Below are 72,089 nucleotides of genomic sequence, written 5' to 3' on the forward strand. Positions count from 1 at the left end.
AGGAAAAAGACAGACTAATCAACGAATGGTATTATTACAATGAGCTACCCATTTAGAAAAAGGTGAAGATGGCTCCCTACTTCACAGGTAAATTCTAGGTGCATTAAATATCTAAACATATATCTTTAAATATGGCGAAAAAGACTATGACCTTTAGAAATAAAAGAAGCCAAAGTAGCCATTAGGGGTTTGAAATGAGGTCTCTCTGATTTCCAAGCCAGTGTCTCCCTAATATTCTGAAGAGGATTTTTCTCCGTGGGCTTTCACATCTTTTGATGACAAGTTATAACATTTTGGTTCTTACACCAATGTCCCTTCTCACTACCACCCCCGACTCTAAGCCAAATAGCAAGATGGAAGAGCGAAAATGGAAATTACTAAGACCTTTGGCAAGAAACCAACAGCCAGCCCCCACTTTCCTATATAGTCAATTTCAGTGCTTCTTAGGAACATTTCAAATCCTTCTGGATGAGAGGAAGTTGGGGGAGAAAAACAAGGCTGTACCAAAATGAGAAAACATCTAAGATGTGCCTGCTAGATTGAGGCTTATGGTAAATGCTAGTTAAAAAGAAATAATGAAAACCAGGTAAATGACGAAGGCTTCCAGGAGAGATGACTGTAGCTCAGGAAGATGAGGGGGAAGTGAAACAAGCCTTGCAGAGAAACAGAAGGTGGAGAGGGAAGGAAGGAAGCCTTGTGTGCTTTTCTCATCTGAGAGAGAGAAAAAAAGTAATCAACACCTAAAAACATACCAAACAGATAAAGACTCAGAATAGAACAAGAAAGATGGGCTTCAAAAGGAAATTTGTTTGTAAGAATGAACAAGCATTAATGGGCTTCAATGCTTCAGATTTGCCCATCGAGCCTTTATGCCTCTCCACAACTCTGCAAATACTGCCCTTCTTCTTCTTCTTTCTTTCTCTTTCTTTCTTTTCTTTAATTTCTTTTCCTTCCTTCCTTCCTACCTTCCTTCCTTCCCTCCTGTAAGGCTGGTGGCCTTGCCGGGAGCTCGGACACGCCCCCCGCCCCCAGAGCTCGGACACGCCCATCCCTCTCCACGCCTAGAAACTACGTCATCACCCTGCCCCCCACTTCTGCACTGGGCACTAGGCTTTCCACTCAACACCTAGCCAGCCATTGGAAAACCCCACCAAAATGCAAAAGAAGCCTTGCAAATCTGCCCAATAGCATTGTGCATCCCGCTTACCTGCCAATGGCAGCTTGCCCCATCCACGTCCTGCTCTCCCACAGCCAATCGGAACGCCTCCACTCCCTATAACCGCCCCCCGCACCCCGTCTGAGAGGAGTCTGCGCGACTTCTCCGGCCCCTCCTGTCTGACCGCAGAACCTCGCCCGGGAGCTGAATAAATTCGCATTGGATCTTCTTGTGCTGGTCTCAGTTTCCTCATTTTAAACTCGGCAATAACCCTTACATCTCCCTCCCTCCCACCCTCCTTTCTTTGTTTCTTTCTTTTCTTCCTTCCTTCCTTTCTTTTTCTTTCTCTTTCTCTCTCTTTTTTCTTTCCTTTCTTTCTTTCTCTTTCTTTCTTTCTTCTTTCTTTCTTTCTCTCTCTCTTTCTTTCTCTTTCTTTCTTTCTTTCTTTCTTTTCTTGACACAGGGTCTCACTCTGTTACCCAGGCTGGAGTGCAGTAGTGCAATCTTGACTCACTGCAGCCTCAAACTCCCTGGCTGCAACTGATCCTCCCACCTCAGCCCCCTGAGTAGCTGGAACTACAGGCACACCACTGAACTTGGCTAAGTTTTGCATTTTTTGTAGAGACAGGGTCTATGTTGCCCAGGCTGGTCTTGAACTCCTGAGCTCAAGTGTTCTCCCACCTCAGCCTCCCAAAGTGCTGGGATTACAGGTGCTAATCGGTTGTTTTGAACTTATTCGTTACAGAGGAAGAGAAGAAGCCTCTGAAAGGTTAGGAGATCTGCTCAAGGTCACACAGTTACTAACCAAAGTTGCTGGGACACAGACCTGAGCTTCCAACTTCATAGATGGGATCGTTGCTATCACTTTCAAGCTGCAGAGTTTAAAATTAAAAGCAAGAAAAAAGGTGAAGTTAGAAATTGGAGAGAAGAACTAAATAATGTGGCCCCTCTAAGGACCAAGAGGGACTCCAAGGATCTGTAGCCCTCCATGAAGGAAAAGCTGAAACCTAATTCTGGGAATTCAGTACTTCAAAGCAAATATTACGTATTTGCTGGCATGCTTTCTATTTTTAAAAGCAAACTTTTATGCCAGAAAACTTGTAATTAAAGCCCCTACAAGCAGTATCCATGACTGCATTCCAGTTGCCCAGGGAAATGTCCACCTCCCAGCTCAGCCCAGGCTGCAGGCTCTGAGGGGCACCCCCACCCAGAGCCACGGAGACAGGATTTCAACAAAGATAAAGAGCCTCAACATTTATTTTTAAGGGGTTTTAAAGTGGCATCCCCAAGACCAAATGCTGCTGCTTTTTAACTGTATCACCCCCAATCCATCTTCAGAAGGCAAGGAGACCCTACAGAAACAGCTCGCTCACAAGCACTGGAGGGACAGAGCTTTGTCTGATTTGGCCCAGTTTTCTGTCTACACTGCAGGCACCTTGTGGTTTCAGACCAAACAGCAGGGGCTTGAGTGGAGAGCACTTTTCAAAATCAGAGAAAAGCTCAGTCAGATGACTGAAATTTAAGCCGAGCCCAAAGATCAACACAATTCTTTTCTTAGGGATCAGACCTCACCTTCTGAGCTGGGTTCTGCTCAAGAAGTCCTGCAGGTCCCTGGATGGAGCAGCTGGGGAATACTGGGAAGAACATTGGATTTGGAGTCAGACTAACTGGGGTGCAAACTCCAGTCTCAAGTTTGCTAGTGCCATACTCGCATGGGTGAATACCTTCCTGTCTGAGACTCAGTTTCTTCCCTAGTAAAATAATGCAATTTATAAATTACCCTGAAACAGGGTAATTTGAAAAGAAAAGGAATTTATTTCTCCCAGTTGGGAGACAGAGAGCTATGAAAAGCAAAAGTTACATAATAGGTGCTCAATAAGCATTAATCCCTGTGGAGTAGGTGGTAGAGTCTCACTCTGCATTTGAATTCTCTGTTTTGCCCCTTGCCCACTGTGTGGCCCTGGCCAAGGTTCTGACCTCTCTGGACCTTAGTGCTCATCTGCGTAAGAATGGGGCCAATAATCTCCAGCTCATATGGCTCCTGGAAGGTGAAAGGAGAGCATGAACAAGACCTGCATGGTGGGACTTCCACGTCTCTGCTTTACAATGTGCAACATCCAACCCACCTATTGAGAAAGGAATTGACGTGGAACAGCTTTGCTTTTGTATTCATCTGTTCTCACACTGCTAATTGGCTCACAATTTCACAGACTGCATGAGAAGCATGCTGGGGAGACCTCAGGAAACTTACAATCATGGTGGAAGATGAAGAGGAAGCAAGCACATCTTACCACGGCAGAGCAGGAGAGAGGACATGAGGGAGGAAGCGCCATACACTTCAAAACAACCGATCTCACAATAACTCACTCACTGTCATCAGAATAGCAAGGGGACATCCACCTCCATGATCCGATCACCTCCCACCAGGTTCCTCCTCCAACACTGAGGATTACAATTCGACATGAGATTTGGGTGGGGACACAGAGCCTGCTTTCCATGGTTCACCTCTCTGGGGTAGAAGAGGAAGGACCAGAAAGATTTCCTTAGTGAGGGCCTGTAGCTTCTCTGGCCCAACCCGAATGCCTAGAAGTGCTCTCTGTGTTGCTATTACACTTGCTAGTGCATGCCTGGCTTCCTATGAAGATCTTAAGGGGCTCTCTGCCTGCTCTTCCCAATGGCTCCAGTTCAGTCTCTTTAACCCCAGGGATGGTCTCGCAAGCAGAGTCAGGCACCAGCCATACAGTTCAGGCCTAGACACCTTCCTCTGAGTCTGCTGAATGCACATCAGGGGAACCTTGCCCACTGGTGGGGATTCAGGCCATGCCACCTGTCTCCCAATCATACCCTGCCATCTCCCTGCTTCTCTTTTTTCCTGCTCACAGCATCAGATAAGACCAGGCAGCCACCATCCAAGCAGATGCCCCCAGAAAGCAGAATGCAGTCTCCCCTGCCTGCAGGCATCCCTAAAGACCCCTTCCCTTGGGGAGGAAAACCTCTGTCATTTTTCAGAAAGAGCAGGTGACTTCCTGCTGTGTGGAAAATCTCAGGGGGCATACAGTCCAGGCTTGAGGTCTGCCCAGAGCAATCCTGTTCATGGCTGTCAGCTCCTCTACCACCTGGCTCGGGAAAAGAGAGGGAGAGGGTTGGCCATGCATCTGGAAACTATGGAGCACCGTTGCATAGCGATCCCTAGTTCCCTCTCCAACCAAGCAGGCCTCCTTGCCTCCTTCATCCCCCAAGCTGGCTGGGCTGGGCAAGGAACCCCATCTTCACAGAACCCCCTCCTTTTTCTTCTTCCACATGGATTTTTAACCTCCGTTCCCCAGCATTCATTTTTTCCCTTCATACATTCCACAAACAACAAGGAAGTACTTAACGCTAGATCAAGTCTTCTATTAGGCCTTGGGAATATAGTGAGCAATAAATGAGGCATCTGCCCTCAAGCCCAGTGGTGGAAACAGATATATGATAGAACAAACCAGCAAATGGCAGGCCGCCCCCCTCATTAGAGGGAGAAAAGGAAGTTAGTAGAATTTAATCAGAATGGGCACATCAGAGATGGGACCCATTTTACCATGTATCAAAGAGACAAGCCATCAACAACTATGCTATTCCTCTAGGATGGCAGCCAGGCCAGCCAGGCAGGAAAGAGCCTAAAACTCTTATTGGGGTCTGTAGTTCCAAAAAGGGGCAAACCCAGAGCCAAAGGGAGACATAGTCCTTCCTCACTATGAGGTTAGACCACGATACTTCCAAGAAATATGAATGCATGCCCTTGGGAATATATGCTCACTTCCAGCTGACTTTATTAAGCAAGTCAGCTACCACTTTCTCTAAGGAAGAAATGGAACCAAAACTGGAGCACTCACATTTCCTTCCGCCCACGGACCTAGAGCCAACCACCCCAGCCTGCCATACCTAGGCATCTAGGTGGAGAAGAACTGGAGGTGAAAGAGACTGGTCAGACATTGGGGGAGCACCTGCTGGTGAAGGGTTGTCTCAAGGCAGCACAGGGGACAGTCAGGTCCCCAGCACAGCAGTGGTCCTGCCCCAGCCTTGCCGTGCCCTCTGGGCTTGCCTCCTCTCCTTTGGAAAGAAGAGTGTGCCTCGCCTTTTAATCCAGTGGTACTGATCTGGTACAGTACTGATCTGGTACAGGAGGGTAGGGTGCCCTTAGGTAGCGGGGTGTCATCCTTGCAGACCTCAGCATAGGACAGACTGATTGATGGGGCATGTTTCCACTGTCTCAGCCATTTTCTCTTGCTTATAACAGAATGCCTGAAATCAGGTAATTTATAAAGAAAAGTAATTTATTTCTTACAGTTGTAGAGGCTGCAATGTCCAAGGTCATGGGGCTGCGTCTGGTGAGGGCCTTCTTGCTGATGAGGACTCTGCAGGGTCCTGAGGTGGTGCAGGGCATCACATGGTGAAGGGGCTGAGTGTCCCAGCTCAGGTCTCTGTCCTCTTCTTTAAAGCCACCAGTTTCCCTCTCAGGATAACCCATTGCAAAAGAAAAATAAAATCCTAAGTCCCTCAACTGACAGAACAGACCCTCTCTCAGCTAAGGGGACTGAAGAGAAACCTTAAAAAGAACTGAGCACCGGGCACAGTGGCTCACGCCTGTAATCCCAGCACTTTGGGAGGCCGAGGCGGGTGGATCACTAGGTCAAGAGATCGAGACCATCCTGGTCAACATGGTGAAACCCCATCTCTACTAATACAAAAAATTAGCTGGGCATGGTGGCGCGTGCCTGTAATCCCAGTTACTCAGGAGGCTGAGGCAGGAGAATTGCCTGAACCCAGGAGGCGGAGGCTGCAGTGAGCTGAGATCGTGCCATTGCACTCCAGCCTGGGTAACAAGAGCGAAACTCCGTCTCAAAAAAAAAAAAAAAAAAAAAAAAAAAGAAGTGAGCTCCTGGCCATGACAGATCAGACCCATCCCTTTCTACCCCTCCTTCACTAACCGCCTTTCTTTCCTTAGGGATAAATAGAAACCAACCCTATTGAAAGACTTGCTCTGCTGCTGATGTCAACCAGCCTCCTGATACCCACCCTCCATTCTGCAGTTTTAACACAGCACCTGACCCGCATTCCTTTTTGATAAGAGACCACTGACCGTGGAATGGTTCTGTGCAGTCTGTGGAGCTGCACGAGGAGGGCCTTCGTGTCCCTGCTTCACCTTTTGGCATTTAGGGCCTAATTGTAACACATTTAAATGTTTCTCCCTCTCCATCCCATAGTGAACATGGGATGTGTGTAACATACATATTCAGCGACTGTGCATGTGCACATCTCCCCCTTGTGAATATTCACAGCTCCTCCTACAGTCTGCTGAATAGGTACACTTAGCCCACCCATTCAGCACAAATTCCTGTCTCGTCTTTCCTCCCTAAAGAGCTTGCTTTTCTGTTCAGCTTGAGGCTCCACTTCCCGCCTGCAGGTTGTGGTACCCTCCTTTAGAAATAAACCCTCCTTTCTAAATTTATAGATTTTGTGACTTTTTCAGTTCACACCATGATTCCCTCAATCCATGAATGGATTAATCCATTCCTGAGGGGAGAGCCTCATGACCCAATCACCTCTCAAAGGTTCCACCTCTCAACACCGAGGAGCGCATTTCAACCCAAGTTTTAGCAGGGACAGATATTCAAACCACAGCATCCACCATCCAAGCCCTCCATGGATAGTGGTGTGGGGTCATCTTTGTTAGAGTCAGCCATGGAGTACCTCCCCCATAACCCTAATTAGACCCCACATTGTAGAGACAAAAAGACCCCAAATCAAAATTGTCTCCCACCAAGTTATAGGGGCTCATCCTATGGTTTGGAAACTGGAATTGGCTGGGGAAACACCAGGGTCCTATAAGCAACTCAGTGAAATATACCTTTGTGTGTGCTCAGACAGAAGTCTACCCAGGGACCTAGAGGGAATCACGTTTACCTGAAGGAATTTCTAAGAATTCTTCCTCAGAGGATGTGGCCTATAGCTAGCTGAATCTAGAAAGCTCAGCAGAAAGAGAAGAACGTTCCCAACAAAAAGGATACCTTAAATCACCCATTCATTCATTCACTCACGAAACATCCCTGAGTGCCTACAAGGGACACCATGATGGGTCAGCGTTGGCTTCTATTCTCCAGAAACTCACAGCCTAGTAGCGGGGGATGGGTAATCAAAGCTATCCGGGATGATAGCGTGTTTGTCTGTTTTGCATTACTATAAAAGAGTACTTGAGGCTGGGTAATTTATAAAGCAAGGAGGTTTATTTGGCTCACGGTTCTGCGGGCTGTACAAGAAGGATGGCAATAGCATCTACTTCCGGGGAAGCCCTCAGGAAGCTTTTAATCATGGTGGAAGGCAAAGGGGGAACAGAGGCGAGAGAGGGAGACAAAGAGAGAGGGGAGGGGTGCCACGCTCTTTTAAACAGCTCTCGTGTAAACTAATAGAGTGACACTCATTCATCACCAAGAGACTGGCACCAAGGCATTCACGAGGGGTCCGCCCTCATGATCCTAATACCTCCCACCAGGCCTCACCTCCATTGCTGGAGATCACATTTCAACGTGAGGTTTGGAGGGGACAAATATCCAAACCATAGAAAGCAGTTTACAATGGAGACTGTCCATGGTGCCACAGAGAAGTCAAGGGATCGAGCCCCTTCACCTGCCCGCCCAAGGAATTTAGTACCTTCACCTGCCAAGAGGAGGCTGCAAAGGCTTCACCACAGAATGGTGAAAAGAACCCCTGCAGACAAGGATGAAGAGAGAGCAAAGACAGTCCTCAACACCAAACTGAAGATTTTGACGTTGGGAGCCACACGCTCAGACCTGCATGCTAGAGAGCTCTCAGGCAACTGCCTGAAAGGTGAAATGAAGAGAAACAAGACTAGTTAGGAGGCTGTTGTAACAGACTGAATGAGGGGAGGCGAAGGCATGAAATTCTCCCAAAGGAGCTCCAGGAAAATTCAGGATGGGGGCAAATGCAAGAGCAGCGGACTCACCAAACCAAACTGTGTCCATTTGCGCCCACACAACAGAAAGCCAAACACCACAGCACCGGCTTTTTGCAGGGAGAAAGGTTTATTGTGAGCTGACTGACAAGGAGACAGGAGAACACTCAAATCTCTCTCCCTGAGCTGGGGTTTGGGTTGAGTTTTATAAGCATAGGGTAATGAGGTCTGATCTGATTGGATCTTACGATAACGTGATGCCTGGAGGAGTGATCTGATTGGATCATGCTATGGGGTGATGCCAGGGCTTGATCTGATTGGATCCTGGATCTTGCTGTGTGGCATCCACTTCTTAGTTCAGTCCCTGCTCCTAGGTTCTAGCACTTAGGTTCTGCCCGTGGGTGCATGCCTGGCTCATCTGGGCATGCTCAGGTTATGTGCCCTTCAACCTGGGTGTCCATGGCAACTGCAAGACAACTCACAACTTTGTTACATAAAGGTTGAATCAAGTTGGTCTGATGCGGTGATGGCGGCTGCCCTACCATGCCCTGGCCCACCTGGAGGGTGAGGGGTGGTGACTCACAGAGGACTGCTCAGCAGATGCACAGGGTTTGCCACTGGGTCACTCATCCAGTCTTCACGGTAACACGGTCAGGTGGACAAGTGGGGTGAACATCCCCACGTGGACAGAGGCTGAGACGCCAAGAGAAGTGACTCACTGAAACCACATGGCAAGCTGGCAACAGAGCCAGGACTCACTGCCCAGTGCCCCTCTGCATCCACCCCCCCTCAGCCGTCTCTGCTAGAGAGTGCTAGAAGGTGGCATGCACCCCTAGGGTACATGAGGTCTCAGAATCAATGAAGACATTTCTCCTCCCAGGAAATGGTATCCATGCATTTAAATTAGTATCTTTATAATCAGCTTAAGGGCATTTTATTTTAATGTAGCAGCTGAGAGGCAAAATCAGGTCCCACTTTAAGTGCTACTAAAATCTGCTGTGTGGGCAGCTCTCCGATGTGGAAATGAAGCACCCTTAACAGCCACCCACACAACAGCCTAATTTTCACTCAAGAGTCGCTATTGAAAAAAAAAAAAAAAAGGTGACTCAAAACCACCAGCAACTTTGAATTTAACTTCTGAAACCTTCCGCTGATGGAATGGGGAGATCGACCAAGGCAGACTGAAGACCCCAGGGCCGGTGGGACGGGCCCCGGTGGCAGACCTGGCCGAGGTCTTGCACGGGGGTTCTGCGGTCCCGACTACACCTCGGTCACCATCACAGGGACGAGGGGCATGTGAGGCCAGCCCTGGGCCCACGTCCACACCTGCCCCCGGAACCTCAGTTGTAAACGCACCATTCTGGCCGGCAGCCGGGCGGGTCCTAGAGGAGGCGAAGTCGGCTACGGTGCTGTTCACAGACCCAGGAGAAAGCCGATTCCTTCTCTGCCTCCAATGCAGCTCGCTCTCTCTCCCTCTGCTGGCTCACGGCCTCCTGCCGGGTCACTGGGATGCTTTGCCACAACCTCCCAGCCTCCGGCTGTCCCTGCCAGGCTCCTCTTCCTTGGGATGCTGCAGTTCCTAAAGTAGAAGTTGGGCCTTTGGTTTCCCCGAGCATCAGTCCCTGTGAAGAGTCCCAGGCCCTCTGGACCCAGCTGTCTCCCTGCTTGGCCCCACCCCGGGTGCAGCTGGCTTCTCAGGGCCACCTGGGGCACGTGGCCTAAGCTCCGTAAACATACTTTGGAAGTAACAAAAAAAAAGCTGTGCAAATGTAATCTGCTGTTATTTAGAAAAACAAAGCAAACAACCGCAATGGATCAGAGAGTGCCTTTCCCAGGGCTTTGCAGATGGGTGGCTGCACCTGGGCGGTGAAACATACTCACCCATGCCTGTGGCCTGCACACCATCCTGCACTGGGCACTGCCCTCCTACAGGGGGAGACGTCCACACAGAACGACAGAAGCAGAAAGGATTCTGACCCCAGGCTTCGAGCATGCTGTGTCTGTAAGGGACATTCGGATGCTGCCTTTGGGATCAGAGAGCCATCTCGAGGGTCTCTGCTTTAACACCTCGTTAGAGAGTTGCTGTGCTCTCCCTCAGCCGCGCCATTCCTACAGCTCCACATTTCAAGAGGCCAGATTTTGAGAGACCAGCTGCTTTTTATTTTGTAAGATCCATAGGGTGTTTGGGTGTGTGACAGAGAGACAGAGACAGGAAGAGGGAGAGAGAAGCATATTCACATATGGTTTTTAAAAATCAAACAATCAGGAGTGATATTTAAAAAATTCAGTGTCTCCCACTGTCCCACCCTCCAGTCTGGTCCCCAGGTTCTGCTGTCCCGCAATGATGGGAATAACACAGGCGTGCCTCTGTTTTGTCGGTTACCTCCCCACTCAAAGATGAATCATTTTGCTCACAGCGTCTCCTACCTTCCTTATCTTCCTTCCAGAATTTTTTAGTTATAACAACGGTTTTTGTTTCATTAATTTAATATATTTAACTCTAAAAATATACAGAAACCTCCACCTCTTGTTCCACCGGTGATACCGGCGTGTTTTCTAATTTCCTATTATGCAAGGTAAAGGAAATTATGTTCCCCCACCTGCACCTCCTCCTCCTTCTCCCTGGCCCCCACCCACCACGTTTTTTCATTCGTCAGGTCTAAACCTATTCAATTTTGTTCTATGTCTATCGTGGACTCCCATTAATTAAATCCTGAATTAATGACTGAATTGCCTATCGGTTAATTCTAAAACCAAAGCCAATAGAGATTATAATACAATCATTATGCAAGTACTGTTTTCTGCAAAGTAGTGTGATTTGCTTTGTAGAGAAGAAAACATAATTCCCTGTGTTTCCATTACCAGGTGCTTCCCCCAAACAAGGTGGTGACAGGAAGGTGGAGAGGGGCCCCTCATCCCGTATCTCACTTTCACTGTCACCTCACACTTGTGTGGCCTCCATCAATGTCTTCTGAAAAGGAATTGAGGAAGCCTAAAACATGGGTTGACTCTGATACATACAACTATTAGTATGTCGCAGCAGCTAACTGCTGTGGGCTTGTTCCATGTCGCCGCCTGGAATCAGCTGGACTCAAAGCCCACATCCTGATGTTGGGGATTCTGTCTTGTCAGGTGCGATGTCAGGCACCGTTTTGTGTCAGCAGGTGACCCACCCTCCACGGCACTTCCTGCTGCCTCCCTTCTGACCCGCTGTCTGGTGGGAGATTCCTGAACAGGCTGTCAACACAAAATGGGTCATAAAATCCCCCTTTTATTTTCTCTTTTAATGCACTTAGTTGAAGAATGTTGACAGTCATGGACGCAGTAAAGTGAAGTGTGGAGGAATTTACACCCATCAGTGAGGATTCTCCTGTGTCACTTACCCATGAGGCCTTCCAGCCCACCTGAACGATTCTGGAAGGAGAGCACGCCAGGCACACAGGCCAAATGGATTCTCTTTTCTCACATCCCATCAGTGCTCAATGTCACATCTCATCTTAGGTCCTGGTAGTCGAACCATGATCTTTTCACTTGTCAGGGTTCAGTCCCAGAGAACAAAACCCACTCTGGCTAGTTTAAGCAAAAGGAATTTGAGACATAAAATTATGGGCTTGTGAAATTGCTGGGAGGGTTGGAGGCCCAGGCTGAAGTCTTAGCTTCAAGAAATGATTCTCAAAGCCACCAAGGAAGCTTCCCAGGGAGGCAGGGAACAACTAGGCAAACAAGGACCAGGAAGCCACTGCCTCAACTCTGGGTCTCCAAGCTGTGCTGTCTTGCCTTCTACCTGGGGGTCAGATTCCACTGCCCTCCCTCCATTGGCTGTGGGCTCTCACTGTCTCATGCGTCATCTATGCCAGCGCCACAGATGGCCCGTACCCAGCCTCTTCACATCCATGAACTAGAGGCCAGCTAGTGGGCCATCTGCCTGCCCCTGCTGCAGACACACCAATGCCTCTCTGTGCTGGCAGCCGGACCCAGCCTCCCGCAGGCTCCTCCCATCCACACTGGCAGGTCATGGGCATCAGCCTGGCAGGCGCTTGGCCACAGGACGACCCCAGGCTGAGGGAGTCTGGGAAACATACACAGACTTTGGCTTTCCCAGCTGCAACACGCACTTAGGCAGTGGCTCCCAAACTTGACGGGGCGGAGCTGGGGTGGGGCTTGGAAATGAGCATCTCTAACCATTTCCCAGGCAATGCTGCATAGCTGGTCCCAGGACCACACTGCGAGAACCACTGCAGTCCAGGGCGCAGCAGGGCCGACGGAGCTGGGCAGGCTCACCTGCAGCCGCCACTCCAGGGCACAGCAAGGCCGACGGAGCCGGGCAGGCTCACCTGCAGCCGCCCCTCCAGGGCACAGCAGGGCTGACAGAGCCAGGCAGGCTCACCTGCAGCCTCCACTCCAGGGCACAGCAGGGCCAACGGAACTGGGCAGGCTCACCTGCAGCCTCCACTCCAGGGCACAGCAGGGCCGACGGAGCCGGGCAGGCTCACCTGCAGCCGCCACAACCATCTCGTGCAGCTGCTCTTTCCTTGGTTCTCTATGAATAACTCCTTTTTCATTATTGAAAGAAAAATCAATGTTTTCTTTAACACAGATATCAGATCTTCCTGTTAGTTATGAGAGTTTGTTGAACAGAAACTTTTATTCTTTAACTTCTTACTTTCTTTCCTGCTTTCTAGACCTCCTGCGAGGCTGTAATCGCAACATTTATTTCCCCTGCACCTGAATTCGTTCCACAGTTACCTGGACCCCGAGCCTTTGTCTTTAATACGTTGCTTTTCATTCAGCTAGAGTGCGTCCTTTAGCTGTGTGTGTATGCATGTGTGTTTCTTTTAAGGTGTTGGAAATAAGCATTTTTACTACTTCCGTGTAAGAAAATATCTTTATTGTCCCTTAAGCTTCATGACAGTTTGGCTGGATACAAAATTCTGGTTTCAAAATTATTTCCAATGAAAGTTTTGGCTGGGACCCAAAGAAAATCGATACCACACTGCAAAGGACAGAGCAAGGCCACTGTATTAGTTCCTATTGCTGCTGTAATAAAGGACCACAAATCGGTGGCTTAAAGCAACACAGACATATTATCTCGAAGTTCTGGAGGCAGAAGTCCAAGGTGGGCCTCACCAGGCTAAAGGCGAGGCATCAGCAGGGCTGCGCTCCCGGAGGCTCTGGGGCGCAGCTGTCTCCTCGCCCTTTCCAGCTTCTGGAGGCCGCCTGCTTTCCTTGGCCTCTTCTACCTTCCAGCCCTGGCATCACCTGGATCTCCCCTCCTTCTTCATGTCCCCTTCTCTGACCGGTTCTTCTGCTGCCTTCCCTTAGAAAAGCCGGCATGATGATACTGGGCACGACTGGGTGCTACCAGTCGTGGTATATTGGGGATACCCTCCCCATCTCAAATTTCTTAATCTCATCTTTGAAGTCCCTTTTGCCACAGAAGGTAACATCCCACTGACTCCAAGGATTGGGACATGGACCTCTCTTGGGGTCCAGGGGAGGAGGCTATGTTATTTTGCCCACTGTGGTCACCAGACAAGAGTTTGACTTATTTATTGAGATGAAGTCTTGCTCTGTCTCCCAGGTTGGAGTGCAGTGGCACAATCTCAGCTCACTGCAATCTCTGCCTCCCAAGTTCAAGCTATTCTCCTGCCTCAGCCTCCCAGTAGCTGGGATTACAGGCGCCCACCACCATGCCTGGATAATTTTTATACTTTTAGTAGAGACGGGTTTCACCATGTTGGCCAGACTGGTCTTGAACTCTTGACCTCAGGTGATCCACCCACCTCGGCCTCCCAAAGTGCTGAGATTACAGGTGTGAGCCACCGCTCCTGGACCAAACAAGAGTTTTAAAAAGAAGCTAGAGAAAGATGGCTTTGTAATTCTCAGGTCCCTCATCCATAGACATCCACTCTGACAGCCTGAAAGGGTTAGAGGTTGCAGAAGGGAGGAGGCTGTTTCTGGAGTGTTCTTGGTATGCTGGGAGTCCTTCCTCCTGGGGAGCTCCACCCCTTCTCCTAAAGCAAAGAGAGAGAATAAACTTAGAGGGCTTGTTTTCTGCAGTCTGGAGGACACAGTGAGCCCACCTGGAAAATCAGGTCAAGCACTACCTGCTCGGCGAGCAGAGCAAGGTGAGATCCCTGCACCAACAGCCGGCACTCCCAAAGTCTACACAAGAGGAGGATGCCTGAGGGCGTCCCTGGACCAGCCGGGGCCTCTGCCGGACAGAGCACGTGGATTGTCATTGGTCCTGTCTGTGAGATTCCCTGGAGGGGCGGACGGATGCTGGGATCTGAGGAAGGTTTGGGAGATCAGCCGGGAGAAGCCATGCTCCCCCTCGTAAAGGGAATTACAGGAAGAGAGCCCTCATAGGGAGGCCAGGAACATGTCCAGCAAACTCACCGACATCGCCAGAAAAAGAGACATCTTCAAACATCTGCCCAAACCAAACTAAAACTAGATACATCCAGCTGGGTCAGGACCCTCCTGACTTCTTGGGTCTTCTCCCTTCCTATGCTCCATTCCCAGAAGGTGAGAAACTGCAATTAGCAAGAACTAGGGAAAGAGTCACAGCGGTCACGCCTCTCTCTCCCACCCAGGGTCACCTGTGCAGACCTCAGCCCAAGAAGGGAGAAGCTGACCACTTATCTCTGACAAGAATAAGAAAAATCATAAGATTTGTCCTAAGTTTCACTCAGAGACAGGCAAACAAACAACAACAACAACAAACCCGCCCACGTCATGAATTTGAGGGGGTCACGCGAGGCTTTTCTGATTCCGTCCCGGGAAGCCCTGCTGCAGCTGAACACGGACACCGTAGGCATTGCCTCATTATCTCCCCGCATCTGGTGTTTCTGTGGAGACGCCTGATACCAGTCTGGATTCCTGTTCCTTTTGAAGGTGTAAACATTTGCATGTTTTTCTCTCTGAAGCTTTAAAGCTCTTCCCTTTTTCCTTGATGTTCACATTTTCTCGCAGATGTATCTGAGTTTGGGTCATTTGTTTCTTCCTTCTGTTCTGCAGACCCACGGGGCGGTGTGAAAGGGCCCAGGGTGGAGAGGCTCCGCGAGTGACGCAGTGAAGGCCAAGGCCCTGGCTGCTGGTTTAAGAACCAGTCAGTGCGGCCGGGCGTGGTGGCTCACACCTATAATCCCAGAACTTTGGGAGGCTGAGGCGGGTGGATCACCTGAGGTCGGGAGTTCGAGATCAACCTGGCCAACATGGTGAAACCTTGTCTCTATTAAAAATACAAAAAAATAGCCGGGCGTGGTGGCACGTGCCTATAATCCCAGCTACTCGGGAAGAATCACTTGAACCTGGGTGATGGAGGTTGCAGTGAGCCGAGATTGAACCACTGCACTCCAGCCTGGATGACAGAGTAAGACTCTATGTCAAACAGCAACAAAAAAGAACCGGTCCATGCATCTATCTGCACCTGCCGGCATCGCGTACCCACCAGAGTCCCACGCCCCCATTTCCTTCCCCACAGGTGACCACTGTCCTGAATTCTCTGTTTATCATCCTTTGCCATTCTTTAGCGTTTGACAATATTCGTGCTTCTACACATTGTTTAATTTGCATGTTTTTGAACTTTACAAAAACGATGCCATGCTGTGTGTATTCTTCTGTGAGTGACATATTCTGCTCCAAATTAGGCCTGATTCTTCTGGGTTGGTGCCTGCAGTTCGGTGAGTTCATTTTCCCTGCGTGCAGCACCGCATCGTATAAACATGGCACAATTCATTTATTCATTTTCTTGCCAGTGAACTTTTGGGTTTTTTCCAGTGGTTCTTTACATTGCATTCAATTTCACTGTGGATATTCTTATACATTTCCTAGCGTTCATGTGTAAGGGTTATTCTTTGAAGTAGAATTGCTAAATCTTTGAGTTCATGCATCTTCAATCTCTTTATTAAACAATGCCAATTTTTTCCCAAAGGGATTGTACCATTTTGAGCCCCCACCAGCAATATAAAGGAATTACTCCATATCCTACAAAGGTTTGAGTTTACATTCCTTTATTGACTAATATGCTTCAGTTGCTTTTCACATATTAATTGGATATTTGTGCTTCTTCTGGGAAGCGCTTTCTTTTGCACTTTTTTCTATCAGGGAGCTTGTTTTTATCTTATTAGAAATTTTGATATGGTCTAGATCCTTTGTCAGCCATGTGTTGAAAATACCTTCTGCTAATTCATGTCTTATTTGAAGTTTGTTATAGAGCTTGGATGAACAATATTTTTTTTAATGCTGCAAATGTATTCATCTTTTCTGTTAGGGTTTGTTTTAAGTAATTCCTCTCTACCCTGAAACCATGAAAATATTCTCCTATATTGTATTCCTTAAGTTTTGACTTTAATATTTAAGTCTTTAATCCATTTGAGATTGATTTTTACACAGACATGAAGTAAAGATCCGATTTCAGTGTTTGCCCTGTAGAGAATCAATTACCCATCATTAAAGAGTCTGTCCTTCTTCCACGGCCTTCATTGCCAGCTGAGTCTGGAGCCCGTTTCCACACACCTGCAAGTCTTCTGAGAGTTCCTCCAATTCTGTTCTCTGGGCTTGGCCTGCCTGTTTCTGATCTAACACAAAACTGCCCCCACTGTGTGACGTGCTTCCAGATTCAGAGGGCAACCTCCACCTCCATACTCCTCCAAAGAGTTTTTGGTTGGTCTTCGTCTATTGTTCTTCCATATAAATTTTAGAATAAACTCATTGAGTTTAGTGAAAAATCCTACTGAAGTTTTAAAGTTAGAATTCCATTAAATCTATGAATCATTTTTGGGAGAATTAACATCTTTTTGATATTGGGTTATTTTATGAGATAGAGACTTGCTCTGTCATTTAGACTGCAGTGCAGTGGCATGATCATAGCTCACAGCAGCCTCGAATTCCTGGGCTCAAATGATTCTCTCACCTCAGCCTCTGCTGGAGTAGCTAGGAATACAGGTGTGCATCACCACACTCAGCTAACTTTTTTTTTAGAGAGAGAGAGACCAGAGTCTTGATATGTTGCCCAGGCTGGTCTGGAACTCCTGACCTCAAGCTGTTCTCCCTCCTTGGCCTCTCAAAGCACTGGGATTCCAGGCATGAGCCACTGTGCTTAGCCAATATTGAGTCTTTCTATCCATGAATGTGACTTATCTCTAGATTTTCCTGAATATCACTCAGTAAATTTAACTGTTTTCTCCACAAAAGTCTTGCACGTTTGTATTATTTCTGGGTGTTTATTTTTGATTGTTTTGTAGCTATCATAAAGGGTATTTTTAAATGACATTTTATAACTGATGCATGGTGTGTAAAATTAGAATTTTTATATTAAAAAATCTAGTATCTTGCTGAACTCTCCTATTAATTCTAATAGTGTATCTAATCTCCTCGACTTTCTGTATCACAGTCATCTCATCTGCAAAGAAAATGACAGTTTTATTTTTTCTTTTCTAATCTTTATAACTTCCATTTCCTATTTTTATTTCTCTGACTATAAATTATTGTAACATGTTAAATTTCTCTGTGAGTGTGGGTATCCTTGGGTATTTTTTTCTGTGTTCTAACAGGAATTATTTTAATTCTTCCCCATTAAGTAAGATGATATCTGTAAGGTTTTTTTTTTTTTTTTTTTTTTTTAGATATTCTTCTAATTCTTATGTGCTGAGTTTCCTCTCCTTTTTAGAAAATCACAACTGGATGTTAAATTTTATCAAATGCTTTTAATGCATCTATTGGTATCATTGTATTCTACTCTGCTAATGTGCTGGATTACATTAATAAAATTTCTTTTGGGGAAGGAGAAATTAAGGGCTTTTTTTAAAAAATTAAGATATATCTTGTAATCAAAACCTTCCTCTTAAATCTCAGGCATGAATGGCTGACTGGATTGCTTCTCCACCTAGGAGGCAAATAAATAACAATAGTCATGTGATAGGGACAAAAACCATAGGCACCTGATGGCATCACTTCCCTGTTGGAGCAAAAGGTGTTGCTCAAAAGGTGTGTCTGAGAGGAAATTCAGATGTTCTAATCCCATCTCATACGTTGCTCGGAGGAAAATATCTCAGGTACTTAATCAATTTTTGTCAACTTAGCACCATTTATTAAATAGGGCATCCTTTCCCCAACTTATGTTTTTGTATGCTTTGTCAAAGATCGGTTGATTGTAGGTATTTGGCTTTATTTCTGGGTTATCTATTCTGTTCACTGGTATATGTGTCCACTTTTATACAAGTACCACGCTGTTTCGGTAACTCTAGCCTTGCAGTATAATTTGAAGTTTGATAATGCAATGTCTCCAGATTTTTTCTTTTTGCTTAGGATTGCTTTGGCTATTTGGGCTCTTTTTAAGTTTCATGTGAATTTTTGAATTGTTTTTTCTAATTCTGTGAAAAATAATGTTTGTATTTTGATAGGAATTGCATTGAGTTTGTAGATTACTTTGGGCGGTATGGTCATTTCCATGATATTGATTCTTCCGATCCATGAGCATGGGATGTGTTTCTATTCATTTGTGTCATGCATTATTCCTTTCAACAGTGGCTTGTAGTTCTTCTTGTATAGATCTTTCACCTCCTTTGTTAAGGATATTCCTAGGGGTTTTTTTGTTTGTTTTTTACAACTGTTATAAAAGAGGTTGAGTTCTTAATTTGAGTCACCTTGGTCATTATTGGTGTATAGCAGTGCTACTAATTTGTGTGCAGTGATTTTGTAACCTGAGACTTTACTGAATTCTTTTATTAAATGTAGGAGTCTTTTGGGGGAGTCTTTGAGTTTTCTAGATGTATAATAATATCACTGTTGAGCAGTGATAGTTTGACTTCCTCTTTTCCACTTCAGATGCCCTGTATTTCTTTCTCTTGTCTGATTGTGCTGGCTAGGGTTTCTAGTACTATGTTGAATAGAAACTAAAAGTGGGCATCCTTGTCTTGTTCCAATCCTCAGGGGAAATGCTTTCAACTTTTCCCTGTTCACTATAATGTTGGCTGTGGTTTTGTCAGATGTGGATTTTATCATTTTGAGGTCAATCCCTTCTATGTCTAGTTTGTTGAGTGTTTTTGTCATAAAGAGATGCTGGGTTTTATCAAATGCTTTTTCTGTATCTATTGAAATGATCATATGTTTTTTGTTTTTAATTCTGTTTATGTGATGTATCACATTTATTGGCCTGCATATATTAAACCATCCCTGCATTCCTGGGGTGAAACCCACTTGATCATGATGTATCATCTTTTTGGTGTGCTATTGGATTTGATTCTAGTATTTTGTTGAAGATTTTTGCATCTATGTTCATCACGGATATTTGTCTGTATTTTTCTCTTTTAACAAAAAGAAAAAAATGTCCTTTCCTGGTTTTGGTATCAGCGTAATACTGGCTTCATAGAATCAGTTAGGGAGAGTTCCCTCTTCTCAATCTTCTGGAATAGTTTCAGTAGGATTTGCACCAATTTTTCTTTGAATATCTGGTAGAATTAGCTGTGAATCCATCTGACCCTGGGTTTGTTGTTGTTGTTGTTGTTTACATTTTTAAGAATTACTGATTCAACATCACTACTGGTTATTAGTCTTTTCAGGGTTTCTATTTCTTCTTGATTTAATCTAGGAGGGCTGTATCATTCCAGGAATTTATCCATTTCCTTTATAGACTTTTTAGTTTATGTACATAAAGGTGTTCATAGCAATCTCAAATTATCTTTTATATTTCCGTGGTGCCAGTTGTAATGTCTCTAATTTCATTTCTAATTCAGTTTATTTGAATGTCTCTCTTTTCTTGGTTAATCTAGCTAATGGCTTATCAATTTTGTTTATATTTTCAAGGAACCGGTTTTTTGTTTCATTAATCTTGTATTTTTATTTTTTTGCTTCAATTTCATTTCGTTCTGCTATTATCTTTGTTGTTTCTTTTATTCTTCTAGCTTTGGCTTTAGTTTGTTCTTGTTTCTGAAGTTCCTTGAGATGTGACATTAGGTTGTTAATTTGTAATCTTTTGTACTTTTTGATGTAGGCATTTAGTGCTATAAACTTTCCTCTTAGCACTGCTTTTGCTATGTCCCAGAGGTTTTGACAACTTGTGTCACTATTATTATTCATTTCAAGGAATTTTTAAATTTCCATCTTGATTTCATTATTAACCCCAAAATCATTCAATAGAAGATTGTTTAATTTCCATTCATTTGCATAGCTGTGAAGGTTCCTTTTGTAGTTGATTTCTAGTTTTATTCCACTGTGGTCTGAGAATATGTTAATACTTGATATGATTTCAATATTTTTAAATGTATTGAAATTTGTTTGGATATCTATCATATAATCTATCTTGGAGAATGTTCCGTGTGCTGAAGAGAAGAATGCATATTCTGCAGTTCTTGGGAAGAATGTTCTGTAAATATTTACTGGGTCCATTTGTTCTAGAGTATAGTTTAAGTTCATTATTTCTTTGTTGACTTTTTGTCTCAATGATCTTGATCTCTTTAGTCCTGTCAGTAGAGTGTTGAAGTTCCCCTAATAGTATTGTGTTGCTGTCTGTCTCATTTCTTAGGTCTAGTAGTAAATGTTTTGTGAATCTAGGCGCTCCAGTGTTAGGTGGATATAAATTAAGATTATAATGTCCTCTTTTTATATTGATTTTTTTGTTATTATATAATGACCTTTTTTTAAATTGTTGTTGCTTTAGAGTCTATTTTAGCTGGTATAAGAATAGCTATCCCTGCTCACTTTTGGTTTCCGTTAGCATGCAGCATCTTTTTCCATTTCTTTACCTTGAATTTTTATGACTCCTTCTGTGTTAGGTGAGTCTCTTGAAGATAGCAGATATTTTGTTTGTAGTTTTTCATCCATTCTGCAAATCTGTATCTTTTAAGTGGGACATTTAGACCATTTACAATCAATATTAATACTTAGATGTGAGTTACTGTTCCAGTCATCATGTTAGTTGTTACCTAGATACTTTTTTTATTGTGTTATTATTTTATAGGCTCTGTGACTTTTAGGCTTTCAAGAGGCTCTATTCTGGTTCATATCAATCTTTTGTTTCAGAATTTAGAACTCCTTTTAGCATTTTATGCAGGGCTGGTCTAGTAGTGACAAATCTCCTCAGCATTTGTTTGTCTGAAAATGGCTTTCTTTCTCCTTCATTTAGGAGACAGTTTTGCTGGATACAAAATTCTTGGCTGACAGTTATTCTGTTTAAGGAGACTAAAAATAGGATTCCAATCCTTTCTGGCTTGTAAAGTTTCTGGTGCAAAGTCTGCTGTTAGTCTGAAAAGTATTCCTTTATAGGTTACCCTTTGTCTCACTACTCTCAGAATTACTTCAAGTGAAGGGTTTCTTTTAGGGGTGATGAAAACCTTTAGATAGTGATATTGGTTGCACATCTTTACAAATATGCCAAAAGCTATTGAATTGTACACATCAATGAGTAAAGTTTATATTATGCCAGTTATACTTCAGTAAAAATAATCTGAATCTCTATTTTCAGATTTCAACCCCTGTGTTGCCAAGGTTGGACTATTCCAGGGTGTAACTTTTTGGTGAGTTCCAACATAATTCACACTTTCCTCTGGAGTTTTCTCCTAGAGGAAAACAGAAAGAATTGCCATGGGTTGCCCAGAAGTTCAGCCATCTCTTTTGTTTTCCTTTTTAGGGCCTCTGGTTCTTATTTTATGGAAAAAGCATTTTATTAGATTAATCTGAGATGCCAATTGTATTTTCTTGAAGTTACCTTTTGCACATCTCTGTTTCCTCCAGGATTTGTTCCAGTTGGTGTTTTTCTCTTACATATTTGTTTTGCTGAATGTGTGGTGCCATTTAGTTGTCTTCTTAGATTTATAAAAGAAGGCCTTGGTTGAATAATGTAAATCGCTGGCATGAAGTCCCTCATCTTCCAGGTAGCTTTGTTTCCCCCAGGTGCCTGGGCATGGGGTCGAAGCATGTATATGGCAAACTTTACTTTGACTCAAGATAAAATGCAGGTGAGTTTGGCAATGCCTTCCCCTCCTACCAGAGTTAGGTTGGCTTTCCCTGTGCCAGAACTCACACTGCAAGATTTAGTTCTTCCCTGTAGCTAGTTCATCTTCTTAGTGTTTCTCTTCTCTTAATTTGAGGACAACTCCATGGCTGGTGCACAGTTCTGTGTGAGTCTCACGTATCCCCTCTTCTGTCTCCCTGCCTCCTCCATTATCAGGGGAGAGAACAACTACTATTTCTGCTGCAGTCACTCTGGGCTCTATTCTGCTTTACCCGTCAGTAAAATCCTCTCTGCCATCCATGTTCTTCAAATTCATAAAAATCTCTTGCCTCCTAACAACTGCTCTACCCCACTCTTTTGTTGTTATTAATTTTACTCTACTATTATTTCAGAGGAGATTTGAGAGGCAGGAAAGATAAATGCAGATGCTCAGCTGTTATTTTAAACTGGGACCCATCATATCACCAATGTCTTGTAAGTCATCCAGGACACTCACCAGAGATAGAATTACAGGTCTCCTGCTTCCTGCCCCATCCTTCTCTTCTTGGATCTCTGCTTGGCACTTGCCCCATGAGACTGCCAGCCTGTGAGGGTGGGGACCAAGCACAGGACATGGCACAAAAAGTAGCTGCTATGCAAAGTGCACAGATGGCTTTCTGAAAATGAATGTTTGTTAAATGATTAAACAAATGAATATATTAACATTATAGTCAGATTTTAAGAATGTTCCTGTAAACATATTGGACAAAACCCTTCCTTTTTCTTTCTCATTTAAAAATCAAGTACAGAATATTTTTCATTATGAATAATTGATTATTTTCTTATCTCAGTCCCTCAGTGCAGTCCACACAATCTCCAGCCAGCCCTGCTGAGAAATAATTGACACAGGCCCTTCTGGAAGCTATGCTGTAGCCCAGGCATGGACAACGCCAGGAGGAATCCATCCCCTTCCAATGTGGGAAACTGCTTTTCAGGCCAAGGAAAAGTCTTTCAAATATCAAATGTTTCCTACCAGACTTATAAAATAAAGGCAAAAACTCCAGGAAACCTGAATGTAATGAGAAACTTTAAAAATTACACCAGAAAATTTCTAGGGCTTAAGCCAACCAAGCTTTTGCATAATGAATCTCTACAAAGCTCTCATTATCATGTAGATTTAGATATGTAGCAACCAAATTTACCAATTCCTATAACAAAACTTACTCCTGCCCTCACTGTTGCTGTATGTGGGCAAGTCTTCCATAAGATTTATATTATGATGCTCTGGTGATAGTGTGGACTCTGGACTCAATTGTCAAAGACAGTTACCTCCTCAGAGAGAAAATCGGAGCTACCCTAGAGATCTAGAGACTCAGCCCCCTGCAGGGCTCCACCTCCAGGGCTCAGACCCACCATTTTCTGCAGGAGTTACTCCCTTAGCCACATCTTGCAGCAAACATGAAATAGGGCAGAGCACTGGGCTCAGTACCAGGCTCTGCTGGGCACTGGGTATTCTCCCACACTCCAAGCCTCTTGGCCTCCAGGCACCAGCCCTTGCCCCCTTCCCACCTGACCTGATGCACCAGCTCTGATCTGGTGTCTGTTCTGATTCTGATCAACTCCCACCTGGCTAGTTCCACTTCAACAAGGCAAGCAACAGCCTGGATCTTTGGAGGTGATCCTGGTTTCCCGTTCTGTGTCCCATAGTCCTACAAGGACATTCAGTGAATGGTCATTGTTTGGAATTTGAGTTTGGCCATCCCTCCTTCCAGCCTGTCCACATTTCTGTACTCAATGACGCACTGAAGCCTGACCTGTGATACCAGCCATCCCATTTCCAAAACCTGACATGTTCTAGGAAGTTCCACCCTCCTGCTACTTACATCCCTGTATGGCACAAGGTTGGGTGTGTTTGCAACCTACCTAGACGTGTTGACAGAACTCAGCTTTGCTGGCCTTTACAAGACAAGCTCGGGTGTCTACACCCTCATCCTGTGCCCTGGCCTACAGAAGACAACCGAGCAGTGGGGCTTCTTATGTCTATCTGTGCCAACAGCATAAGACAAGCCCTTCACCCAGCACATATGCATTGGGGAATAATGGCTTGGGTCTGTGCCTGGCACTGCTGCTGACCTCTGTTTGCCACGGCCACAGACTATGTTTGCTGGGGATGAGGGTAGTTGATGAATATTAACTAAACCTTCAAACCTCAGGCATCTCATGCCCAGCGTCAAGAGCCTGGTTTCTTAATATGATGTTCCAATAAAACGTTGGAACTGCTCAAAAAGCAGAAGGCTGGGGCATGCTAAAGGGGCACAGGGCCCAAATGGAAGAGGTGAAGCTGGAACAATTTGGGCAAAAATATAAATAGTGTGATATTGAAACATGACCTGAAGTATAATCTACCTAGGTCTGTAGTGGTATAAATAAACATTTGAATAAATACCTGAATGGGAAAAGAGACAAATTTTCCTTACAGAAGAATTTCAAGCAGTATGTACAGATGCTGTCGTCTAACAGGTGGAGCTTAACCATCTCCCCTTGAGGGTAGCTAGGCTTACTGATGCACTCTTGTAGAGTAGTCTGGGGAAAGGGGAAAGAGGAATTTACAGTGAAGGAATCTGGCAAACACCACCTTAGCCTAGTGGTCAGGGTTAACATCACCAGTGATGCCTTGCAGGTCCTATGTACCCCTGATGTGACATGATGAGAAAGAAGGGCTCTTAACCTCCTAGTCTCTCAAATCACCCAAATAGCCAGTGTAATCATGAGGAAAATATTGGGCAAACCCAGACTGGGGACATTCTACAGAATACCTAGCCAGTTCCTCAAGATGGCCAATGTCATGAAAAGAAGGAAAGTGTAGAAAACAGTTTGGTGTCTCGGCTGGGCACGGTGGCTCACACCTGTAATCCCAGCACTTTGGGAGGCCGAGGTGGGTGGATCATGAGGTCAAGAGATCGAGACCATCCTGGTCAACACGGTGAAACCCCGTCTCTGCTAAAAATTACGAAAAATTAGCTGGGCATGGTGGCGCGTGCCTGTAATCCCAGCTACTCAGGAGGCTGAGGCAGGAGAATTGCCTGAACCCAGGAGGCGAAGGTTGCGGTGAGCCGAGATCGCGCCATTGCACTCCAGCCTGGGTAACAAGAGCGAAACTCCGTCTAAAAAAAAAAAAAAGAAAAGAAAAAGAAAACAGTTTGGTGGTTCCTCAAAAAGTTAAGCAGAATTATCGTATGATCCAGCAATTTGATTCCTAGGTAAATGCCCCAAAGAATTGAAAACAGAGACTCAAACAAGGCTTTATTTTTTGAGTACCACTGTCCACTACACATGCAATCTTCGTTTTATGCAGTGAATTTATATTCTAAGTTCCTGCTGTGCAAATGAGTGAGTTTGGGAAAAAGAAAGGTGACACAGATACTCACCCATGGCTGCCTTGCCTGCCTGGAACTGTCCCAGAATGGAGACTCGGGGCTACTGAGAGGCTCTGCTTCTGATGGGAGTAACAGAGGGGCAAGGGTAGAAATGTGCGGGGGCGGGCAGTCCACTGAGGCTTCCCGGTCACCTCCAGTGTACCATGAGAGTCCAGGGCCTCTTCCAGAAGCTTGGCCCTCTACCTCCTGCCCGGGGGGTGCCACCCTCTGGCCCATTAGGCCTCTGAGGACCCAGCTGTGCTTGTCCATTTCTTCATTTGCAGCAGGTAACACAGAATTTGGCATTAAGTCAAACTTAACTGGACAAATGCGATTGACTGTGTTTGGGGAGAGCAAAGGAATGTAACAAAACAGCGGAAAACAGAATTACAAATGCTTAGAAAGAGGAAGAAAATGAAGCCAGTAGTTCTTGAATCCCATGTGCCGTAGTTACTCTGCCCCTGGTCCTTATATATACGCTTTAAATGCACCCAATGCCCTAAAGAGGGAACATTATTAGTAAATGAGGAAACATACCTCAGGAAGCTTGAGTAATTTTCCCAAAGTCCCTCAGCCAGCAAATGACAAAGAAAAGATCTGTACCCAGCAACATCTTCCTCTCTAACTTCTGCCCCTTCCACTAAATCAAACATTGGTGACAGCTGTAAGTGAATGCTTGCCTGGTTGAAGAGTCGCTAATTTTCCTTTTAGAAAATCACATTTCCTTCGACAGGCTTCACTCATGCCATGCATATTTACTGAGCACCTTCCTTGCAGAGGCTGCAGGTACTGGAGTGGAGTTAGGAAGCCAGAGATGGCGGGTCCCCAGCCCTCCACTACCTCCCTCTCGTGCACTCCTGAGTCAGGTAGGAACAGCTCAGCTCAATCAACAAGTCTTAGAATTTAACAGGAAAATGAGGATCCAGTTAAATTAGCATAAAAGCAAATTAGCAATTACCAAGCTGTCAAGTCACAGCAGAGGCCCAAGAATTTCAACAACTATCAAGACATCATTTTAAAATATTTAATTCCACTTACATCATTCCAACTGGGGGATCAGATTGCTTCTGCTTGGTTAGAGGTGTTCTTTGGGGGAAAACATTAGAAATGCCAAATGGTGGGTTTTTTCCACATGATGAGCAAATACACCGCGAGCTGTACAGACGTGGTGGAGCACATTCTGGTGCAAATGGAGTTTGTGCTATTTGCTTACTTACTTGGAAGACGCAATATTGGTTCTTACTGTGTGACTCGGAGGTTCTACCACGTGCATTTGAGATTTAGATGGAATAACGAAGCATTTTTACCTGGTTATCAAAAGACAATCTGAACTTTAAGTAAATATATAAGATTAAAAATCTAATACAGCTAAATTCTCAAAGAACTAATAACATTTACTGTCTGTAGCATTTAATGTCTTAAACATCTCAAAATCTGCCTTTGCAGCACTTCAACTTCTGAATGAGGACTTCACAGACCAAATGTGACAGGCACCTGATGCCTCTTTGGTGGCGTTCCCAGGACCCTTCTGATATGGTTCAGGTCCATGTTCACACCAAATCTCATGTCAAACTGTAATCTCCAGTGTTGGAGGTGGGGCCTGGTGGAGGAGACTGGCTCATGGGAGCAGAGTTCTCATGAATGGTTCAGCACCATCCCCTAGGTGCTGTTCTCGTGATTGTGAATGAGATCTGGCTGTTTTGAAGTGTGTGACACCTCCTGCCCTCTCTCTCTTCCTCCTGCTCCAGGCATGTGGGACATTACTGTACCCCCTTAGCTTTCCACCATGACCGTAAGTTTCCTGAGGCCTCCCCAGAAGCAGAAGCCGCTATGCTGCCTGTACAGCCTGCAGAACCATGAGCCAAGTAACTTTCTTTTCTTTATAAATTACCCAATCTCAGGTATTTCTTTATAGCAATGTGAAAATGGACTAATACACCTTTCTTGATGGGCGTTTTCAAGATTCCTCTTTCTGGTGGGCGTTCCTAGCATTAAATTGGCAAAAAAGCAAATTCTCTGTTCTTCTGTTTCCAGGAGGCTTCTCCCTCACTCCAGGTCCTACTGTGACACTGACAGCCCCACATGTGTGCCACCTCCTTCCAGCGCCTGTTCTCCTCTCCCACGAAGAGTGAATAGAAACTTCTCAATTCAAACAGTCTTTTCCAGGTCAACCCAACCCTGGGTATCCCACAAAAATGATCTAGGGCAGCAGTCCCCAACCTTTTTGGCACCAGGAAATGATTTTGTGGAAAACAGTTTTTCCACGGAGCGGGGGTGGGGAGTGGCTTCCGGATGAATCAAGCACATTATATTTTTTGTGCACTTCATTTCTAATATTATTACTTTGTAATAGCTAATGAAATAATTACACAACTCACCATAATGTAGAATCAGAGGAGCCCTGGGCTTGTTTTCCTGCAAGACAGTGCCATCTGGGGGTGACGGGAAACAGTGGCAGATCATCAGGCATTAGATTCTCATAAGGAGCTCCCAACCTAGATCCCTTATATGCACAGTTCACAGTAGTGTTTGCACTCCTACGAGAATCTACTGCCACCGCTGATCTGACAGGAGGTGAAGCTCACACAGCAATTCGAGTGATGAGGAGCAGTTATAAATACAAACGAAGCTTCACTCCCTGGACCATCACTCACCTCCTGCTGTGTGGCCTGTAACAGACCACAGACCGGGATCGTTCCGTGGCCCAGGGGTTGGGGACCTCTGATCTAGAAGACAGCAATGGTCAGCATCTTCCAGGAGCATCTGTAGCAAGGGCTGCAAGAAGCTCTCAGTCCAGCATCACAGATGAGTCAAGTGAACAATCACGGTCACCTTGCAGCCAACAGTATCCCAAGTTACAGATAACAGTCTTATCAAATAGGCATTACCTTCTGCATTTTACAGGTGAGGAAACTGAGAAACAGGATGTTTAAGTAACTTGAGCAAGACATAGAAGCAGTACTGAAGCATAATGATTGCCATTCTACAAAAAGCTCAGATGCAAAAGCTAATCCCAAAAGGTCACACACTGTCTGACTCCATTATATAACATTCTTGAAACAACAAAACTATAGAGTGGAAAACAGATTGTTGGTCACCAGGGGTTAGAGACGGGTGGCAGGGAGGGAGGCTGGAGGGAGGCTGGAGGTAGATGGGCATGGTTATAAAAGTGCAACAGGAGGGATCCTTGTGGAGATGGAACTGTTCTGTGCTTGATTGTTGTGAAGGGGATGTGAACGTACCCATGAACTTAGGGCTGCACAGAACTAAATAAACACACACACTAATGGGTACAAGGAAAAATGAGGAATCGGGACAAGCTGGATGTATTGTACCAATGTCAATATCCTGGTTGGGATACTGTGCCCTAGTTCTGTAAGATGTCATTACCAGTGGGAAACGGATAAAAGGAACATTGGATCTCTCTGTGTTATTTCTTGGAATGGCTTATAAGCCTACAATTATCTCAAAATAAAGCCTTTAATTAAAAGATACAGTATTCATAAAATATGTGCATGGTAGAACCCATCAAATTTAGCATTTATATAAGGAAACACTGGATATGCTGTGATATGCAGAATTTGTCAGTGTTGTTTCAACTTATCAAGTAACTTTTTTTGTGGACATGGGGTCTCGCTCTGTCACCCTGGCTGGAGGGCAGCAGCAGGCTCATGGCTCACTGCAGCCTCAGACCTCCTGGGCTCAAGTGATCCTCCAACCTCAGCCTCCTCGGTAGCTAATATTTGTATTTTTTGTAGAGACAGGGTGTCACCATGTTGCCCAGGCTGGTCTCAAATGCCTGGGCTCAAGAGATCCTCCCGCCTCAGCCTCCCAAAATGCTGGGATTACAGTTGTGAGTCACTGTGCCCGGCCAACAATTTTATAAATTGTATTTTAAGGTTTTGTACATTCTATGAACTTAAATTAAAAAGTAAAAATAATAAAGTTAAATTAATTTTAACTTTGAAGAAAAAAGTGCTCAGAAACTCAGAGGGAGAATTCCCTTCTTGCTGGCAGATTAAGAGAGGCAATATGACGGGAGTGATGTTTACACTTGGTCTGGAAGGATGAGCTCTGTTTTGACAGATAAGGTGGAAAAGAGGAGTGTTCCATATTGAAAGTAAAGCAGAGGCAAAGCTCAGAGTCAGCTGAGCACAGGACAAATCCAATTTGTGCCTTTGATAACTATTTTAGTCCTATCCTATCAGATCGGGGTCACTGTCCTTATCCAAACTTAATCTTAAACTGGGCTTTTTAAAAAAGTTTTTAAAAAGCTTTTTAAGTTTTAGAGTAAAACTACATTCAATGTTTTATTTGGTTTTTCTTTAGTTTAAAACTTTGCTTTAAGGCCAAGTGTGGTAGCTCACGCCTGTAATCCTAGAACTTTGAGGGGCCGAGGTGGGTGGATCACTTGCGGTCGGGAGTTCGAAACCAGCCTGGCCAACATGGTGAAACCCTGTCTCTACTAAAAGTAACAAGAACAAGAACAACAAAAAAGAGCCAGATGTGGTGGCAGGTGCCTATAATCTCAGCTACTCAGGAGGAAAACGCAGGAGAATCGCTTGAACCTGGGAGGCGTAAGTTGCAGTAAGCCAAGATTGTGCCATTGCACTCCAGCCTGGGTGACAAAGCGAGACTCTGTCTCAAAAAAACAAATTTACTTTAAGTATACACACACGCATATATGTAAGTATGCATGTGTATATATGTGCATATACCTATGTGTGTAATATCTATATCTTCACACTGTCATTCCCTCGATACCCTGCTCTCAGCTAGGTGTTCAGGAAGCTTGCTTGTGGTGGATAGAAGATGAACTTGACAGCTGGGAGGCCTCACTGAGTCCAACCCTCCCACCGTTTACTAGCTAGATGACATTGAGCAAATATCTGAACACCAATTTCCCCCTTGTAAAATTGCAGGGGATGGTACCTACTTTCCAGGGCTGTAATAAACATCAAGCAGCATAGTATACACCCAAGTGCCTCACAGATTGTAAAGCGCTAAAGAGATGTGAATTGCTAATACTGGGGTGTACATTACTGATGATGGCTCCATATCGTGCTCGTTGATGATGATGGCTGTGGGGGATGTCGCAGTACGATAGCTAAGAGCAGAGGCGTGGAGGAAGGTAGACTCGACCAGGTTCTAGATCTGCCACTGACTTACAAGGACCTCATGACCTTGGATCAACTATTCTGCTTTTTGAGTTCTGGTTTCCTCATCTGTGAATGGGGCTAGGAGAACCTCAGAATTTTGGTAAGAATTAAGTAAAACAAACAAGATGCATTAAATTGAATCATAATTTGCATAAAATGAATAAAATATATGTTGTCCATTATTTTTATATTGACATTTAAATGGAGGGGCGGGCTGCAAACCAAGAAGTGACCTTTGCAGGAGTGGAATGGGTAAAAGTTAGGGACAAGATGCCATTGTCATCCAGTGATTTCAGCATCCCCTCTATGTCACCTGGCATGTCTAGGACTGTGCCTTCCTGAGTACCCTCAGTGGGAGGCAGCTGGAGCCCAGCTGCAGCAGCGACGGCAGCCTCACTCCCTCACTTCCCTTCCTCCCATCCCTCCCGCTTGTTCATTTTTATATCAGCGAGTTTTACTAGGTTCCTACCTCAACGGCATTCTATTCTGTCAGTACAGTCCAGATACATAAGTGGACTCTGTGTGTGTGTGCACGTGTGTGTGTGCGCAGATGTGTGTGTATATGCATGTGTGTGTGCGTGTGTGCATGTGCATGTGTGCGTCTCTGTGTGCACACATGTGTGTGCATGTGTGTCCACGTGTGTGTGCACATGTCTGCTTGTGCATGTGTGTGTGTACGTGTGTGTTCGCATGCTGGTGATGAGGGAGTGTTTGAGTCTTCTCTTATTTTCAGTTCTTCAGCCTTCTAGGACCTTAAACCTCCCCTTTTTGTGGCTTCTGCCCTTCATCATCTGATTTCAAAAGAACACTCTTCCTTCATATTTGCCTATTTCTCCCCAGGAGCTGCGCATTTTGAAAACCATTCCTTCAAACTGCACATAATTGCCAATCGCTTCCTTGCAGTCTACACTGTGATCTAGCCAGATTGTCAGTACTTTCAGATGGAGGGTGGATGTCGCCCTTCTGGTGGTGAGTTCAGATCAACCTTGGAACCATTCATTAAACTCCCCTCTTCTCTCTTCCTTCAAGTTTTCCCGGTCTGCCTTTGCTTGCTACGAGGCCTGTGGCGGGGTGAAGGTAGGCCACGAGCATGAGAAATTGTGTGCTTGTATGCTTTGATTTGGTGATTTTTTCCCCCTTTTAACTTACAGTTATTTTGAAGCAGGGGCTTCAAATAACTTCAAATTTTTCTGAGGGTTGAATGCAGAACACCGGATATGAAGAAAAATATTCTAAATCCATGTTAGGAAGCGTGAGTATCACATGAATAACTCAGCCTGATAAAGATGGTGCAGATATACACACTAATACCACTCATGAATATCAGTGCAGAAGATGCTAAGTAAAATGTTGGCCAGCAGAGTCCGCTACCAAGTTCAGGAAGTACTGAAAGAATGAACACGTGGACTTCACTCCACCAACGCAATATTTGTAACATGCAGGTCTACACCTGTTGACTACAGGGCTCTAACCTTACGGCATTTGCGTTGTGAAAACAGTAGAATATCAGTTTGATGAATAAATGGATGATTACGAATCACACACCTAAAATCCCAGCTAGATATGATGCAAAACTTTAAAGAGCAGATATTTGTTAAAATGTAATCACTGGGTGGGCTAAAAGCGCCCTCACAGTTGGAGAGTGTATTTAGGGCTCAGCTTTGCCCCTTGCTGAACAGCTACACACAGCTGTGTCCTCACTAGGAAACCCCGCTTCCTTCTCCGAATTGTACCACGTGCAGAGACGTTGTTATCGTTGCTTCTGCTGCTGTCGTTTTCCCTCAAGGGTGGGGTCCAGCCATCTTGCAGAGCATCCGACAGCTGCTTTCTCAGGCTCTGGCCTCCCGCAATCTGCACTGAACCACGTCTCAGCCTGGGGACTGAGCCATGCTGCCAGGTTGCTGTGGTCCACCCACAATTTCTCCCTGCCACCCTCTCACATCTTATCCCGGTTTCAAAAGAAAATAGAGCACTAGGAGGCGATAGAAAGAGGGTAGAGGCTTCGATCCTAAGTCCCGGTGTACCACGCAGTGGGGTGAGACTAGGCAGCCAAGTAACGTCCTCCTACCCCTGTTTCCTCCTCTGTAAGATGGGTCTTCACCTCGCGCAGGGCTGTCACAAGGACGGAATGATCTAGTGCTTTGAAAGGAAGAAAGAGTCACCCAAAGAAATGTGCAGCCGCGTGGTCCCGATCGAGCAGAGAAAGAGCCAGCAGAGTCTCTAGTGTAAGCTTTGTCCATGAAATCTGTTGATGATTACAATGAAAAAAAAAAATACAACCTAATTCTTCTCTGAAAACCTAAATTCACAACTGATCAATAGCTGCTTCACCCAGGAAGCTCCAGCTGCTTCCATTCAATCAAATAAAATGAATGTTTCATTTCACTCATCCTTCCAAACACGGAGGATTCCTGTGAACAATTACAAGAAGAAACCCTGCGACAGAGGCACTTCTCTCTGACTAATCCTGTGGAATACCTGTCTATCTCCTCCTTGGCTTCCAGAACAATCTTCCCACTGAGAGAACAAAGCCAACTGGCACGCTCCTCCCCACGCAGAGAATACACAGGCTCCTTCTGGAAGCTTCAACACCCACCAACTCCCCGACAAACAAAAGCCTGACATTTTCGCAGGCGCTTTTTTTAAGGTCAGAAGACTGAGTAAAGATTGAAGAAGTTTGAATTTAAAATACACAAATCCCTGATATTTTAGACCAGGATCTCTGTCTCAGACCACAGATGCACATTCAGGTCCACAGTCACATATACTTTTAATCACTGGGTGGGGTAAAAACGCCACAGATATATATATATATCTGTAGTTTGGCGAGGGTTCTCTTTACCCACAAAAATCCCCGTTCAAAGACAAGCCTATCTGTGTCTTGCTGGTTGACTAGATTACAACAAAATCTCTTTAACTATTTATTGGCCAGGCATGGTGGCTCATGCCTGTAATCCCAGCACTTTGGGAGGCTGAGGCGGGTGGATGAGGTCAGAAGTTTGAGACCAGCCTGACCAACATGGCCAAACCCCGTCTCTACTAAAAATACAAAATTAGCCAGGCGTGGAAGTGCATGCCTGTAATCCCAGCTACACAGGAGTCTGAGGTAGGAGGATCACTTGAACCGGGGAGGCAGAGGTTGTGGTGAGCCGAAATTATGCCATTGCACTCCAGCCTGGGCAACAAGAGCAAAACTCCATCTCAAAAAAAAAAAAAAAAAGTTTATTGACTGCCTCTTACGTGCCAGGCACTGAGTTATGTGCTGACAGCCCCATGCAGAACACGTGGACAGGGTGGCCGCCCACAGGAGTCTGATGGTCTAGACATTAATCATACGCAGAATCACACCAATACGCTGTTGCAAGTTGCAATGGACTCAGCGAAGGAAAAGACCAGGTCTGGCTCTATTCTGGGGTGAGGTGTCAAGGAAGGCTTCAAAACCCCTATCCCTGGGCCTTGCATGGAGTCAGCACTCAGCGCATATTGACCAGACGCACATTTGATGAATCCTGAAAGATGAGTGGGAGTTAATCGGGCCGGCGTGCTCCAGGAGAAGGTTCCAGCTCACGCTGAGGTCCTGAGGCAGGAGGAGAGTGGCCGTTTAGAGCCGAGGAAGAAAGGTCACCGTGGCTGTGGGTGGAGAGCACAGGGCAGACAGTGGAGGAGATGAGGGGAGGCGGTCATCAGGGGCCACCAAACTCTTCTCAGTCCCAGAACCAAGAACTGATTGTGAGTCCTTCCCATTCACCTCACTGTGATCAGTTCCACTTACACATGTCTCGCTCTGAAGGTACTGGCGCTGGGTGCCAGCAGGGATCAACGAGGCCAGGCCTGCCCTAAGGTTTCGCCTTCTTGGGAAACACCGCTTTCTTCAAAATGTATGGCAAGTAGGAAGCGTGTGTGCCTGCAAGGGCATTGCACACACTATTTGCACCGAGGAACAACACCTGTGGGGATAATACTGATGGTCAGAGCACTACTCTATACATACCTGCCATTATTTATGTGGTAACATCCTTGACATAATGATCTGTTCCTACGACACCTCTCAGCCAGTGGAGTTAGTTTCTCAGGCTAGTACTATGCCCAAATCCCCAGAAAGACAAGACACAGATTAAAACCCCAAAGGAAGCATCTCCTCAGGGCCTAACACTGGTTCCAATATTAGAGGCCAGGCACCTCCATTGGCACAGAAATGCACAGAGGGAGAAACCTTGAGTTCCCTGCTGCGGAGGGGGCAGGCAGTGCTGTCGGGGGAGGCCCGCGATCCAGGGCATACACGTGGGGTGAAGGGTTCTAGAATCACCCACAGGAAGAGCCAGAAGAGACCCCAGAGACAGTGTTCCTCAAAGCCTGTCTTTCTACAATTGAGAACACTGAGGCCAGAGGGGGCATGGTGTCCCTCACAAGCTCACTCAGAGCTTTTGGGGAAAGCAGAACTTACTAAAATTTAGTATATGGGGCTGGGCGCAGTGCCTCATGCCTGTAATCCCAGCACTTTGAGAGGCTGAGGCAGGCAGATCACTTGATGCCGGGAGTTCGAGACCAGCCTGGCCAACATGATGAAACCCCATTCCTACTAAAAATACAAAAACTGGCCAGGCAAGGTGGTACGCACCTGTGATTCCAGCTACTCGGTAGGCTGAGGCAGGAGAATTGCTTGAACCCAGGAGGCAGAGGTTACAGTGAGAGGAGATCACACCACTGCACTCCAGCCTGGGTGACAAAGTGAGACTCAGTCTGAAAAATAAAAGTATTTGGACTCACAGTCCAGTGCTCATTTTATACCACCACACTAGCTCCCAGTAGGAATACTGTCTGTTTGTACAAAGATAATATATATTAGGCTAGAGAATAAGTTATCTGAGCTGACCTCTCTCGCTTTTAACCTTATGACATTACAATGTGCATAAAGATCCAGCAAGAAGGGAGATATGGAGAGATTAGGAAAAGGTCATTTCCTCCTCTATTGGTGAGAATGTTGTCAGCTGCAGGAACAAAAATGTGTCATCTTACCTAATAAAACTTTCTGCCTAGTGATTCAATGACTCATCGAAGCCCCCAGCTCTTTTTGCCTTCCCGCTTTGACACGCTTAGCAGGTTGACCTGTCTTAAAGCCAGTTCTCATCATGGCTGCTGTCCAGGCATCACCTCCAAATCTAGCAATGGCTAGAAGAGAGGCTCCCATTGGCCAGAGCTGTCTCTCATCCCAAACCTAAATCCATCCCAGATAAGGCTGAGCCTCAGCGGCCAGGTTCGGCCTTCCCTGCATCCTCTGGGGGCCGGTGGACATCTGCACAAAGTCAGCCAGGATCAAAGGCAGATGGGTTTTGAGTAAGGAACAGCCTGCCTTCTGAGGCTCCAAGCGCCTCTCCTTGCCTCTCTGTGCCATTTCATCTGTAGTCACTCTAAGTGACAACAGCACAGTCATCACGGAGGAGGTCTACTGCACAGTGACAATAGGTATGTCCTGTGAAGTGGATTAGAATGGATTCAAATTCCATCTCATTTTGCTGGGTGGAAAAGTCATATTCAAAACTCACATCTTCCTCCCCTCCAGGGGCCTCTGCTGTTCAGATTCATACCACTAATAAGCACTCCTACAACTCTGTCAGATAATATAAATGAAAATGAGAACAAGAAAGATTTCTGTGCTGTTTGTCCTTAATATCTTGAGGCAAGGCTTGGATTTGTTTATTTGGAACAATACTGTGCCTTGCAAAGCCTCATAAAATCTCCCAGTGCTACAAAAACATCCAGCATGTGCAGGTTGTAGAAACAAAATCCACGCAGGAACTGAGTTTCTGTGTTAGTCCATAGCTGGAAAAAATACAACTACAAACAAAAATTAATGTGACATCTCTAACGTTAATGCATCAGATGGCTTCAGTATCTGGGCTATACCGTAAGATTCTGTTACACAGACTTTGCAGATACAGTGACAACTGCTCACTTTGTAAGAGTATTTTTGTATGTGAGAAAATACGCATTACTCAAGGACACTCCGACCTCTCCTCTTATTTATAGTTTTGCGTTTAGTCTACTGATGACAGTGCTTCAAGCTTCTCATCCCCTCTGTGGTGCTGTTCACAGGGCCTGGGCAGGTACCCCGTGCACAGCTGCCTCTCAGCCTCCCCTAAGCGTCCACCCACCCACACACCTGGCTGCCAAGAATCAGATGCAGTTTCCCTGAACATGGTATATTTTCTCACATCTCCATTCCTCTGCACAAGATTTTGCCTGTGTCTAAACCGCCCCCCACCACTCCCTTTTTACCTGGACAATTGTGGCTCATCTTTGAAGCCCTCCTTCAGATCTTGTTTCCCATCCACCAGGAGCACATCCCTGAGCCCCAGCCCTGTGGCACTGCGGTGACCTCATGCGGGAGCCCTTGGTGAGGCTTCTGTGCCCTGAGTGACCCCTCATGGCATCCATTGCTTTGCTAAGTCAGCACTGCCACTGAATGCTGCCCCAAGTCCCAGTCTTAGTGACCTTCCTGCTTTGACCTTCCTCGGTCACTCCCCTCCCCGTGGGCAGAGGCCCATAAGTTGTGCCCACCTGGGGCCCCTGCCCCTGCCCATCTGGACCACGCTCCAGGGGCCCAGCATCCCAGAATTGCTGCCCAAATGGCCCCAAGTCTGTCTCAGGCCTGCATGGGCCTTCTCTCAGGCCCGGCCTCCCAGAGGGGTACACGTGGGTGTGTGCACCCCCAGGCCTAAGGAGGAACTGAGGGCAGCTGCTTGTGACGCTGTGGCTGCCTGCAGTGGCTCCTGCTGTGGAGAGAGAAGTGAATCTTGGGGCAGCGGCAGTCCGGACCCGCAGCCACTATGCAGCCACCTTTCCACAGGAAACCTGTGGACCCCAGGGATTCTAAATTCAAACCTTACCTTCTTGGCACATATGTCACTGGACTTGGTGACTTGGGAGAATGAGGCCTGTTTCACTGACAGCACACAAGGCCAGTGGATAATGTTTAGATATTGACATGTGGATGTGTGTTCTCACCCTGGCCCTGCAAATGTCAGGGGCAGCTCTGGTGTGACCGTTCCTCCTTGGGAGGCTGGATTTGAACTTTGATTCCTGTGAGAGCTCTTGGTGTGGGGCCACCCTCCAGACTTTGAGGAGTTGGCTGAAGTAACTACCTTGTGGGAAGTTTCAGAGCAGATAGCTTCGCCCAGGGGCACCAAAACTCCTTAGGGGGGCTTTTTTTGAGAACTTTCTACAGTGTTGATAAAATACCACGTAAAACAGTGTAAGTTCCAGCCAGGCTAGTGATTAGTATAAATTGCATCTGTTCGAAAATTACATTCTGACAATACTGATGTTTCATTTCTCGAGGTTATAAGAAGAGATTCATCCTGAGATGATAAATTCTTAGGAGCACTTCCGTGCAGTGCTCTATGGCGCAATACAATCAGCCATCTTTGCTGACACTGGCCTGGCAGCTGCACCCAGTTAAAGGCCTGTCTGCTGGTCACAGTATTGCAGCTTCAAACCCTCTAGACTGGTGGCCCCAGATGCTGAAGTGGGGTCTGGCGGTTTGAACAGGCACAGGGATCTGTGTTGGTTAGGATTTTGTGTCTTAGTTTCCCAAGTGAACTTAATAGACAATGAGGCTGGGCACGGTGGCTCACACCTGTAATCTCAGCATTTCGGGAGCCGAGAGGGGTGGATCACTTGAGGTCAGGAGTTCAAGACCAGCCTGGCCAACATGGCAAAACCCTGTCTCTACTAAAAATACAAAAATTAGTTGGGCATGGTGGCAGGCACCTGTAATCCCAGCTACTTGGGAGTCTGAGGCAGAAGAAACACTTGAACCCAGAAGGGGAGGTTGCAGTGAGCTGAGATTGTGCCATTACACTCTAGCCTGGGCGACAGAGCAAGACTCTGTCTCAAAAAATAAAAAAGAGAGACAGTGAGGACCACTGTGTGGGGGCCATTTTCCCGAAACATAAACACGCCCATATTTCAGTTCAGTAGACCCTTACCTCACACCAACCACCGTCCTATTTGATTTTAATGGGATTTTGTTTTCAGACTTTGCAGCAATCCTGTGAGATAGGAATGCTTATGCTCCTCTCCAAAGAATGAGAAACTGAGATAAAAGAGGGTTGGGTGATTCACTGGAGTTCACAGAGCAAGTTAGTGTGAACCGAGGGCTTAATTAAAGACTTCTGGCTCCAAGCCCAGCAGCATTCCACGGAAGCACCAGCAAATGGCAGCTTGAGGAATCACTTCAGCTCTCCGTGCTGGCAAAAAGGCTTGTGGCTGCGCTTCCTCTTCAAAGTCATCAGTTTGTCAGGATAATTCCAAGTGGCTGTGCATTTTCCACATTTAAGAAAAGGTCTGGCAATACCACTTAGACACTCAGGTACCTCCATCAGCGAAGGAATCAGGGCTGGCTAAGAGAAACCGTGGCATTTCTAAAGATGCTGGTTTCTTTCTGACTCAATAATAGACCATTATCAGAGGGGAAAAAATTCTCATTCCATTAACAACATTGTTTAGTGCAAGAGCATAAAAAAGCTTTTAAAGCTTCAAGAGCAAACACACGAATTTTCTCTCTGCCTCAAAAAAATATAGTCTTCAAACAATGCTCAGCCCTTAGAATGGTTCCCAACTGATGTTTTTTATCATTAATCTGCAGACATAACTACACCAGCTTGTTTTCTATAGTTCCTTCAGGAAAACTGGTACACGAACACCGTCTGTTCAAAGATAACTTTAGGAATAAAATCTGCTTTTGGGGACTGCTATAATCCTCCCTCCAAATGGCCTCTTCTTTCTGGTGGAAAGAGCTCAAGAGTTGCCCAAATTCCTTCTGGTCTCTCCAACTCCTGCTGTCCCCCATCCTTCCTGGGTCCTCACCTCCGGTGAGTCTCAGAGCTCCGATACCAAGCACAGAGCACTTCTCTTTCCATTCTGATTGTCACTTGACTTTCTTCTTGGATCTCTTTCCTTCTTAGGTACCCTGATATCCTGGGCACCCTAATATTTCCGTGGAGCAAAGGGAAGGGTCACCATGATTACCTTTCAGCTCTCACCCTAAAGTATTTTTGGGTTTCTCAGTTCTCTCTCTTCCCAAAAGCAGCCAGTGTCATGTCTTCCTTGAGAGTCTCTGCATGGACACACATACTTGGGTAGATAAACGCTTTCTATACACACGTTTACAAGCTGTATAACTTGCCTCACATTATGCTTCTAATTTTTTGCATATGTGTTTAAAGGGTGTTGACCTGTATATATTAATGTTTTTACACAGCCACATTTCTAAATTACCTAGTGTTTCTATAGATTGTTCTGCTGGTTCTTTTATAACATCTGGTAGGAATAATGCTACCTCCCCCTTTCTAATTTGTTTGCCTCATTTCCCTTCCTCAGATAATTGACATTAGATATTTAACAATGTTAAATAATAGTGTGACAGAGAGAACATTCATAAAAATTAACCGTATCTTAGGTCACAAAGAAAACCTTAGTCTATTTCTAAGAGTGGAAATTGTGCAAACAACATCCTCTGACCATAGGCAAGAAAAGTAGTAACGTGAATAACGCTCCTACCTAAGGTTACACTTAAACTTAGCCATAAATGTCTGCTGCAGTGTGGGTTTCCTGGGAAGCAGATGACAAGATGGAGTTCAGAGTGCAAAAGGTCAAAGGGCAGGAGGAAGATAGGACAGGCCACGCACTCAGACCGCTCTGTCTCTGGCACAGAGGGAGATCTGGAGCAAGGGTCGCCTGTTAGAGTCATTCTAGGTTGGGCAGAAATGTCCAGGCTCTTCTGATGGCCTTGTTGAGGCAAGAGCCAGCGGCTGCCCTGAGAATAGCATTCCTTTGGCCCCAAAGCTGAAGTGGACCCTGACAGAAGTGACTGGTGGAGGCTGTCAGCAGACCACCTGCTCCCAACGGGGCAAAGTCTTTTCCTGAAGGGATGAGATGTCGACCACCACCTGTGGAGGTCTGTCCTGCAGACCCTGACCCAATGACAGATGAATGAATGCACTCCCACACCTGGTTCAGTGATTCAAGTGGGCTAAGGACGTCTGGCTGCTTTCAGAGGGTGACCTGCAGCCAATCGACCAAGACCTCCTGTACATCCACACATTTATTCAGTAAAAGATTTCATAACAGAGGTTCTAAGTCAACATGCTTGTGGATAATTAACACGGTTAAAAGAGTGGTTTTACAAATGATAAAAGCTTTAGGTGCTAGGCCCAGAGTAAACACTATTAACGGGCAATTGCCCTCTGATCTCCCTCTGAGAGGGCCATCCAGCACGAAGTTTAATGAGAAAACAGAGTAGAGACAAAGGGATGTGGGGTAAAAGACTTAAACTGGGAAAGCCTCTTATCATCCCTATGTTTTCCCTAATGTAATGGACCAGCCATCTTTGGCCTGTCCCAATAACACCTTTTGGCCTTCCAGGAGGTTTGAGACTAATTTATAACTTTCCTAATATTTTGCCAGCCACCCCAAGTGAATTCCAACAAGGGGAGATCTGAGCAGTATGTTTCTACATCTTCCGTGATGTTGGAAGCTCATAGAAAAAAACTAGAAAACATTCTAGAAAGACATCCTATGTTCTTTAATAGGGAAACACAACATCACTGAGATGTTAGTTCTCCCCTAAATTCATATATAGATGTAATGTAATGCCAGTAAAACTATCACTATGTTTTTTTTTTTTTATGGAGCTGCATAAGTTGATCATGAGGTTCATTTGAAGAAAGAAACAAGTAAGAATAGCCAGGAAATTTCTGAAAAAGAAGAATAGCAAGAAAGAGCTCTATGTACCAACTATACTATTTTTCATTAAAGCAGTGTGATATTAGTGAATGAATAGATAAGCCAATAAAAACAAATGGAAAAATTAAACTATGGACCCATATATAGTGTGAAATAAAGACAGAATCTCAAGTCAATGGGGAGAAGATGGACTTTTTATTTATTTTTTATTTTATTATTTATTTATTTTTTTGAGATGGAGTCTTGCCCTGTCACCCGGCCTGAAGTATAATGGCTCAATCTTGGCTCAGTGCAACCTCTGCCCCCTGGGTTCAAGCGATTCTACTGCCTCAGCCTCCCGAGTAGCTGGGATTACAGGCGGGTCCCACCCACACCCAGCTAATTTTTTGTGATGGACTTTTTAACAAGTGAAATTTGTTAGCATAACTAATTAAACATAAGAAAAAACATGAAATTGTACATTTTTCATACCACACACCAGGATAAATATTAAATGGATAAGAGATAGAACTGTAAACATAAAAACCTTTATAAGTGCTAGAAGAAAACATGAGTAAACTCTCCATGATCCAGGAGTGGGAAAACTTCCTTAACAATGACTCAAAATCCAGAAGCAATGAAGAAAAGGAAGGATAAATTTGACTACATAAAAATTTTAAAAAGGTTTTGCATATCAAAAAAGCAGAAGCAATGAGAAAAGCAAATGACTAATTTGAGAAATATTTTATCCTTTGTCACAGGAAAGAAGTCATTAAGAGCTTCAAAACCATGAGGTTAAAAAATACAAAGCAAACTCCATAGAAAAATAGTGTAAGAATGTGAATAGGAAGTTCACAGAAAAATAATAAAAATGACTTTTTAACAATATGAAAAGATGCTTAACCTTGCTCGTTCTAAAAGAAATGCAAATTAAAATTATCTGAGATTCTACTTCTCACCTATTGCATTGGCAAAACTCCAAAAATTTGACAACGTGCTCTGTTGGTGAGGATGTAGAGGGGATGTTGTTTTCATACGTTTGCTGGGGCTACGCAAAGTGGTTCAACCCTATTATAGAAATCGGGTGATACATAGCAAAATTACACATATACTTTTTCCCTTTAACCCAGAAATCCCACCTCTAAAACTCTGTCCCCCAAAGACAAAAAGACAAATGCACACGGCTATTTATTGCAACACTGTTTGTTATAGTAAGAGACTGGAAATGACCCAATGTTGATAAGACGAAACTGATTTTTGAAATATACCAAATATACAATGAAGTACTATACAACTATAAAATGGCATAAGGATATTTCTATATACTACTTACTGATTTTCAGGATATTTTATTAAGTTAATAAAAAGCAAGATGGAGAAAAATGTGTATGATATGGTACATTTGTCTAAGAAGGAAGGGAAATGTGTGTGTTATATTTTTTAAATGAAAGGATAAACAATAAAATATTAAGTATTATAGGAAAAGGGGAAGAATAGGGTGGAGATAATAGGTTTAGAAGTTAGACTTCATTGAATATATCTGTCTTACGGATTTGATATAAATAATTTATGTATCTAAAGCAACATTAAACTTTAGAAAGCAATCCCTTAGAATCAAAAACAAAATGAAACAAATGAATCTCGCCATGTATCAGGCTGTGGATTATCCTGTAGAGAAGCATCATGCAAAGGACTTTAAGTCACAGTAATTTAATTTCACCCACCTAGTGAGATACAATCTCTGTACAAAAGAATTGTTCTCATTCTCCTAGAGGGGAAAAAAAGCCTTATATTGTTTCTTGCTATTTGCATTATTGGTTATAGTTTTAGTAGCATTCTGAAACTATTGTGCATGTTCTGTGGGATACAGAAAATAAGTAATTATGTTAAAGTAAATGAAACGAATTTTTGGAGTGGAGCAAGGAAGTGCAGTTGTAAGATAAACCAGCTTAACAAAAACTGTGTAGGTCTACACGGTGCTAGTGCTGGCCAGTGAACAAACCTGAAAATAATGACTAATCGAGATCATAGGCACCCCTAACATCTAACAATTGTGTTAATAAATACTGATTCCCACTAAAATGAGCCAGGGCTCCTTAGAGAAATAACTAATTCCAAGTCTGGTATAGGAAATGTGAAGGATTGCCTGGAACATTACAAGGCATACAAAGAAATGAAAGTATGGCACATTCAAAGGAAAAAAAATAAAACAACAGAAACTGTCTCTGAAAAAAAACTGGTGGCAGATCTGCTAGACAAAGATGTTGAAATAACTATTATAAATTTGCTCAAAAAACTAAAGAAGATATGGAGAAAGGCAAGAAAACAATGTATGATCAAAATGGAAATATTTAAAAAGAGGATAGAAACCCTAAAAAGAAAACAAAAAGAAATTCTGGAGCTGAAAACTGTAATGACTGAAGTGCAAATTTCACCAGAGAGATTCAGTGGCAGATTTCAGCAGGCAGAAGAAATAATTGGTGAACTTAAAGATAGGACAATGAAAATTATCAAATCTTAGCAACAGAAAAAAAAAAAAACCTGAAGAAAAGTGACCAGAGACTTTGAGACCTGTGCAATACTGTTAAGCAGACCAACATTCACACTGTGGAAGTCTCAGAAGAAAGAGAGAAATGGGCACAGAGAATATTTGAAGAAATAATGGCTGAACACTTCTCATACAAACTATAAGGATGTAATTTTGTGACAACAGTAAATGAAGGGGGGTAAGAGTTGTAAAGAAGCAGAGTTTGTATATGTTCTTGAAGTTAAACTGGTACAAATTGAAAATAGAGTTTTATAAGTTTAGGATGTTAAATGTGATTCCCATGTTAACCACAAAGAAAATAGCTATAGAACATAACACAAAAAGAAATAAGAAAGAAATTGTACTTTTATAAAATGTCAATTTTCCAAATGTGTGTAGGTCTATTTTCTGGATTCTGTTTTTTCCATTGATCTATTTTTTCACTAATACCATAATTGTCTTCATAATAACAACTTTATATTAAGTCTTAAAATAAGTTCATGGAGCTTTCCAACTTGGTTCTTTTTCAAAGATCTTATGACTATTATAGTTCTTGTTTCTCTTGATACTATTTTAAAATCAGCTTGTTGATATTTATAAAAAGTCCTACTAAAATTTAGATTGTGATTGTGCTGAATCTGTAGATCCATTTAGGGAGAAGACTATATTAATAATATGGAATCTTCCAATTCATGAACACAGAATATCTATTAATTTATTTAAGTCATCCTTAATTTCTTTCAACTCCTCTTATAAGTTTCAGCATACTGATCCTAAACATATTTTGTTAGATTAATACGTAAGTATTTTATTTTTGAACCATTATAAATGGTACTGTTTTTTAAAGTTCAAATTCCAATTGTTTAGTGTCAATATTAAAAAAATATTTTTTTATAAAATGATTTTCATCCTATGATGTTAATAAGCTTGCTTATTAGTTCTAGGAAATTTTGCATACATTCTATGGAATTGTCTACAAAGAGTCATGTCATCTATGAATAGAAAAGGTTTTATTTCTTTCCTTTATCAATCTGAAGGTCTTTTATTTCTTTATCTTGCCTTATTGTATTGCCAGGATTTCCAGAACAATGTTAAATGAGTGGTGAGAGCAGGTGTACTTGCTTTGTTCTTAATTCTAGGGAAAAGCATTTAGTTTTTCACATTAAATATGATGTTAAGAAAGTTTTCTTCAAACTATGCTACAAGGCTACAATAACCAAAACAGCATGGTACTGGTACCAAAACAGACACATAGACCAGTGGAACAGAAGAGATCTCAGAAATAAGACGCACATCTACAACCTTCTGATCTTTGACAAACCTGACAAAAATAAGCAATGGGGAAAAGATTCCCTATTTAATAAATGGTGCTGGGAAAACTGGCTAGCCATATACAGAAAATTGAAACTGGACCCCTTCCTTACACCTTATGCAAAAATCAACTCAAGATGGATTAAAGACTTAAATGTAAAACCCCAAACCATAAAAATCTTAGAAGAAAATCTAGGCAATACCATTCAGGAAATAGGCGTGGGCAAAGATTTTGTGATGAAATTACCAAAAGCAATAGTAGAAAACATTAATTTATCCTTTTTAGCATATGACAACCTATTATGTTAATTATATCATTTAGTTCTCAACTGTGACGGTAACAGAAGAAAGAGCAAATTCTGGTTGCAGATCTGTCATCAAATTGGGAGAAAGAAGGCAGAGTCAAAATTGTGGTTTCAGACAGACAGGTCTGCAGAGAAGCTCCTTCAGTTTGGAAGCAGATGCTATAGCCCAGTGAGACAGTGGCTGCTGTGAGAACTCACCTTTTAGATTTGTTTGCAGGAAGTGACCCCTCAGGCCTTCGCTGATGTGCTCTGAAATCCTTCCCTACACTTGTGCTGAAACAAGTCCCTCAGCCACTCCTAGCCACGACTGAACATGCCAGGGACACTGAGGCAGGCCCATTCCTGGGGGATGGGTCTCCCCTGACAGGTGACTGTGGCTCCAAGTTTCACCAGAACAAGGCTAACCTGCCCTGAGACCTGCTTGGTGGACTCAGCCCCTCCTCAGACCCTCCTTCCTCTCCCTGCTCTCCTCTGATGGGCATCACCATCCCACAGCTTGCCCTGCCTCTCTGCAGCCCACCCCAACTTCTCCCATTAGCATGTCCCCTGATTTTCCGGCTTTACTCTTTTGCTGATGTCTGCTCCTCAGAGCTCCCAAGCTCCACAAATGGCTCCAGGGATGGTCCAAGAAAACAGGCAGTCAGAGGAGGATTTGGGACCAGCTCATCCACTGCCAGGAGGATAACAAGGATGCCATCCTGGTTAAAGGCAGGATGCTCATAGTTCCTGGAATTGGTGCCAGCTGAAGCTTCTAGCGGTGGTGACCTGGGAAAACCACCCAGCAGAGGGGGTCAACAAGCAGTTGTGACTCATGGGAAAGCCGTCGGGCCTCTGTGCTAGCTTCCAAAGAGGCCCTCACATGTGGGCTGAGCAGGTGCAGAGCTTCAAGGCCCTCTGCATGGTTGACCAAGCCAGATCTGCCATGCAAAGTTTGGGGCTCTAGGGAGGGGACCCTGGTGTTGAGGTCACCCCACTTTGGGCATCACATTGGGGTCACCACCTGCTGGGGTCTGTCCCACAGACCCCAGCTGCACAACAGATGAATAAATGCACTCACACACAGAATACTGTGAAAAAGTGGGCCGAGGGGTCATAAGCCACTCACAGAGAGAGATCACAGCTACAGGACACTCACTAGTTCACCCTCTCCCCATTTATTCAGTATAGATTTAATAACAGAGGCTTTAAGTCAACACACTTGTAAAGAAAGATTAAAGGCCAGGTTTCGATGGCCAAAGCAAACACTATTAGTGGATAATATCTCTGGTCGACCTCCCCCCAAGAGGGCCATCTGCCTCAAAGGTTAGTTTTAAGACCACATGAGTAAACAAGTTGGTTAGATAAACTCCCCCACATACCCTAGCTATTTGTTTTACTTATTAACTAAATGTAAGGGGGATTTAGGCTGCCTTCAGCTGAAACTTTTACTGAAACTATGAAAAAATCCTTGGGCCTTCCAAAGGGGTTTGACACTATATTCTATAACTTGCTCTACTATTTTTCCCTTAATATTTTTGCCACCACCCTGAGTGAATTCCCACACCCTGGGACCCTGAAACATGGATGGCTGCCCCCAGAAGTCCCCTGCAGGTCCCTCTGGCCCCTTTGTGCTAGCAGGGGTGCCCCACCATTCCCTAATAGGAGCTGGCACTTCTGCCAGTGCCGGGACCACTGCCCCACGAGGCAATGGAAGCCCCTCAGGAGTTGCACCCACACTGTCTCCTGGTTGCCATCTGATACAGTTAAATCTTAGTATAAATGGTCCTGGGTTTGTCTTGGGCCTGATAAGGAAGGAGGCTGTGTACTTACAGGAGGGCAAGAATGAGCCACATGGCCAGCAGGAAGGAATTGCTTCAGCTGGAGCCACCGGGCCTGGGGTGCTGAGACCAGGGGAGCAGAAACTTACTGACTGGGGCATTGTCTTGCATTGAAAGACAAAAATCACAAAATTGAGTTTAAGGATGGGATTGGCTTTATTTGTGATTCAGAATCGGGCAGTGCCTTGTGCTATGCAATAGAATGCATGTGAGCCCATCACAGGAGTCAGCTCTGTAGGCAAAAAAGGACTGAAGGAAACAGAAAAGAGAACAAAAAAGTGGACTGGTCACTTCAAAGTTATTTTTCTTGTATTGTTAATACAGAGGCGACTTCCTTATTATGCTGACTCGGGTTGACTGGGATTGCTGGGGGTTTCTGTTGCTGTTTTTTGAAAACTGACCAGTTTCAAAGTTCATTTCGATGACAGGGCTTTTAGTACAAGTGCCTTCTTGCTGGTTGGGTCTGGTCCACTGGGGGCTCGTGCAGAAGGCTCATCCAAAATAATGGCCTCCCATGAACTTGGTTTCACTCGGGGACACAGGATTCAACCCTGTAGCAAGAACCCCAAGGTGACAGGACAAGCTTGCTGTTGGGATGGCTCAGAGTGGCCAGGAAAAATGACGGCCAACCTGGAGAGGTGGGGACACCTGAGCTGGCCTGGCAGGCAGCAGGGAGAGCTGAGGGGAGTGAGCATGCTGGGATGGGCATCTGAGGTGTGGGGAGAAGGTGCTGTTTCAGGAGCAGGTCCAGAGGACATGTATGCCCCCAGGCTATCTGGAACCTGCTGGCAAGAAGGGCGGCAGCATCACTGAGAGGCCTGACTAGGGTTGTCCCCTGCAAACCAGGCACAGTAGGAGGCAGTCACACAGCTGAGCTCACTGACATCCATGGGGATGGTGGGGCCACAGAGTGACAGAGGCCAGGCTCAGCCACGAAGTCAGGACACCCAGCAGGAGCCCAGAAGGGAGACCTGCCAGGCAACCTGCTTCCTTCTCTGTGGCGAGGGGAAAAAGTGCCATAAGTTGCTTTTTACTGTGGAAGGGATATGCCAGCCTGCCTCTTTCCAATGGGCCCTAAAACTCCCCTGAAGTGGCCAATCCTCGAATCCTCCTGGGGTGTGTCTGCAGGAGCTGCACTGTGTGGAGGGGTGGGAATAGATAATAGAGCCTGCAGCTCCAGGGGCAAGTTGGCAGGCAGCTGGGAGAGGGGCTGCTGGGCACTTATGGCCCATAACAAGCAAGAACGGGAGCCAGAGGCAAAGGGTGGCTTCCCCAGGAAAAATAAAGTCCCTTGCTCTGCTCCTAGACTTAAGCCTATATTCAGACCCCAAACCGATTGACGCAGAAGGTGGTCTTCCCCAGAGGGAAGGATCCTGTGACATTACGGGAAGTCTTTGCCATGGCAGTCCCCCATCCTTTCCCTGGGGGGTCCGTGGCACTTTGCTCACGTGACCATGAACTGGAAAAAGGGCAACAAGCAGACGTGCTGAGGACTTCTGGATATGGAGTCTGACATTGACCGCAAAAGGCCCAAAGCATCCACACAGCCCTCGGTATGGGTGGGGGCAAGTCCAGTTCACACCGGTCCACCCGGCCCATGGGCCTGCCCTGCAGTCCTTTACCCAGTCCCTAAGTGTGTCATTGGAATAGACCTGCTTGGCAGCTTCAGTGGATCAGGACCCCCCCATTTACCATGACCAACATTCCCATTGACCATGACCAAAACTCACCATCTGCCCTAAAAACTTGCTTCTCCTGGCTTCCCACCTGAGGACACTGCTGTCCACCAGGTCACCATCCTCTATGGTCAACTGGGCCCCCATGTCTCTCCTCCACCCACCAACACAGCCTGTAGGATCTGCCTGGAAGCACTGAGGACCCGCTTCTCAGAGTCTCCTTAACAAGCAAGACAAAGACAGGTCCAGTGTGGCTCAGCGTAACATCCAGTTCACCATGTGGAGATGCTCTGTGACAGCCGTTCACCCGCGGGGAGGGACGACCATGCCATTTCCTTTTTCCTTTACCCAAAGTAAGGCCAAACGGCATTCAAGTATTTGCCCACATTGTTTTAATACCCTGGGCTGCTGAGATTTTTCTTTTTCAAACGTCTGGGCCATTCAGGAGCCCCTTTCCTGGGAGCAAACTGGGTTGGGGGGTTTGCCCACACCCACTGGGAGTCTCTGTGGGCTCCATTCAGCTGTGGCCTCCTAGACAGGGATTTCCTCACTTCAACCTGAAGCAGGTTCTGTGGGTAACTCCCTCTCTGCTCTCTGTTCCTTAATAAGAATGCTGAAAACCACCAGGACAAATTCTGGGCGGAGAGAGATTTCTCAGAGGAATTGTGTAAGTATTAGGTTGGTGCAAAGTAATTACTTTTCTCCCCTTTCTACTACTTTGGCACCGACCCAATAGTACGTGTTCTAGTTCTTGTTAATATAGAATTCATCTGCTAAAAAGGGGCACGTGAATGTTACTGTCTGCTAATGACCACAGACAGTGGCCACATTTGCTAGCCCTGTTTGCTTCTCACAAGAAAAAGAAAAAAGTCATGAACTGAGAGTCACGTCTCAGGGATGCTGCTGTCCACCCAGGACAGGGTTTCTCACAGCCACCTCTGGGCAGCCAGCCCCCTGGAACCTCTAGGGCTCGGGTGATTGTGAGACAGTCCTCCCTCATTTTATTCTTGAACACGTTCTGTCAGTTTATAAGAAAGCTACTGATGATATGTGCACTTTTCCATACACGGCCATCCTGATGCATTTCCTCACTAGTTCCAGCAGTTTTTGGCTGATTCTCCTGAGGTTTTTATGTCTCCATCCACACATCAGTAAATAGTGATGATGTCGCCTCTCCTCCGTCTGTGGTTATTCACCTTAATTCTGTTTCCTGCCTCTTGTTTGTTTGTTTGTTTTTTGAGACGGAGTCTCGCTCTGTCGCCCAGGCTGGAGTGCAATGGTGCGATCTCGGCTCACTGCAACTTCTGCCTCCTGGGTTCAAGCAATTCTCCTGCCTCAGCCTCCTGAGTAGTTGGGATTACAGGTGCGCGCCACCACACCCAGCTAATTTTTTTTGTATCTTTAGTAAAGACAGGGTTTCACCATGTTGGCCAGGCTGGTCTCAAACTCCTGACCTCGTGATCTGCCCTCCTCAGCCTCCCAAAGTGCTGGGATTACAGGCGTGAGCCACCATGCTCAGCCTGTTTCCTGTCTCTTACCAATGGCATCCATGTAGATTCCTCAGGCGTTCTGTGGGGTGCTGGAAGCAGGGCGGGGCAGCTGTGGGAAGGACAGGTTTGGGAACAGGAGGCTTAAAGCCGCGGAGCTACAGCAGGAGCCACCAGACCTGTCTGGATGTGATGCTGACCTGGGGTGGGATGGAAATGGGAAATTGCTAAGAACGTCTCAGATGGAGCACTGCCCAGAGGGCCGTCTCCCTTTCCTCTTCCCCTCCTGAACGACACAGGCCAACGCCGGTGGGTGGCGCTGCAGCGTCCTTGCAGGTGGGGAAGGGGCATAGGAGCCCTGTGGGGTGGGGAGGCTTCCACCACAGGAGGGGCCTGATACAAGCTGCTGGATCCCCAGCAGAATAAGGGCAATGTCCACGTGACGGGGTGGCAGGGGCGGGCAGAGCCCGGGTGAGGTGGGGAAGACACCCACACAGCGGGAGGGGCAGGAACCAACCCAGCACAGCAGGGCGAAGCCCAGGCCAGGGGAGGTGGGCGCCCACATGGGATGATGTCTGGTAGGGCCAGGTGGGGCAGCCCCCGCACAGGTCACAGGTGCGGGAGCACGGCGCTGGGGAGGAGAGCACCTGCGTAAGGGAGGAGGCAGTGCCAGTGAGAGGACGTGGGTTATGCATAGGGACATTGACCACCTAAGTAGCCATGTAAGAGTGATAGGAGCTAGGATCCTCATCTCAAAGAAATGAGCTACAAACACAGAAAGGGGGAAAGCTAGAAGGAGCCCTGTAGGTTGGCCTGGTGAGACAGTCAAGTGAAAAGGGCTCCCCGGAGAGCCTCCAACCGGCCTGCACACGGGGAGAACCAGGGAACTGCCAGCCGTCTGCAGAGGGAAGGAGCGCAGCCTCTTGAGTTCCTGTGTGATGGGACAGGAGCCAATTTCCCGGCTTCCCTCTCGCTCAGCTGAAACTTCTTCTCTTTTTCCTTTTTCACCCAATAAATTCCATTTTTCTCACCCTTTTATGTGTCCGCGAGCCCAATCTTTCTGGGTCATGTGACGAGAACCTGGTTTTTGGCTGAACTAAGGAGAAAGTCTGACAACACTGGGATTAAATATCCATGTGAACTTAAGGTTTTGGGGAACAATAGATGATTGATTGATTAGACAGAGAGATGAGAGGGAGAGAGAAATGGATGGATGGATGGATGGGTGGATGGATGGATGGATGGATAGAGTTTAGAGATAGACATTAGACAGATGATAGAGATTGATATTAAACAGAGATAGATGATACATAGATAAATTAGATAGATGATAGAGAGAGAGATTAGTGAAACAGACAGAGATAGATGCTAGACAGATACTAGGTAGAAAGACACACATGTATATTACATACATTCCCTAGCTCTGTTCATTTAAGGAGCCTGGAACAGCAACAAAAGCCGCTGTTTCCCAAAAGCAATGAGCACACTCAGCACCCACACTTCGGCTTTTAAATTTCATTCTCCACATGAAAGAGGAGTGCACATTCCCTGGAAAAACAACTGATTCCAGGGCTGGGACTGAGAAAGTTTAAAGGCAGCCAGGAGCCTCTGCTCTAAGGGGCTTTGGGGTTTACTGCCGTTAAGCAGTCAAAGGCTGTGGTGAGCAGTAGAACTGTGGCATTCGAAGGACCTTCACCCTTAACATTTCAAAGCAATTCATTTGATTCATTAATTTAAAGTTGATATTTTATTACTTTAACAAATCAGATCATCTACCTAGAAAAAGTAATAATCTCCCCCAATGCCTCCATTCTAACTCCTGCTCCAGAAGCTTGATGCCACCTCCCTGTCCTCCTTGGTTATTCACCTGATTCTGTTTCCTGCCTCTTAACGATTGTGTAACCACCCAGCGGGTCCTCATTGCCCGCTACCCAGACAGAGCAGATTTATCAAGACGAGGGAATTGCAATAGAGAAAGAGTTATTCACACAGAGCCAGCTGTGCGGGACACCAGAGTTTCATTATTACTCAAATTAGTCTCCCAGAGAATTCGAGGATCAGAGTTTTAAAAGAAATTTGGTGGGTAGGGGCCAGTGAGTTGGGAGTGCTGATTGGTGGAGTCGAAGATGAAATCATAGGAAATGGAAGCTGTTCTCTTGTGCTGAGTCAGTTCCTGGGCTGGGGGTGGCCGCAGGACCAGATGAGTCAGTTTATTGATCTGAGTGATGCCAGGTGATTATTGAGTTTAGGGTCTGCAAAATATCTCAAGCACTGATCTTAGGTTTTATAACCGTGATGTTATCCCCAAGAGCAATCTGGGGAGCGTCAAAATCTTGCAGCCTCCAGCTGCTTGACTTCTAAACCAAATTTCTAATCATCTTTTGCTAGTTTGTTAGTCCTGCAAAGGCAGTGGAGGCCCCAGGAAGGAAGGGAGTTTGTTTTGGGAAAGGGCTGTATCCTCTTTGTTTCAAAGCTAAACTATAAACTAAGTTCCTCCCAGAGTTATTTCAGCCTATGCTCAGGAATGAACAGGTGCAACTTGGAGGCTAGGAACAAGATAGAGTTGGTTCAGTCAAATCTCTTTCACGTCTCAGTTATAATTTTGCAATGGTGGTTTCAGTGGCATCCATGTAGAGTCCTCAGGCGTTCTGTGGGGTGCTGGAAGCAGGGCAGGGCAGCTGTGGGAAGGACAGGTTTGGGAAAAGGAGGCTTAAAGCAGCGGGGCTATTAGCAGGAGCCTCCAGACCTCTTTGGATGTGGACGGGATGGAAATGGGGAATCGCTGAGAACGTCGAAGGTCAAGCACTGCCCAGCAGCCTTCTCTCCCTCTCCCCTTCCCCTCCTGAGCCACCCAGGTCAACGCCAGTGGGTGGTGCTGCGGCGTCTCCGCCTTTGCTTCTGTCTCTGTTCCTTCTCACACACACACAGACACACACACACACACACACACACACACACACACAGGTTTTGAATCTGTGTGTTTTTAAAAAAAAAAAAAAAACAAGTATGTAGTGCTAGATAATCTTGTTTACAAGTAGCTTTTCCCACTTCCGAATATCCTGGAGGTCAATTATCCAGGTCAATACAGACAAATCTACATTCTTCCGATAAGAGGTGCCAGTGTGGGCCAGCCGGCCCCATGCTGAAGGTCATCTGGGGGCTTTGATTTTTCATGGTAAGCAATGCCATAGCACCCGTTATCTTACACTGAAAAAAGAGAAAGAGACCATTAAGGAGATTCGAAACACTTCAGTTGGAAAATTGGGCCCCATGAGGAAATGTCTACATCCTATGGAAGAATCACTTGAGATTTTTAAATCTATGAAAGCTCATATGTCAATAACCAGCTGTCCTAGTGTCCTGAAGGAAAAAATGAAATCAGGAAATTGTCGTCAACTGCAAGAAAAAATGACTCAGGAACTCAGGACGAACATGGAGACTGGCCGGATATGGGCACCAGGACTGAGCCCGCAGGACTGAGCCCACGGTGCCAGGCAGCCATGCCCAGCCGCTACCCACCTGCACTCCCCTCCAAAGGGAAAAAAAAGAAAAAGCAAGTGCAGAGGAGAGTGCAGTCAAATGCACACAGGTGTGACTTGCCACCGTGGTGCCCTTTTGCCCCAGGAACTGCGTGCTGCCATTCGTTTTTATTCTGAGAGGTGATGGGCATCACTGCAGCGACTGTCTGCAGCCGGAAACGCTCCTTTTCTAATAAGTGGTTTAGCTGCTTTCCTTTCCATTTGTCTCACTCGGACCCCGTATAAAATTTAAAATGGCACAAATAACAGGTGCTCGGTTGCCAAAGTGCAGTTTGGAGGCAGCAGTCCAGGGCAGTGGAGGGGCAGCGGCCGGCGGGCAGGAGGCCATGGCTGGTCCTGGCTCTGCCCCAAGGAGGCTCATGGTCCTGTCGGGTCACCTACCTTCTTGGGGCCTCGGACTCCTCCTTTGTAATGTGCAGATAATGACCAGAGCCTGGGGTTCCTCCCTGGGTGCTGCGAGGATGACTGGGGTGCCATCTGTGCAGGCTCCATCTCCTTCTCTGTGGGCCGGCACGAGGCAGGGCTCTGAACTGAGCTGATGTGGGCAGGATGCCACCTACATGATCTATGGGGGCACAGAAACCCAGCCCCTCGCCTCAGGGTGGGACGACGTGGGTCCCCTTCACAGTCCTGGGCTCACTGTGGGGTCAGGCCCACGTCTTCGTCTACTTCTTCCCCTGTCTGGGAGTGCCTCTCTCAACTGTCACACATGCCGCCCAAGGCACTCCCTCAGGAGTTTCTGTCTCAGACCTGGCGAGGTGGCTCACGCCTATAATCCCAAAACTCTGGGAGGCTGAGGTGGGAGTCTTGCCTAAGTCAAGGAGTTTGAGACCAGCCTGGGCAACACAGTGAGACCCTGTCTCTAAAGAAAACTGTAAAATTTAGCCAGGTGTGGTAGCATACCTGTAGTCCCAGCTACTTGGGAGGCTGAGGCAGGAGGATCGCTTGAGTCCAAGAGTTGGAGGCTGCAGTGAGCTATGATCACACCACTGCACTCTATCCTGCGCCACAGAGTGAGACACTATCTTAAAAAAACAAAAATTCCTGTCTCAACCTCTGCTTCTGTATGAGCCAACCAAAGACCACCATGTTGGTCAGAAGGCTGTGCACAGCACACGCTGAAGTGGAACGAAAGTGGCGGCTGTTCCCACTGGATCTGGGCAGAAAAATCAAGATTGGACACCACATGAGACACCACGCTGGCTGAGGAATGGCTGGCATGACTGCTCCCTTCTGCCAGTGGCCCCCGCCAGCGTCACAGCAGGCACCAAATGACCAGCAGCTCTCAGGCTGTGGTGGACAGCTGGCCAAAGTACCATCCCTACCATCAGACCCACTTCAGGCCGCCGGCTTTGTGTGTGTGGCAGAGATTGCAGCTCCTACCTGCTGCCCTTCTCTGTTCTTCCTTAGTAACAAACACAGTCCTGCTTTTCAGCCAGACACATTGCCACCTAGGAACAAAGCTGGTCTTCCCCAACCTCCCTCAGAACTACATCTGACCAGTGAGAGGCAAAAGGAAGTGTTGTGCTGGACTTCTTGGGGTGCTTCTTAGACGGTCAAGGGAGCCCTTCTGCCTCACTTCTTCCTTTCTGGTGCTTCGATTGTAGGAATAATAGCTGGAGCTCTGGCAGCCATCTTAGGCCATGAGGTTGCCTTGATATTGGAAGTGATACCAGGCAAAAATGGAAGACAGAAAGGAACTGGGTTCCCTGACAATTTCATGGAGCCACACACCAGCCCTAGGTTGCCTACGTCTGTACTACTTTTTCGGAGCTCATAACCCGTGTGTGTCTGAGCCTGTACGTCCAGGTTGCTGTCACTAGCAGTGAACCTACTCCTGATAGAGTCTGTGGTGCTCCTGTCTGTTCTGTGCACTAGGAGAAATCTATTTGCATCATTTTCTTCTTTCTGTGTTCTCATCTTTAATGTGACATCTCAGCATCTAGTAACAAGTTGCACAATGTTTTATTGTACTTTTTTTCTCCTTTCTTTTAAAGCGATAAAGCATTAGTGATGTCCTTAGGAAAATAATACCAGCCATCACCATCTTAGGAAGTGTAAATATTTCAGGAGTAAAATGGGTCTTTCAGACCCAAGCCCTGGTGATGCGGATGTCGAGAGGAAATGAGCAACGGTCTGCTGGCAGATCTGGACCCAACAGCATCCCCCTGACTGGGAGCCTCCCCCCAGACCCACGTTCCCACTTGTCTGTTTAGACGTAGCACCTGCTGTCCCATGGAGGGAGGGCAACACAGAAGCCAGGAGAACCGTGATCAGGTGACAGTCGTGACAAACAACCACCAGCTGAGGGGGCAGAACATCTGCTGCTCATCTGCGGGCTCAGTTCCCTCATCTGCCACAAGAAGGAGTCTTGGGTCCCTCTGAGGTCATGCTCAATCACTTTACGATCACAGGTGTCATGACAAGTCACATTCTCACTCAAGGTGAGGATTCTAGTCCATCGTGAGTGGAAGCGAGTGCTCCGAGTGAAGGTGTGGCCTGATGGGGTGACACTAACTCTCTCCCACAGCACTACCCAGGGAAGGTCCGCAGTGCCCAGCTCGGCAGGGGCACTGGCAGGTCTTGATTAACTGAGCCATTGCCTTTCTGCTCTCCCCATGGTAACAGACACAGATGGTTGTCCTGTGGGACCGATTGTCCACGAGCAAATAGATTTTCTCCCCAGTCTTGTTAGCATCTTATCAGTGTTGCACAAAATCCAGGAAGTAACTTGCTTTGAGTCTCTTCCATAGTTTCAAGATCCACTGTTCTTGCTTTTCCCTGCGATTCCCTCAGCACACTCATGACTTCTGGACACAGAGTTGAAGAGGACAGGGAGTGAAGGAGTCAGCCGTGTCCTCAGCATAAAGAGCAATGGAGACAGTCCTGACCTTGGTGCCAAAGATGGCAGCCTTCACCCAGGTCTGTGGCTACAGTGCAGCAGAAGCTGCCTGGGTCCTTTCCAAACTTAGCCAACCAGTCTATGCACAGGGTGGAATATTATACAGCTGTGAAGAGGAATGGGACGGTGATATTCACTACAACACAGATGGACTTTGGCAACATTAAGCTAAGTAAAATGAGGCACCTACAGAAGGACAAGCATTGTGTGATTCCACTCACTTACGGTATCTAGAGCAGGCAAACGCATAGAGACAGAAAGTAGAATAGAGGCGACCGGGGGCTGGGGGTGGAGGAGGAGGAGTTATTGTTGAATGGTAGAGTTTCTGCTGGGGACGATGAAATGCTTGGGTATAGATAATGGTCATGGGTCTACAATGTGGTGAACGTCTTTAACGCCATTGACTCATGCACTTCTGAAGAGTTAAAATGATTTGAATATTATGCAATATATTTAACCCCCCTCCCCCCAGAAAAAACAAAAACCCACAGTCTAATGGGCCAGGAACGGGCATTTGGTATTTGCATCAGAAATAGGGGCAGGCAGGGAGCTGCTGCAGGGAGGGAGGTGCTAGGGCTTTGAGGAAAGCCCACCTGGAGGAGTCATCCCTTGGGATTTGCTGTTGATCACACTTGGCCTTGAGGTGCCCCCGGCGCCGCTGGGCGCTGACGGCTCAGCTTGATGGCATCGTCTTCAGCAGATGAGGCAAACGAGCGGCCTGGCCTGTTACTCTGCAGCAGCGGGTGACAGACGGTCATTACTAAGAAGGAAAGCACAGTGCATTTGTCATTTTTGACATTCGAAGTCCAGAAGATGCTGGTGACCGTGGAGTTCCCTTCCTGCAGGACGTGACAGGCCATTTACAAAGCCAGCCCTGGGATCTTTTATAGCCATCCCATTTACGTGAAGCAAGCACAGCTTGGGGCATTGAAGTGGTATAATTTGAACACTTAATTACATTGCTTCCTCATTGACAAGACAGCTGCATCGGATGCAATTTGTCATTTCATTAGGAAATAAATATTGAAAACAGCAAAACAAACCAATGTGGGCAAGCACGGCTCCAGCCCAGCAGCGGCTGACTGCACCGGCGCACGGGAGTGACAGCAACGGGGCCACCTGTGGGACCTCAGCCTCACCGCTTCCTCGAAACCAGCCACAACCACCACCAATACGCAGGCCCACAGTCATTGGTGGTTTTGATGCCAAACTGTCTGTCCTTCATTAGAAAGACACAGAGTCACCTTTTGTGGGCCCCTGGGAGACGACCGAGTCAGAAAACAGAATTGCTCTCCAGCGCCCCTGCTCGCAGCACAGGGCATCCTCACCCGGTGGAGATTTGCAGCAGAAGGCAGGCTGGAGCTGTGCATGAGAAGGAACCCAGGAGCTGCAGTCAGGGAGCAGAGCGAGGCTGGTGCAGCCAAGGGGCCGGGCTGGGAAGGCCGGGGGGGATTGGTGGAGGCAGACGCGAAAGCTGGAGGACAGTCCAGACCAGGGGAGCAGTGAACAAGGAGAAACCATGACATGAGCTGGGGACAGCCGGGAAACCAGCTGACTAGAACAGGGACACCAATGGAGGCCAGGCGGCTGAGAGAAGTGGGGCTGGATTCCTGGGGTCTTGGGACTGGACCTGCCTGCAGGGGAAAGTCTTCAAGCACCTCTCCAGATAGGCGGGCATTCAAGGAGGCATCCCTGGCCCACTTCCCTCCCTGATGTCTGAGGCTGGGGTGGGGGGGTGGGAGGAGGAGAGCCCTGCATCGCCACCAACTCTGCTCGGCGGCCTCATGTCATCGCCTTCCCTCCCTCCTTCCTTGCTTCCTTCCTTCCTTCCTTCCTTCCTTCCTTCCCTCCCTCCCTTCTTTCCTTTCTTTCTTTCTTTTTCTTTTCTTTCTTTCCGTTCCTTCCTCCCTCCCTCTGTCTCTTTCTTTCCTTTCTTTCTCTTTCTCTCCCTCTCTCTTTCTTTCTTAGACAGAGTCTCACTCTGTCACCCAGGCTGGAGTGCAGTGGCGCGATCTTGTCTCACTTGCAACCTCCGCCTCCCAGGCTCAAGTGATTCTCGTGCCTCAGCCTCCCGAGTAGCTGGGATCACAGGTGCTCACCAACATACCCAGCTAATTTTTGTATTTTTAGTAGAGATTGGTTTTCACCATGCTGGCCAGGCTGATCTCAAACTTTTGACCTCAGGTGATCTGCCCACATCAGCCTTTCAAAGTGCTGGGATTACAGGCATGAGCCACTGCACCCGGCTGTCATGGTCTTTATCTCTGAAAAAGCCATGTAAATATCTTTGCCTTTGGAGAGGTTACATGATCTGCCCAAGTTATTCAGCCAGTAAGTGACACAGGGTACCCAGATTTGTACTTTTTCCTTATGCTATAGCTGCCTCTTTAAGAACCAGGTAAGCCAATAGAGCTTCTCCAAAACTTCCCCTCTGGGTCCCTTAACTCACTGCGTGACAGACTCTCTTCTATGCCCTTCAGACTCAGTCCTCCTTCCACTCGAAGTCAGTGCACAGTTCTGGTAGTAGTCATTTACACTTTAGTATGAATTTAGGTCCCTGTGCTATTTGTCCAATGTGTCATTTGCATGCTATGCCTCCTCTGTAATGAGTAAGAAACCTGTTACAGAAATCTCAGGCATAAGTGAGCAGGTACAGGAAAACTCACAGAGAATTTTTTTTCCTTTTTGAGACGGTCTCACACTGTAGCCCAAGCTGGAGTGCAGTAGCATGATAGCTCACCAAAACCTCCGCCTCCGAGGCTCAAGCAATTCTTGTGCCTCAGCCTCCTGAGTAGCTGGAATTACAGGCGCGTGCCACCACACTCAGCTAATATTTTGTATTTTGGTAGAGACAGTTTCACCATGTTGCCCAGGCTGGTCTCAAACTCCAGAGCTCTGGCAGTCCACCTGCCTTGGCCTCCCAAAGTGCTGGGATTATGAGCGTGAGCCATGGCGCCCAGCCTAAGAAGTAACATTTGAATCCCTTCCACTGGAGAATCTAACACTCATCCCAGACGTCCGGTTACCCATCTGTCTAAGCAACGACATAAACCAATCACAAGATGAGATGAGTGATCTAAATGACTTTTGAAACTCACTTTTTCTTTTTTTCTTTTTTTAACTTGCTTTTTGGCTGGGCACAGTGGCTCATGCCTGTAATCCTAGCACTTTAGGAGGCCGAGGTGGGCAGATCACTTGAGTTCAGGAGTTCAAGACTAGCCTGACCAACATGGCAAAACCCCATCTCTACTAAAAGGAAAAATATCAGCCGGGCGTGGTGGCTCACACTTGTAGTTACAGCTGCTCAGGAGGCTGAGGCCCAAGAATCACTTGAACCTGAGAGGCAGAGGTTGCAGTGAGCTGAGATCATGTCACCACACTCCAACCTGGGTGACAGAACAAGACTCTGTCTCCAAAAAGAGAAAATTTTTAAATATTAAAATTAAAAAAAAACTTTTTTTTTTTTTTTTTAACATATGTCCACATGCTTAAGTGGGAGCATATCATGTTGTTTTATTGGCTTGGGCTTTGGGGTGTTTCGTTTTGTTTTGCTGGTCTTGGCTCTCCTTCATACTTACTGTGAGATTTTGTCATGTGTCCACTGGACTGGACCATGGAGAGCTCAGATATGTGAGTGAACGCTGCCCTGGCTGTGTCTGTGATGTTTAGCCTTTGAATTGGTAGATGGAGTAAAGCAGATTTCCCTCTCCAGTGTGTGCAGGCCTCATCCAATCCATCAAAGGCCTGACATGTGCTCTGTCTAAACTGAAACACAGATCTTCTCTGCCTTCAGACCCTGACTTGGACTGGAACTTACCCATCAGCTCTCCTGGGTCCCAAGATCCCCAGCCTGCTGACTGCAGATCTGGGGACCCCTCAGCCTCCATAACCACGTAAGTCAGCTCCTTATGATAACTCTCTTTCTCTCTCTCTCTCTCTCTCTTTTTCTGTGTGTGTGTGTGTATGTATGTGTATGTGTATGTGTGTATGTGTGTATGTGTGTATGTGTGTATGGGTGTGTGTATGTGTGTGTGGATGTGTGTGGATGTGTGTGTGTATGTATGTGTATGTGTGTGTGGATGTGTGTGGATGTGTGTGGATGTGTGTGTGGATGTGCGTGGATGTGTGTGGATGTGTGTGTGGATGTGCGTGGATGTGCGTGGATGTGTGTGTGGATGTATGTGGATGTGTGTGTGGATGTGTGGATGTGTGTGTGGATGTGTGTGTGGATGTGTGGATGTGTGTGTATGTGTGTGGATGTGTGTATGGATGTGTGTGTGTATGTGGATGTGGATGTGGATGTGTGTGTGGATGTGTGTGATGTGTGTGGATGTGTGTATGGATGTGTGTGTATGTGGATGTGTGTGTGTGGGGGGTGTGTGTATGTGTGTATGTGTGTGGGTGTGTATGTGTGTGTATGTGTGTGTATGTGTGTGTGGATGTGTGTGTGGATGTGTGGATGTGTGTGGGTGTGTGATGTGTGTGGATGTGTGTGTGATGTGTGTATGGATGTGTGTGTGTATGTGGATGTGGATGTGTGTGTGTGGATGTGGGTGTGTGTGTGGATGTGTGTGGATGTGTGTGTGGATGTGTGTGGATGTGTGTGGATGTGTGTGTGTATTTGTGCATGTGTGTGTGTATGTGTGTGTGTATGTATGTGGTATTGGTTCTTTAGAACCAATTCCCTGGAGAACCCAGACTAAAACACCAACAAAACCTAAGTCATTAACAATCAAGTCATATATTTCCGTATGGTCCTCCATGCTTATATAATCCTTTAAAGACCAAAAAATGCATTATGGCATCTTTACTAAAGGTAATTTATGAATTTTTTTTAGAGGAAGGCTATAAAAAGCCCTACCAATTCTAATTCTTAAACACCTGCTCTTCATTCCCATGCGTCTCCTCCAGGCAGGGCCTATCATCCCCTCCGCCCCCCGATGCTGTATCCACTTCCTAATTTGCCCCCTCCCTAAGATCTGGCCTGGCCTCTTCTCGACCCCCACACAGCTCCCAGCAACCCCCTCAACACACCTTCTCTGTGCTCCAAAAAACTCATCTGTTTTTCAAACACTGAATCATACTTAGATGTAACTGCTTGCTTCGTATTTTTTATAATAAACATAAGTGTCACTAGGGCAGGAATAATACATCTCTCAGTCACCGTGATGAATAAATCCCTAGGACTTGGACTGTCATATAGGAGGTGCTCACAAAAATCTCTGTTGAGTGGAAAAGCCAGCCAGTTGAAAAGATCATACAGCTGCTAAGCAGTAGTGTTTAAACATGGGTGTGTGGGAACCACGGAAGCCAGGGTCCTTCAGTAGCCCCACCCACTCCCATCACTTCAATATTTCCCATGGTCCTCTCTGGCTTTCTCTGACCCTGTTCATCTTTTAAAAGATAGATCTAAGTTTCACAGAAATATATATTAGCACCCATATTAGTCCATTCTCACACTGCTGTAAAGATACTACCTGAGACTGGGTAATTTATAAAGAAAGGAAGTTTAATTGACTCACAGTTCTACAAGGCTGGGGAGAACTCAGGAAACTTACAATCATGATGGAAGGGGAAGGGGAAGAAAGGCACGTCTTACATGGCTTTGGGAAGAGAGAGCAAAAGAGCAAGGGGGTGCCACACTTAAAACCATCAAGTCTCTTGAGAACTCCCTCACTCTACAAGGACAGCATGGGGAAAACCGTTCCCATGATCCAATCACCTCCCACCAGGCCCCTTCTTCGACACATGGGGATTACAATTCCAGATGAGAGTTGGAGCCAAACCATATGAGCACCCAAAATAAAATGACAGCATTACATTACCTACTTACAATTCACTGGTAGTTCTTAGGAGTCTTGAGATATTATGTTTTGCAGATGGGAAAAGTGCAGTGATTTGGGGCTAATTACCCTTCCACCTGCATCAAAATGTATTTAATTGGGAGTAGCTGTGACAAGTGGCAATTTTTCGCACTTGCACATTGCATTACGAGCCAGCCTCATCTCCTATTTACTGTCTGTGTTTGCCTCAGGTTCTTTCTGCCCTATGTGGACTCTTTTGAACTAATGTCAACAGAACTTTCAAATCTTTTTTCTTTTTTTTTCTTCTTTTTTGAGACAGAGTCTTGCTCTGTCACCCAGGATGGAGTGCAGTGGCATGATCATAGCTCACTGCAGTCTTAAACTCCTGGGCTAAAGCGATCCTCCTACCTCAGGCTCCTGGGTGCTGGGACTACAGGTACACACCATCACACTTGACTAATTGAATCATTTTTGCCAAATGGTTACTCTCAGATCTAAGTTGCATCTTCTTTTAATCCCTAAAAAGTCCCCTCAAGGTATCTGATATCTGTCATGTCATGCCTAGGCAAAAAAGAGATTGTCTACATTTATGAATTGTGATTTCAATTCACTTCCTCAAGATCTTCTTTAAAACTCATTAACAAAGTTGCAAATGCTAACACCAATTGCAGCTAACCTGCTTAAAATCCAGAACTTTGTGCGAGAGAAAGTGCTCAGTGTTTAAGAAAAATGGTGCAAATATCAAACTGGATTGCCTTTTTCTGTGTGGCTCACATGAGCTGCACAGTGAATGGGAGGCATCTTTTTTGGGGTGAACCCCAAAAGTTCCTCCCTGTTTTTTTTTCTATTGATCTATAGAAGTCTATGGATTTCACAGTCTTAAATATGTATCTTACTTGATTGAGCAGATGTCAGCTATTAGACTGACGCTTCTGCCATATTCATTTTGCCTCTTTATTACCCCACTTGTTCTTCTCTGGATTATTACAAACATAGTAAGCTTATCCGGCACAACGCTCATCATTACCCCAACACCATTTTTTTCTTTTTTACAACCTGTCCAGATACAGAAGAACCTTTCCTGATAATAAAGGACTTTCCAAACTTGTATGTTTTCAATATGGTTTTGCACATCTGAAGTGAAAGGCGGCACCATAATAAATTCAACATTCCCATGGCATTGCTTCAACAATTACCAAAAAGAGAATTCAATCTACCGTCACAATTTTTGGAGCTATATGTATAAGAAAGAGACAACTTCCCTGCTTCAAATGACATAGAATCTTTTCTACAAAAGCACAGGGCATGTTGGAGTGGATAAAATGTTGACTTCGGGGGAAGCAAGACAGAATTCAAAGGCTTAGTAATAATGAGTTTTAAAGCACATTTTCCCCATATAACTACAGTGCGAACCTCTCACTTAGAAAAAGATTGCAAAATTGCACCTGCAGTGAATAAGCCCTGCAGACATGATTTTATTTTCAGAACAGAAATTACCCAAAGACAAGATTTCACCATGCCTCCCTTTCCGCCTCCCCTAAAACATTCATTGTCTATACCTTGGCCAAAATAAAACAAAATAAGTAACACAGCAAATTCCAACAAGTTCAGTCTTATTGTGTCTTTTCCTTGTCCTACTGCTGTAAACTCTGCCACCTTCTCCTTAATTTTTGTAAGATACTTTTTGACAGTCTTTTTGTATTTTATTTATTTATTTTGAGACAGAGTCTCTCTCTGTTGCCCATACTGGAGTGCAGTGGCACAGTCTCGGCTCACTGCAACCTCTACCTTCCAGGTTCAAGCGATTCTCCTGCCTCAGTCTCCCAAGTAGCTAGGACTACAGGTGACCCCACCACACCCAGCTAATTTTTGTTTTTTTTAGTAGAGGCAGGAAGGGTTTCACCATGTTGGCCAGGCTGGTCTTGAACTCCTGACCTTAAATGATACACCCACCTCATCCTCCCAAAGTGCTGGGTTACAAGCATGAGCCACCACTCCCAGCCTTATATTTTATTTCTATGACCACAGAAAGGTCAACATCACATCATTTCATTCTATGTTTATTTGTATTTGCTTTGTATCCTAGTATGCAGCCAATTTTTGTAAATGTTTCATATTATGTTTGGAAGTTAAAATGTGAATTTCCTAACCATTGGGCACAGTTTTTATGCAGCTCATTAGATCAAGCCTATTAGTGTACTGATCAGCTCTTCTAGTATTGTTTTTCTGCTTGAATGATCAATTCTGGAAGCTGGTATCAAGATCTCTCACGACGATTAGGGATTTGTCAACTTCTCTGGAAAAGTCTGCCAAATTTTGCTTTATCTATTTTGATGATATGTTTTAGCAACATACAAGTTCAGGATTTTTACCTCTTTCTTGTGAAATGTTTCTCTTACAGTATTTAATAACTACTGATGTAACTCAAATCTCTCGTGTCTAATATTACTATAACTAGTAGCTTCCTTTAGTTATTCTTTTATACTTTCTAATCTTTCCCTCTTTTTAATTTTAATATTTTTGCCTCATTGTTTTCTGGGTATCATAACACATAGTTGAATTTGCTTTTTTTTTTTTTTTTTTGAGACAGTCTTGCTCTGTCACCCAGGCTGGAGTGCAGTGGTACCATCTCATCTCATTGCAACCTCTGCCTTCCAGGTTCAAGTAATTCTCGTGCCTCAACCTCCCATGTAGCTGGGATTACAGGCACACACCACCATGCCCAGCTAATTTTTGTATTTTTAGTAGAGACAATGTTTCGCCATGTTGGTCAGGCTGGTCTTGAACTCCTGACCTCAAATGATTCACCCGCCTTGGCCTCCCAAAGTGCTGGGATTACAGGAGTGAGCCTCTGCGTCTGGCCTGATTTTCGTCCAAGAGTTTCTAAATAAACTAGAAAATGGAATCTGTTTACTTTTATTATAATTACCGAACTAATTAGAGTTAGGTTTGCTATCTTATTTTGTACTTCCTAATCAATGTTATTTTTCTTTTTCTTTACTTATTTTTTCTCTCTTCCTACCTCCTAGCATTTTGAAGGAATTCTATTCTCATTTTCCCCCATGTGAAATTTCTAAAATGCACTAAGATGAAAGTTTTAAGAGCTCTCCTTTGAAAGGTGGCAATTCCATTCAACATTGTACTAGAAGGGCTGGCTCAGCCAGTTAGGCAAGTAAAAGAAATAAAAGACATCCAGATTGGAAAGGAAGAAATAAAATTATCTCCATTTGCAGATGACATGATCTTGTATATAGAAAATCCAAAGGAATCCATGAGAAAAACTATTAGAGCTAATAAACAAGTTCTTCAAGGTTGCATGACATAAGATTAATATACAAAAGCGATTGTACTCCTATACGTTAGCGATGGGCAAACCAAAACTGAAACTAAGAAAACAATTGCATTTACAATAACATCAAAAAATAAAATATTTAGGAATAAATTTGATTTTAAAAGTGCAAGGCTTGTACACTGAAAACTACAAAACATTTAAAGAAAATCTAAGTAAATGGAAAGCCATTCTATATTCATGAATTGTAAAACTTAATATTGTTAAGATGGCAATACCCTCCAAATTGACCTACATATTCAATGCAATTTATTAAAATTCTAGCTGGGTACGGTGGCACACGCCTGTAATCCCAGCACTTTGCAAGGCTGAGGCAGGCAGATCACCTGAGGTCAGGAGTTCAAGACCAGCCTGAGGAACATGGAGAAATACTGTCTGTACTAAAAATACAAAATTAGCTGGGTGTAGTGGTGCATGCCTGTGGTCCCAGCTACTTGGGAGGCTGAGGCAGAAGAATCACTTGAACCCAGGAGGCGGAGGTTGCGATGAGCTGAGATGGTGCCATTGCACTCCAGCATGGGCAACAAGAGTGAAACTCAAAAAAAGAAAGAAAGAAAGAGAGAGAAAGAAGAAAGTAAGAAAGAAAGAAAGAAAGAAAGAAAAAGAATTCTAACTGCTTTCTTTCAGAAATTGACAAGATAACCTAAAATTTATATTAACAGTGCAAGGGCCCCAGAATACCCAAAACAATCCTGAAAAAGTGTGTTAACCTAAAAAAAAGACACAGAGAAAAACGTCTCCAAATACGTTAAATTTGGAGGGGAATAGAAAAGAGGATTATAATATGTAATGCATATGACAAGCCACAGGTGCACCCAGTGAAGGAAAAGGAGTAAAGGGAAGTTTTTATTAGCAAAAAGGGAGACATGCACGTAAACTTCTTGGAAACAGAGTTCATTGGTTCTGGTAGCTCAAAGCCGGAGTTGGCATCAGTTCATTGGTGGAGGACTTACTGAGCAAGTGTTCTTTCAAGAGCATCTTATCAGAGTTGCTGCAGTCCTAAGGAATGTCTGATAATAAGCCACATTGTCAAAGAAATATGTGCACACATGCAAAACATACAAGCCACACAAAGCAGATGTGTGAAGGACGTAAAGGGATTTCTTCCAGGGTTTGTAGAAAGTCCTTGGAATTGTTCTTATTTCAGATGTGTAAACATGAGCCCCGTTCCTTCATGCCTTCCTGGTCCTTAATTGTCTGGATCTGGCTAAAGTGATTTCATCCTGGTACCTGTAACTTTCATGAGTAGAACAAAGTTGGAGAATTTATACTTCCTGATTTCAAAATGTACTACCACGCTAGAGTAATTAAGACAATGTGGCACCCACATATGAATAAATCTATAGATTAATGGAACAGGATTGGCGGTCCAGAAATTAACCCATACATCATGGTCAATAGATTTCAGACACAACAATTGAAAGGATAAAGAAGAGTCTTTTCAGCAGACGTGCTGAAACCATCTGATAGTCTCATGCAAAAGAATGAACTTGGACTCTTACCTCACACCATAAACAAAAAATACCTTAAAATGGATGAAAGGCCTAAAGGTAAGAGCTAAAACTATACTATAAAACTGTTACTCCCCCAACACACACACAAAAGATAAGATCTTTATAGCCTTGTATTAGGGAATGGTTTCTTAGATATAACACCTAAAATACAAACAAGTAGCTAGAGAAAAGATTCGATAAACTGGACTTCAAAATTAAAAACTTCTATGCTTCAAAGGATACTATTCCAGAAAGTGAAAAGACAACTCATGGAATGGGAAAAAATATTTGCAATCCGTATGTCTGAGGATATAATATATAAAGAACACTCTCAGCTTAATAAAAAGACAAATACCCCAACTAAAGAATCAGCAAAGGATTTAAATAGACATTTCTCCAAAGATTATATAACAATGGGCAATCAGATATGAAAAGATGCTCGACCTCATTAATCATTAGAGAAATGCAAATGAAAACGGTAAGAGACCACCTCACACCCACTAGGAGGGCTACATTTAAAAGGTTATTCGCTGGTGTCAGTGAGGATGTGGAGAACCTGGAACCCTCACTCATTGCTAATGGGAGCGTAAAATGGTGCAGTCACTGTGGAAAGAGTTTGGCAGTCTCTTGAAATGTGAAACATAAAGTTGCTGCATGACCCAGCAGCAGTTCCGCTCCTGGGAACACACCCAAGAGAACTGAAAACATGGCCGCACAAAAACTTCCACTTGAATGTTTCTAGCAGCACTATTTTTAATAGCCAAAAAGTGGAATCAAACCAAATTTCCATCAACTGATGAACAGGTAAACAAAATGTGGTATATTCATACAGTGGAAAATTGTCATCCGTATAAAGGAATGAAGTCCTGAAACACTCTACGACATGGAGGAAGCTTAACTATATATATATATTTAATATATATAATTATATGTATTATACAAATAAATTATATATAATATAAATGTTATATTTAACATGTTAATATAAATATATATATATATATTTTTTTTGAGACAGAGTCTCGCTCTGTCACCAAGGCTGGAGTGCAGTGGTCTCGGCTCACTACAACCTCTGCCTCCCAGGTTCAAGCCATTCTCATGCCTCAGACTCTTGAGTAGCTGAGATTACAGGTGTGTGCCACCACACCTGGCTAATTTTTTTTTTTTTTTGCATTTTTAGTAGAGACGGGGTTTCTCCATGTTGCCCAGGCTAGTCTCAAACTCCTGGCCTCAAGTGATCCACCTGCTTCAGCCTCCCAAAGTGCTGGGATTACAAGTGTGAGCTATGGTGTCCAGCTTAGGAATGTTGAAAATATTATGCTAAGAGAAAGAAGCCAGATACAAAAAACACATAGCGTATGATTCCATTGATATGACGCATTCAAACTAGGCAATCCAAGAAGACAGGAAGTAGACTGATAGTTGTCAGAGGCTGTGGGGAGGTAAGAAGGGGAAAAGGGAGGGAAGAATGGGAAATAGGCACGGGGCTTCTCTGGGGGTGATGGAATGTGAAATTACACGGTGGCGATGGCTGCCCAGCTTTGTGACTGTACTAAAGCCACTGAGTTGTGCACTGAAATGGGTGAATCTCAAGGCATGTACATTACAGCTCTCTCTGTTTAAGCAGCTCTTACTGCCTCCCTCAGCTCCATGCCCACTTGCACAGGCTGGAAAGAGCTCTCCTCGTGCGGTGGAGCCTGGGGAAAGAAGAATGAGGGATGTGACATGCTGCAACCTGCAGGCAAACAAGGACGTATTCTCTCAACTCTGTCTCTGGGAGAGAAGATTAAAGCAAGGAAGGCAGCCCAGCAGACAACAGGCCCAGAGGCAAACTCGGCAGGTGACAGATAAAAAGCCGCTGGAGTGGGGGTCCGGGGTGGGGGGATGGGGCGAGGATGGAGGGACCCAGCACCCAAGCCAGCAACACCGGGGAGAAACCCCAGCAGGCCTGAGCCCCTGCAGATGCACCTCACCATGTGCAATTAGTGAATTCCTAAAATGTAAAAAAATCAACACATTGATCAAATCTGCTTAGAATGTGTTTAGAAGAGCCAACAACTGAAAAAGAATCCCAACGTGAAATAGATTGTATTATAAATCAGACTCACCCCATGGTTCTTCTGTTTAAGCAGCTCTTAAATTACAGAATTTATAGTGTACTCGAATCCTCCCTGCTTAACCATTTGAATCGATTAGGAGTTGTTCATTGCACACTGTGTGCCAGACAGTTTGTTCTTCACCCACTCAATATTCCCCACTCTTGGGGCATGCAAGGAGCTTTTGGGCAGGCCCTGGCCTCCAGGAGCTCACTCCTGTACCTAAACTGCCACCAGGCCGTGAGGACAGGGCCAGTCACACCCTGGCTATGCCAGCAGCTGGACACCTCCACATCTGTGGAACCCGTGACACCGCGTGCTCAGGAGCACAGACGGCAGGGGCTCACACTTGCCTCCCGGGGCATGTGAGACGAAAACGTCCCCAAGACAACATGACCTGCTGGGTCGCCCCTGAGCTGTCCCCCCAGCTTGGTGCTCAGTGGAGCTGCAGAGAATCCTGTGGAGCCATGCTTCTGCCTAAAGGGGCCACGTCACCAGCCCAGAAATGACTCTCCCCATTAAAATGACCTGAGTTTAAATCCCCTCTCTTCCCTCACGAAACAGAGGGCTGCAGCACAGTGACAGACAATGAAGTCCTTCCCAGGGCCAGAAACAGACCTGAAGGCTAAGCCATTGAGGAGGGCGCCCTCATTTAAAATCAGCTGATAGACTTTCTGTGCTTAAATTGCACTGCAAGGTATACGAAAGGCACTGGGTTCCCAACCGGAGTGGACGAGCGGAGGAAGCGCAGAGCCTGGGAGTCGCAGAAGGAGGAAAGATCTGGATCATTCTCTTTCACCGCCTGCCTCTGGCCGAAGTCTCACTGGCCCCTTAGTGAGAAGCGTCAGATGCGTGCCAGGCTCCTCCAGAGGGTCTGTGAGGCACAGTTAGGTGTCATCTAGGGAGGCAGCGAAATGAACCAGATCCCGCTGCAGAAGGCCAGTTAGCCACTCCCAAATCTGTGACCATCTTCCTCCTGCTTCATGCGCACAGGCATGGTCCAGAAAGCCTCTCTGCACACCACAGATGGGTGGCCAGTCCTTGTACGACCAAGTGTGTGACTTCCTGCACAAAATATTCCCCCAGGTCCACAGCACCAGCAGCCCCAGCCAGCGGCAGGTGGCTCTCCTCCTGGGCGGGCAGGACGCTTCAGCACAATGGACAGGATCCCTGAGAAAGTGGCCATAGAACACCAGCAGCCTCTTGTATACATCATGAAAGGCTCCGAGGCAGGGGGTTGGGGGTGTCTGGGTTCAGGGAAACCTTTCCACTCTGCTGCCTTCAGCAGAGTCACTGAGCCCCTCAGTGGTTCCAATGTGGCTTCTGCACTTCTGGGCACCACTTGGAGATGTAACAATGTCCACTTAAAGAAGGGAGCATTTCCGCCAGTACATCTCTTTAAATTAGGGAGGGAGCGTTTCCTAAAAGGCCCCAGAGACTCCCCATCAGGCCCCACTGGGTAGAGGACTCCCATGCCCAGGCCCTAACTGCAACTGGGGGCTAAGAAGGACGTGTCTAAAATGTTAACCACTGCGACAGGATGCGGGTTCTCCTGGCCACAAAGAGAAGGAACGAGTGGCCAATCCCACCATGTTCCAGATATGCCGCTTCTTGCATAAGAGGTTCAGGAATAACCTCGCCATGTGATATCTGTTGAAAGATGGTCTTATGCGGCAAAGACGGAACTTTCTCACTGAGATTCTACTAACCTCGTTTTTAAAAAGCTTTAAGTGTGAGCCATTTTCCAAACTGAGACAGGATAAGTCAGAGCTGTGCCCAAGCGGATCTTCAGAACTGCACCTGCCACACTGTTGCGTAATTGTCTTTCTCTGCATCTCTCTTCCATGTCAGTTGAGCTCCTCAAGGGCAGGGGTGGCGTCTTATCAACACTGAATCCCTACAGGTGAACTTGTGCCTGATACAGTTTTGGGTGCTGAGTACCAACTGCTACCAGGCACTGGTCTAGGCAGTGCCTAAAACAGATGACTTGCTTTCCCAGAGCTTACCTTTTACTGGATGGAGATACACAGGACAGATAAACAAGTGTACAAACAAGTACATACACGAAAATGTCAGCTGATGGATGGTAAGTGTTGCAAAGGAATACAAGTCAGGATGAGGGACTAGAAAGTGATGAAGAAGCTGCTGTCTCACTGGGTCACCGGGGAAACTCTGAAAAGGTGACACTGGAGCAGAGACCTGAACACAGTGAGGGGGCCGTGGGGCTTGTTGAAAAGAGCATTCCAGGCAGAGGAACAGCAGGTGCAAAGGCCCTGTGGCAGGAGTGTGCCTGGAGCGTTCAAAGCCAACACAAGACCAGTGTGCCTGGAGAAGCATGAATGGGGAGGACAGTGGGAAATAAGGCCAGAGGGGATGCCAGGGCCACATCAGCAGGGGCCTTGCGGACCACAGTCAGGATGTGAATTTTACTGATAAACATGGTTGAGT

The 72,089-nt window shown here is 45.5% G+C and overlaps 2 long non-coding RNA genes across 3 annotated transcripts; both read right to left on the reverse strand.

Moving 5' to 3' along the window:
• Positions 1-12,891: 12,891 nt before the first annotated feature.
• On the reverse strand, positions 12,892-25,021 carry LOC105707825 (uncharacterized). 2 transcript variants are annotated; one of them, XR_001105190.3, is made up of 4 exons: positions 24,482-25,021; positions 23,662-23,744; positions 22,553-22,712; positions 12,892-14,116 (listed from the first exon to the last, which is right to left on the reverse strand). It is a non-coding gene; the product is annotated as an uncharacterized LOC105707825 (long non-coding RNA). The 2 variants fall into 2 exon arrangements; XR_001105191.3 differs by having other exon boundaries at positions 23,610-23,744.
• An 8,342-nt stretch (positions 25,022-33,363) lies between these two features.
• Positions 33,364-35,469, reverse strand: LOC135269654 (uncharacterized). The gene is made up of 2 exons (XR_010337888.1): positions 35,229-35,469; positions 33,364-34,557 (listed from the first exon to the last, which is right to left on the reverse strand). It is a non-coding gene; the product is annotated as an uncharacterized LOC135269654 (long non-coding RNA).
• Between the last annotated feature and the right edge of the window lie 36,620 nt (positions 35,470-72,089).

Source organism: Aotus nancymaae, unplaced genomic scaffold, assembly GCF_030222135.1.
Source record: "Aotus nancymaae isolate 86718 unplaced genomic scaffold, 86718_ANA_hifiasm-v0.15.2.pri h1tg000057l, whole genome shotgun sequence".
Taxonomy (NCBI): domain Eukaryota; kingdom Metazoa; phylum Chordata; class Mammalia; order Primates; family Aotidae; genus Aotus; species Aotus nancymaae.